This window comes from Humulus lupulus, chromosome 3, assembly GCF_963169125.1.
Source record: "Humulus lupulus chromosome 3, drHumLupu1.1, whole genome shotgun sequence".
NCBI lineage: Eukaryota > Viridiplantae > Streptophyta > Magnoliopsida > Rosales > Cannabaceae > Humulus > Humulus lupulus.
The window spans coordinates 30,682,814-30,754,902 of NC_084795.1; the positions used below are offsets into that span (position 1 = coordinate 30,682,814).

General features: G+C 42.0%; 1 protein-coding gene across 1 annotated transcript; it reads left to right on the forward strand.

Moving 5' to 3' along the window:
- The first annotated feature begins 27,136 nt into the window (after nt 1-27,136).
- On the forward strand, nt 27,137-28,102 carry LOC133823851 (heavy metal-associated isoprenylated plant protein 8-like). The gene is made up of 4 exons (XM_062256701.1): nt 27,137-27,221; nt 27,324-27,505; nt 27,608-27,695; nt 27,792-28,102. Exons 1-4 carry the CDS (start codon nt 27,137-27,139, stop codon nt 28,100-28,102), a joined length of 666 nt encoding a protein of 221 aa, XP_062112685.1.
- The last annotated feature ends 43,987 nt before the right edge of the window (nt 28,103-72,089 follow it).

Sequence of the window (72,089 nt, forward strand, 5' to 3'; positions counted from 1 at the left end):
TTAGCCTTGGGCAATTCTTCATGATATGCCCAACCATGTCACATAAGAAACATGCCTTTGCTCGGCATTCTCCCAGATGATACCTCTTACACCGAGTGCATTCTATATCAGTCTTCCACTCCTTCTCCTTGCTTGATCCAATAAGTGGAGGTACCATTATCTGAGCTATGTGCTCTCCAACACTCTTCTGCCCAATCTGATGTCCTGCGCTCTCAACAGTAAGAGCCTTCCCTACCACCTGAGTGTAGGTGGAGGTTTCATGCACTAGGGAAGCTCTAATGCCTCGAACTATTTCAGGATTCAATCCCTAAATAAACCTTTCCTTCCAAGCTACATCTGTGGGTACCAAATCAAAAGCGAACTTGGCCAACCCATCAAATCTGTTAACATACTCGGTTACTATTGCATTTCCCTGAATGAGATTCAGAAACTCATTCATCTTAGCAGTCATGGCTGCATCACAATAATACTTCTCATTGAACAGGTGCCTAAATTCTTTCCAGTCCATCACAGCTGTGTCCCGTGTGCGGGCATCATCCCGCAATACATACGTCGCACAGATCACCCTATCGTGTCCTACCAGCCCCATACTGTCAAGAATGGAACTGATCATGCCCATGAACAGTAATAACATGTCATCAAATCATAAGGCGCATGCCTAGAAAATATATCTCTATTCAAGCAGGCAAATACGCTCACGTAATGTAACGCCCTGGATGGCCAGGATCGCTACACTGTGTACTTATAAAGGTGTAGGACTTGCTAATCAAGTCATTTAGTCAAAACATGTCACTAAACCATAAATGTGCTAAGGATAAAATGGTTTTGGTCTCAAAAGATACATTTCATATACTTAAACAAATTTACATATGGGATCCCAAAAAGGTACAGTGTTTAAAAGTTAGTTTACAAAATTTCCAAAATACAGACTACCATCAGCAACTCTAAGGCAAAACAGACATTTATAGCTTTTCTGTTCCTGTTATCCTCTCAACCGTGGCGGCTGAGCAGCTGGTCATGTACATTTCGCTCATAGAGCTCTCCAAGACAGGGCTGATCAAGTTTGCCCTTGCCTTTACCTGCACCATGTAGCACACGTGAGCCAAGACCCAGCAAGAAAACATATTACACATCTCAACAATCATATCAAGAGAATAATTCATCAAGGATGGTCAACCACTTAACATTCCACATTATTCACATAGCATGTAATCAGAATGAAAGATGCAACCAATCATTAATAACAGTCAAATCACATAATAACTAAGGCCGACAACTTAGGCCGCACCCTCTATTTACCCCACTGACTCTGGCCCGTTTAAACCGAGCTCAGTGCATAATAAGCTGTTCGAGGCTACCAGTGGCCGAGCCGCGCCCTGTGCGCAAGTGTAACCTTTGGCACTCTTAGGCCATTGGTTTACTATTTACATGGCATAATACCATCCTTTTCAAAGCATATATATTAGGGAAACCTTAGTCCCATTACAAATACACAACCGGGTGCAGTTTTCTTACCTTTGGCTTCCAAGTGAACTAGTTACGTGTGATGCTCCTAGAGCGCGATCCGATCCCCGAGCCCTAGCATAGCACCTAGTCACAACCTAGATAAAGGATACCATCAACAATCTTAAATGAGCTTCTAGACAAAGTTCAAGTCTCCGAAACATTGAACTTCACCAAACATGGTAAAAGATTCAATCTCGAGCACCCTAGGTTAAATTCCTAAGCCTAGAATCTCAAAATCCCAAAATCCCTTAAGGGCCACGGCATTAGCCACCCATGCCGCGGCATGGCCCCAACCAAAGGCCTCCCAATGCCCAAAAACAGGTAAGGGTCGCGGCCTTACTCAGACCATGCCACGACCCGCCCTCCTTCCTCAGCACCCATCAGCTTCGAAGGGTCGCGGCTCACCAAGAACTATGCCGCGGCCTCACCCCTTTGAACCCAAAAAAACCTCCTTTTTTTTACTCTCAAACCTCAGGCAAACTCACTCAAAACTACCCCAATTCCACAACTCAATTATCCAAAAACTTCCCACAAGATTGCAGCAACATAACCCAGCTGAAACCTAAACTAGAAACCCATCAAAAACCTAACTCAATCACTGAAACTTTCTAACTCAAGAACACAAAACTATAACTCAGCCATTAAACCTTAAATTCGAGCTTACCTCAACTGCAGAACCAATCCTCCAAGAGCTTTCTGGGCTAACTTCTAAGGTTCTAGCCTCAATTTAATCTTCAAATCCAAAACCCAAAAACCACTTATAACACACTCAAAATCACAGAATTTTCAACAACAGAAAGTGGGAATCAATCCTTACCTTAGTCCTGGTTGAATTCCTTTGCTATAATTGAGCTAATCCCTCAAGACCCAAGCCTCAATCACAGAGCTTTCAGCTGAGTTCCTTTAGATTCCGAGAGTTTCCTTTGAGAGAGAAAGGGAGAAAGAGGAAAGAGTCGATTTATTATGTTCTACTGTTTTCTACAGCTCCTTAAGTCTATCCTTAGGCAATTAAGCTAATCCCAAAGCCCGGGGTATCGGAAACGTCCCCGAGGGCAAAATAGTAAAATTTCCCAATATTCTCACCTAGACTTCCTATCCTCAAATATATCTCCAATTATTTATTTTCATAACCCGATAATCTAAATAACCACCCGATACCTAAAATACCCCTTGACTTGTCCAAAGTCAAGCATTAGGCCCCGTAGTGACTTTCCCGCTATCTAGCTCCCTAGGATCGCCTCAAGTCGCCCACTGCAGATTTACCCACATAATAATGTGGCTCTCACAAACATAACATTTAACCACATCTATAATCATATATTCATACAAGCATGCTTATCATGTAATCATGCATTAAATCAATAAATTCACACATAAACCAATTATGCCCTCCTGGCACACTAATCAAGGCCCTTAAGCCATATTAGCGATTTTGGGTCGTTACAACTATCCCCTCCTACTGAGAATTTTGTCCTCGAAATTTACCTGAATAGCTCAGGATACTGACCCCGCATCACTGTCTCTAACTCCCAGGTCGCTTCCTCGACCTTGCTATTTCTCCACAACACTTTCACTAACGGAATGGTCTTATTCCCTAAGACTTTGTCCTTCCGATCCAAAATCTGAACTGGTCGCTCTTCATAGGACAAGTCTGTCTGCAACTCTAAGTCCTCATACTTCTGCACATGAGTCATATCTGAAACATACTTCCGCAACATGGAGACATGGAACACATCATGAACTCCTGACAACGATGGTGGCAAGGCCAACCTATAAGCCACCTATCCAATCCTTTCTAGAATCTTGAAAGGTCCAACAAACCGAGGGCCTAGCTTGCTCTTTACCCAAAATCTCCTCACCCCTCTCAGTGGTGAAACTCGTAGAAACACGTGGTCCCCAACCTGGAACTCCTCGTCCCTACGCTTAGGATCAGCGTAGCTTTTCTGTCTATTCTGCGAAGCAAGCATTCTGGCTTGAATCTTCTCAATAGCCTCATTGGTCTTCTGAACCATGCCTGCCCCAAATACCTTCTCTCACCCATCTCATCCCAATGAATGGGTGATATGCACTTCCTTCCATACAACATTTCGTAAGGAGCCACTTCAATCGTGGATTGGTAACTGTTGTTATATGAGAATTCGATCAACGGAAGATACTTACTCCAAGATCCCTCGACGTCAATCGCACACGCCCTAAGCATGTCCTCCAATACCTGAATTGTCCTCTCAGACTGTCCGTCATTCTGAGGATGAAAAGTTGTGCTAAAATTCAACTGAGCCCCCATGGCTCTCTGTAGAGCTCCCCAAAACTTGGAGTTAAAGATAGGGTCTCGATCAGATACAATAGACTTTGGAACCCCATGGAGACGAACTATCTCCCTCACATACAACTCTGCATATTGTTCCACTAAGTACGTCGACTTCACTGGCAGAAAATGAGATGACTTGGTGTATCTGTCCACTATCACCCACACCGAGTCACAAAGTCCCACTGTCTTGGGTAGTCCTCCCACGAAATCCATCGTGATCTCCTCCCACTTCCACTCTGGGATATCCAAAGGCTGAAGCAATCCCGCTGGTCGCTGAAGCTCAGCCTTTACCTGTTGACATGTCAAACATCTAGCCACATACTCTACCAGATCCTTCTTCATTCCGGGCCACCAATATAATGTCTGCAGATCCTGATACATCTTTGTGGTACCCGGATGAAGTGAGTATGGAGTAGTGTGAGACTCATCCAGTTTCTCTCGTCTGATCCCTTCATTTGCCGGAACACAAATCCATCCCTGATATCGAAGCAAACCTGTCTCAGAAATAGAATAATCCTTAGCTGTCCCCGCTAAGACATGCTGTCTGACCTCCTGCAACCGCGCGTCCACCAACTGACCCTCCTTGACCCGCTCTAGTAGGGTCGACTGCAAGGTAATATTAGCTAACTGGCCTACCACTAGTTCTATCCTTGCCCTGGCCATCTCATCAGCTAATTCTCTCGAGATCTGGGTGGAACTATACAACTGTCCTGGGTCCCTCCAGCTCAATGCATCTGCCACCACATTGGTCTTCCCAGGGTGGTAATGGATATCACAATCATAATCCTTAACCAGCTCCAACCAACGCCTCTGCCTCATGTTCAGATCCTTCTGAGTGAAGAAATATTTCAAACTCTTATGGTCAGTGTATATCTCGTACTTTTCCCCATGCAGGTAATGTCGCCACACCTTCAATGCGAATACCACTGATGCTAATTCCAAGTCATGGGTAGGATACCGCTACTCATACTCCTTCAGCTGCCTCGATGCATAAGCTATAACTTTCTCATTCTGCATCAACACACAGCCTAAACCCATCCTCGATGTATCACAATAGACTACAAACTTTCCTTCCTCCGAAGGAAGACTCAGCACAGGTGCAGAAATAAACCTACTGAGTGACCATAGAGTCACAACCATGGGATTCCGCTCCCTAGCCATGTGACAAAACAGTCACCTAGGCCTTAGGCCCTAGCTCTGAGTAACTAGTCATAGACTAGACAAGCGCTTTTAGTTTTCATCGAACTTAGGGTCAGTCCGGCATTAATGTTCATATTGAGTCATCCAATGCAGATGTCGATTAGATCTAATCTTTTATCAGCTCTGCGTTCATGACGCTTATGCCTTTTCTGGCTCTTAGGTCAGTAACACGCGACCAATGCCAATCCTGAATAGTCAGGGCCATGCACAAGTAAGCCATGCTATCAAGCATATATCATATGTCAAATATCCAAATACATAGCATTCAACATGATTACTTAACAATTGCTAGCATAGTTAGGATCATGAATAAACACATAGACTCAAGCTCTGATCAATCTCATATTCAATATTCATGGCATGCCCTAATCACATGTTTCTCGTGCATCACACACATCATATTTAACCACTCGACATGCCTCAATAATAACCATGCATGTCATATATACAGGGTGCAGTTTTCTTAACTCTAGTTTGAGAAAGAATTAGAACAAGAACGACCCCTGAGAATGATCAACCCTTTTGATTCCTTAGCTGTTACCTAATCATAACCAATTATAACCTCCATCAATGAAAATCAACAATAATAGGATCTTAACCTAAACCTCACTCTCGGGACCCCGAATTGTACCCAAACAGTGAGTAGATTCGATCCCGAGCCTTAAGGATTGAAACCCTGGGCCAAAAATCATTAAAAACATACAAAACGGGATTCTGATGGAACAGGGTAGCGCCCAAGCACTACACTCAGCCTGAAAATGCCCAAAAACTTCTCCCTTCGACTCCACCATTTCTAACCCAAACCAAAAGCTTCCCAACATCATTTAAACCCCCAATTGAACCCAAATACCATCTACATACAACCTAGACATCATAACCCAAGCATCCCTTGCCAAAACTCTCATTGAATTCTCAATTTTCCAACTTAAAAACCAAACTGAAACTCCAATGAAAACAAAGCAAGAACAAGAGATTCTATGGCTAAAAACTCACCTCAATCTCAGCAACACACCCTCTTCAATGGTGGAACACAACCCTAGCTTATCACAGCTTGGTTCCTTGGCTTGGTTCCTCAAAAAGAGCTCCAAATTTCAAGAAGAAAGGGAGAGGAAATGGTGTACGGAAGAAGGAAGAGAAGGAGACTCTGTTTTCTTAAACTTTCTACAGCTTTATGGATGATATAAATCCTTTAGGGTAAAAATACCTAAATGCCCTCAAGTCTAAATAAAATCCTTAACAGCCACCGAGGGAAAAATCGTCCTTTCCTGCCTATCTCGTTAATTATAATTAATGCCCTCCAATTCCCGTTATTCTCCGAAATTCTCAAACACCAATAATCCATATCCTGTTACCCTTTAATTCCTGACAATGCTCTAATCATTAAAATCACCTCGAGACTCACCCCGAGCCCTGAACTTAATCCCGTTATGACTAAATTGCTACTTTGCACTCAAGATCGTCTCATGTCGAATGGCTCTAAAAAATCCACATTGTAATGTGGCCTTATCAATTAATCACAAACATGCACCAAAGTACATAATTATGCCCTCAACGGCCAAATTACCAAAATGCCCTTATAATAAAATGTGGACTCATATGCATGCATTTATGATCATATAATAATATAATTCACATAAACATGCATATAATCATTTAATAACATAATGAACTAATTATGACCCTCTCGACCTCCTAATAAAGGTCCTAAACCTTATTAGGGAATTTGAGGCATTACAATAAAGAATTTAAAATCGCAAGGTATAGTGTAGGTTGGGGTGGTGCAAACAGTTTCAGTGAGTTGATATTTTTTTTTCAACACTCCTACTCCTTACGTAATTATTCTAGATTACTACATTCTAAACTTTGTGTCCCACCTTTTTTAGATGCACTGTAATGACCCAACTATTTCTAAGACCTTGGACCATTGAAACTATTAGACATAGCCACTATTTTTGAGAAAACATACATAAGGAATATTCATAAATTTATTGAAAACTCCAAAGTAAATATTGAAATACATAAATGAGTGGTATGGGATCCCATTGTTTTAAAATAAAACATAACTTTAAACTAAAGGAAATTGTTTACAAAGCTAAATGCGGAAAAGAAACCTTAAGTTCAAAGAACTTAAATACCTTTGGATGTACTAGAACCGATCTACAACTCGATATTGCAAACACACTCTATATCTCACTCCCCAAGTGTTTATAAAGCTTAGGATGATAAAGATTTTATCCCAACCCAAGTGTTTATCACTCTATAGTAACCCTAGCAGCTTGAAGGCTTTGAACACAGCTTGAAGAATGAGAAAAATGGCTGGGTACTAGGTCCTATTTATAGAGTTCAAGGAGTGAAACTTCCTCCTTTTATCTTGAATAAAATAATGAATATTAATTGAAAAATATTTGAACATTCGTTCAACAGGTGCATAAGACACAGTCAAAAACGTTCAAAGGCTAGTTAAGAGGTTAAGGGATGAATCAAGATCGGTTTCCACAACGTTTGAAAAAGTGGTCCTAGGGCTGACATATCCCCCACCCTAGGCGATATATCGCTTGGCCCTATGTCCCGAGTGCTCGTGGTTTCGATCGTGCGAAGTTGATGTGTTTTTCGTATCTCCCGTGTGATGATATATCACCCCTATAGCTGCGATATATCGACATACGTTGAAATATTAGACACGTGATTGCACTTTATTAGCTTAATTTGAATTAGATAAACAGCTTTGACTGAGTCATAATACGATTTTTAAGCTGCTGAAAGGTTCTAGAGCTTCTAGATCTTTCTTTTTAATTAAACTATTCATTGAAATACTTAAATCCTTAATAAACATGCACACGACAAGTGTCATGATCTTATTAGTTCTATCTAAATCTTATAGTATAATAAATGACATCTTTATAATCAGCTATATTAATCAAACCTTATGTTATAATTAATATTCTTAAAGTATAGGTTAAACTTATAAAATCTATAAGGGTTGCTACGAGTGTTCAACTAAGTCCCGGCTTGAACCAAAAACCACAGTAACTATCATACTATAACTACTATTACTACTACTACTACTACTACTACTACTACTACTACTACTACTACTACTACTACTACTACTACTACTACTACTACTACTACTACTACTACTACTACTACTACTACTACTACTACTACTACTACTACTACTACTACTACTACTACTACTACTACTACTACTACTACTACTACTACTACTACTACTACTACTATCTAACTAGCTAAGTAAAGTTCTGGGACTCTACATGCACTTTTATAACAACAAAGTTAATCTTTGTTTTTCATTTTTTATATTTAATATTTACTATCTGAGTCACATTTTGTGTACTAATTAGTTACTCTTTATGGATTATTTTTATTACTTTGTGTATCCCAATATTAAGCAGTTACTCAACACGATGTTAGTGCAACTCTTATATGAGAAACAGATAAAATCGAGTGTATTACATAAGCAAAAGGTTGGTCGGGGCAAAATCACGGTACTCATTAATTGAAAAACTGACCTATTGTTTGTTGCCACAACAAGGAAATTAAGGCCTTATTTCCAGGCTCATCCAATCATAGTTTTAATTGATCAACCTCTCAGGAAAGTTCTGGAAAAACCAAAGGCATCTAGTCAACTACTTAAGTGGGCTATTGAGCTTGGGTAGTATGAAGTCACCTACCAGCCAATGACTGTTATCAAAGGGCAAGCTTTAGCAGACTTTATTGCCGAATGCACTGGAATACCGGAAGAGAATGAGTAAGCAAAGAGCCTAAAGACAACAAAGAGAACTGGCCCGTATAGAAGTTATTTGTAGATGAATCCTCCAATGAGCATAATTATGGAGTTGGACTTATACTTATCACACCTGAAGGACATCGTATTCATTGCACATTAAGGTTCGACTTCAGTGCCACAAACAATGAGGCAGAGTATGAAGCTCTACTAGCAGGATCAAGACTTGCTAGAGATGTTAAAGTTGTGGCAGTAGACATATATAGCGATTCACAACTAGGCGTGAATCAGGTTTTGGGAGAATACCAAGGAATAAAAATGGCCTCCTACCTCAATAAAGCTAAATATCTTTTGGCATAATTTAAAACGTTTACCATAAAACAGGTGCCCCATGTTCAAAATTCCAACACTGATGCCTTAGCGAATAGGAAAGTGCTAAGAATGTCGATACTCTAAACGTAATACCGGTTGAGCACCTTGCTCAACCTAGTATAAACGAATCGGAAAAAATGATATTGTTGTTCGTATTTTCACCTCCCGGAATGTGGCAACTCACAGTGACTGGCTCAGATTCTCGTAGACATCTTCAGGTTATGTTATCCCCCAAGGCCTCTATTCAGGTCAAGGATCCTTCCAGGTGAGGTAATTTGTCTTCGCTAGTTGGTAAACCCTAATGGTAGATTACCCTCCAAGGAGACACCATAGGTGGTGGTGCTCTGTGAGCAGGTGGCCACTCAACAACAAAAGATCGATGCTTAAGAGGGTAACACTACCTCCTTACAAGATATGGTACTTGCAATGAAGGCCACTCTTGCAGCCCAGGGGATGTGAGTGGACCCCAATGGAAATGTACCAACTGGGCACCCTACTGGTGTGCCACCTACGCACCCTATTGAAGTGCCACCTGTCAATACAGCTAGAGTGCCTCCTGGGCACTCGATTGCAGAGGTGCGAGATCTGCCAGCTGAAATGCGCATCAGGCAACCAGCAGGAGTTGGAACCTCGATGCCACCGTAGGATCGCAGCAAAGGGAAAGTCAATGAGAATCCTACTATGAGGAAGAAGAAGGCTCGTCAAGATCCCGAGGACCACCAGAGTCCAATGCAGACAAATAAGGATAATGACCCAAGGGCCCAAGAACACCGCCAGGCCTTCAGTGCCCGTGAAGCTCGGGGCATTCCACCCCGACACGCTCATACGGATCATGCGAGGCCTGGAGGTGGTGTCCTTTTGGGACCTCGCCAACCCGGCAGGAACAACAGTCCAAGGGCTCTGAACTGAGAACGTGGCATCAGTGTCTCTGTAAATGATGATAATGTCAAGTTCGACGATGAAACCGAGGTGGCTCGTTCTGAGGATAACAGTGCTTTTTGAGGTCAGGCTACCTTGCGAGACAACCTTAACGCCCGAAGGTGCAATAAGGCAGGTGGGCACGAGCCTACCAAGAGAGGACTATCAGATCTTCGGGACAATCTCAATGCTTGGATAAGAGATAACCCTACTCAGAGCATCAACATAGATCGTGACCCACTTCGCGCGGAGTTAGAAAGCCTGAAGCAGATCATGCTCAGAATGACCAAGCTATAGGGCTACGAATCTTACTAGGAAGATGAAGAAGTGGAGCCATGTACCCCTCACATTGTTGAGGCCCCTCTACCATAAGGCTTCAAAATACTGACCATGCCACCCTATGATGGTGGCTCAGACCCCATAAACCACTTGTCTAAGTTCAACAAATCAATGTCGGTGAATCACGTCTCCGATAATGCCATATGTCATGTATTCTCGATCACCCTAATGGGGCCAAAAAATGAATGGTTGAAGAAGCTCTGACCAGGATCCATGCAATCATGACATCAATTCTATTTTGCCTTCCAAACACAATTCATAGGAATTCAGAAGGTGAGCTTCGAGGTCAATGCCCTGGCTAACATAAAATAAGGGTCATTCGAGACTCTCAAGGCATGCATCAAGCACTTCAAGGAGGAAGCTGCGAGAACCAAGAGAATTGATGATGGCCAGCAATTGATGGCCTTACAGGCTGGCATCCGCATGGGGTCCCTGCTTTGGGATGATCTCCAGCGGAGGGGATGCTAACGACTCAACAACTTTATTCATCGAGCACAAGAATATATCAGTTGGGAGGATGCCCAGATTGGGGCGTTCGGAGTGCTCGCCACTTTCCCTACTTCGAACACACCTAGCCCCATGGCTTCGGGAATCCAATATTCCCCTTATGCTCCCGTCCAATCAAGCTTGGGGGAGTCCAACCCACCCAAAGTGTTCTGCCTTCCGGTTTTAGCGCCATGCCAATTCCTTTATTCTATTAATGCTATGTAAGAGCAACTGATCGCCTGGAAAAGTGAACGCAGACGAGTCTCCAATCACTTGGGGGCATGGAGTTAGGGCAGCATCACGCCTCGCAAGGAATGACCTAGGAAACTATGTTTGTCAAGTGGAATAAGCCTTGCGTCACCACTCCGAGAATAGAAAATCCCATGAAACTAATCGAGTCTAACCTAGAAGACTAAGCTTGTTCCAGGCAAAACAAGGCTTAGCACTTAGGAGCTAGATAATCATAGTAGTGCGAGAATAGACTGTTGTCTCCTCCCATGGACATCGAGCCCGAGGAGCTCTAACCAAGTCTCTTAATCTCGAGATGCGACGGAAGGCCGAGTACCCCATAATTGGTCCCGTAGCAGACTTGGGATGCCCCCCGTGGACATTTCACCCGAGGAGTTTGGACCTAAGTCCAGGAGATCTGTGACATGGGGAGCTTGGCTAGTCGACAAGCGAAGCAACCTTAATGTCACAAGATCCCATAGGAAACCTGAAGAAAATCTATTGTAAAAGTCCAATAGAGCGAACTTAGAGATTCAGGTTACCTCCTAAGGAAAGCGCGCGCCCAAGGAGTAATAATAGAATCCTAATCTTTGGCATGAGGACGGATGCCCAAGTCATTTATGCTTGGACAACTCATTAACATCACCTCCCGAGGATGTCGAGTCTGAGGAGTTGTAAGACGATCCTGGTAAATTTCGCATTGAAGTTACTTCTAGGACTATGAGCCTACAAGAAACACTAATCGCTGGAACCACCTATAAAATATTTTAAGCTCGTGTTCTCGTGGCATTCGTGCTATGTTAAATTTATAGAACCAAGTGCTTAAAGTGGTTTGAATTCTTATTCTCGTGGCAGTCATGCTACATTGAACTTATAGAACCAATAGTTTAAAATGGTTTGAGTTCTTGTTCTCATGGCAATCGTGCTACGTTGAATTTATAAAACCAAGTGTTTAAAGTGGTTTGAGTGCTTATTCTCATGGAAATTAAGTTACGTTGAGTTCATAGAACCAAACCAAACAAAACAGGACCTAAGATTTTGGTTCTCGCGAATGCAATAGTACGGCAATCTAAAATAATCAAAGGAGACAAAAAAGTAAGGCAAGCTGCATAGTTCTTAAATGGGAAAATAATTACAACTATGCTCGGGGGCTCGAGCGTTGTTTGTCTATACCTCCATAAGCTATGGCAAGCAGGCCAAAGTTTAAAAATTATGAACAGCCCTCGGGGATCTCCTCCACCCGGTCGATGACCAGGTCTGTTCTCGGGGCACCCTCTGTCGGGTGGACCACAACTTGGGGCGCTTCAGTAGCTGGAGTTGCCTCGGCTGCTTGAGTCGCTTCGACAGGGGCAATCACCTCATTAGACTGGATGGCCTCAGTAGATTGGGTCACCTCAGCCATTTGAACCACTTAGGTTGCCTCAACAACTAAAGCAGCTTCCGCAGCCTGGGTCGCTCGAAGATGCTCTTCAAAGAGAAGTCTATACTTCTCGGGCTTTCTAGTGCAATCTAAGCTCATGTCTTAGTTATGGTACCAAGCTACGTAGAAGGCATCCTCAGCAATCATATCAACTTCTTTCTTCAGCTTGTCCACCTGACACCGAGAGGACTTGTTCATCTCCATGGCTTGGAGGGATTTTCTCTCCCCTAGTGCAGCCCGGTCGATAACCTCCTAAGTCTGCTCCTGAAGCTGGGAGTTTTCAAGGACCCTTTGGGCGACCTTGGCTGTGGCCTATTTTGCCTCTTCTTGGGCTCATTGCATACCCTACGTGGTCGTCTTCACTTCCTCTTAGGCCCGCTGCATGTCCTCGGTGGCCTTTTGGACAGCCTCTTCAAGCTCGCGAGAGCTTTTTGCTCTGCTTCCAAGGCAGCTTGAACTCGGGCGAACTCTTCTTGAGGGCCTTGGAGTGTTTCTTTGAGGGAGGTTATCTTGTCCTCGAACCTCTAGAGTTGATATGACTTCTCCCTGATGAAGTATCCCAAACATTGGCAAGCCAAGGTGAAATGTAGAAAAGGAAAAGGTTAGCCCAAAGCATTGCTGAATTAAATTAGAATGTTGAGAATGAATTACTTACCCTGACAGAAGCGCACCGACACGAGGTCACGAGAGAAGCCTCGTTGTTATTGCCCAGTTGGGCGAAACTTCGAGCGGTCAGCTCACACATAGTGGATCTAACCCCCTGAAGGAGTCTGGCGGTGAAAAGGGCGACAATCTCCCTTAGCTTGGTGGAGAACAAGTTCTCTAGCTCGGTCTGACCTATCGGAGGAATGACTGGTCTCTCTTGAGGTGGCTTCAATTGGCAAAGGGCATCTGTTGCCTCATGGATAGCCTAGTTTCCCTCCTCCAGCCTTGCTTCAAAATGCTAAAGCATCCTCTCATATCGCTCCAGCAAGGCCCCCTCGTACTTTTCAGGGTATACTAGAAGACGGATCTGGGGTGGCATTGCCTCTTGTTCCGAGTCTAGCACCACCTCTTTTGGCTCGGGTGAGGAAAGGATCTACAAGACTGGGTGCAAGTCGACCGCAAGAATTTCCACAGGGGGAGTAGGAACTCTCTTCCTCTTGGTTGGAGGAGAGGGTTCTGGATGCTCCCGAGGACGTGACGAACCTTCTCTCACCGAAGAGCTTGGGGGTGCTTTTAGCCTCAAGAGTGCTTTTAGCCTCCAGACATACCAGGCAATATTAACTAATCCCATGTGAGCTGCAAGAACAAATCAAACATTTAGTGTATATTCTACACAATAGGGTAATGCAATAACATAAGCTCCTTGGAGGCCCACTGTGAGTTAAGCCTCGATGCAGTCATTGAGGGTGTCTTATCCTATCTGCGATCTTACAACTCATGTTGGTGCCATATTGGCAAAACCAGTCAGAGTTAAAAGACGTCACTTGGTCTAAGGGTACAAAGCCCTGAGGAGGTGACTATCTCCTCAAGCGGTGGAGGTACACATCTATTAAATCTGAATAATCCTTAAATTCTTCCCTAGTCCAGCATCGATGTGAAACTTGACCACAATGAAGGAGAGCAGGAGAAGCCCAAACGTTCTTAGGACTTATCATATCCTCTACCCGGGCAGCATAATTTAGGGTGAGAGGTAGTTTACCTAGAGCAAGGTGAAAGGCTTCCATCCCCACCTAAAGCTCTTCCTTAAGCCCCCGATCCTCCTGGGCTTCTCGGGTTTCTTGCGCGGCGCACATATTCTCCAGTCGTTCCTCCACAAGCCGCTTCTTTAAAGCCCTCCGAGCTAGCCCGTTAATGTAGTTGATATGACGGGATGCCAACTCCCAAGACTTCTTGGACTGACGATACTTAGTCAGCTCCAAGTTGTTGATTCTTTGTTCCACGCTGAGGAGCCCTGACCTAATGAGACTGGCTTCCGTCACTAGGAAGCCTCAGTCGGGAAGAGAGTTCATCGCCTCAAGATGATCCTCGGAGAGTTGGACGTAATGGGTTCGGCGAGAGGGGCCTATTCAGAAGAATGACTAAGTACCAAATACAAAAGGGCCCTAAAAACATGAAAAATAAAATGATTGGAACGATACTCACAAACCCTGGCGAAGTCGAGGATCAAGATCGGATTGCTATGAGTTGGGAAGCCGTCCATGAAGAAGAAGGCGTCTTTGTAGTCCCAAGAAAGATTCTCGTTGTGGTGAGGAGCCTTGTAGTCAAGTGAAGAGGTTGCGTACTTCTCCATAGCATAGTACCCATCTCGGTTGGTTTTCTTCTTCTATGGAGTGATGCGAAAGCTGTAGAAATATAGGATCTCCGCCGGCGAAGGCTCGAGCCACTTCTGTTTCCAGTATAAAATGTACATCCCCACGAGCTCTCTGTAGGCATTGGGGGAAAGCTAGAAAGGGGTTATCCACGTGAACTTCAAAAAGTTCACGAAATATTGCTTAAGGGGTAGGGTAGCTCCAGCCATCAGGTGGGCCTGGCTCCAGGTTCCCAGGCTATAAATGTTGTGATGCGCTCTTTCAAACTCCCGACAGAGGCGGATGAGACACTTGTCCCCAACCGAGTAGTGCCTTATGATGGCCTCTATGGCATCAGGGTGTTGGAGTAGGGTATGATAATCCTCTGCTTCTAACCCATCACCCTCATACGTCTGAGTAGGGTGTGGAACCGGAGATTTGTTGACATCTTCCACAGTCATCCCCCCACCTTTGGGCGTTTTAGGCCTCCCCGCCATTTGGCTGTTGGGACGAACGACCAACTCCCTGGTTGGTTTTCGAGCTCCCACCCTTGCGCTGTCTCCGAAAGCGCCTTGTTCGCGGGCCATGTCATAAATCTCCTAGTCAAATAGGTAGAATTCGTGTTCGTGTAGTTGTCGAAGTTCCTCGAACATCTGAGACAAAAACCAAGCAGTTAGTATTCTGGCCGAATGAAAGATGGCCAAAACACGGATGACTATAAGGATACTGCTCAGGGAGAAAAGGAAAATTTTGGAAATGCAGGTATTCTCGGCACCTAACGACATATCAAAGGGGATGAACCTACCAAAATCTGGGAAGTCCCCAGATTCAGGTCACAGGCCCAGAAATGCAAAAGTGACATAAAAATATTTTGAGGGCCATTTGAACGTCCCTGATATCAAAATGTGCCTTAAGTGACTCGTGAAAACCAGAAACAGACTCTCAAATACCATACCATTCGCATTCCTATACCTATATAAAAAATCCTTAAGCATACACAAAAAAAAACAGTTCAAGGGTACTTACTCAAGATGAAACGTAGGTAAGTGCTGAGGTGACTCTTGAATCTGAAGTAACGCTTGCCATCTGCCTAGAAATATGACGATTCACACCAATCTTCCAGAGCTGCGGGAGAAAATGGTTGAAGATAAGGGCGAGAGAGAAGAGAGGTTTCTGGGAGGGTTTTTTATTTTCTTGTGGCTAATGTGAGACTGAAGATGGATTTTTCTGGGTCTTATACCCAGTAAAGCTTAAAGGGGAAGCCATCCCCCAACGAACGTCGGATTGCTTACCTCGATGAGATCACAAGGGCGATCCAACAATCAGGGTTCAAAAAGTTGGGGATCGTAATCATTATTTCTTTGGGAAAAGACACCTCGAGTATAGAGTGGATGTTTGGAATCGTGGAGTTGACCCCTAATTAAATGCGCAGGTTAACGGGCCCAGCAATGGGGCGTTGACACATGGGTTTACTTTTCAGAATGATGTTAGAGGAAAGCCCAAACGTTTTTCCCTCCATTTTTTCAAACCACTCCTCCTAATTTAAGTCTCCACTACCTGAGGGTGAGTAAAGACTTGGGGGGAAAATGTTGTCCATATTTTCACCTCCCGACACATGGAAAATCATAGTGACTAGCTCGGATGCTCATAGACATCATCGGGATATGTTATTCCCCGAGGCCTCTCTTCGAGGCAAGGATCCTTCCAGGTGAGGTCATTTGTCTTTGCCAGTTGGTAAACCCTAACAGTAGATTACCCTCTGAGGGTTGCCTTCGGGGTTGGAGGTTCTCCAGGTGAAGCAAATACGAAAATATTTCTCCTCCCTCATTGTCCCCCAGGCCCGAGGTTCTATTTCTCGGACCTAAGATAAGCATCAGATGTCAGCCAGTGCGGGTTTGCAGCGCCAAAGGATTGTCTGACAACCTTTTTGGTGATCCATTCACACTCCCACTATGCCATCTGACATTGAGATACATACATCACGCCTTGACTGTACCTGGTGCATGTTCCCCATAAAATAGGTACCTTTCTCCAGTGGGCCCCACGGATCTCGCTTGGGCCGTGGTCTCTATTCAATGCAGCCCAATGCATTGAGTTGGTATTAATACCTTAATAATGGGAAGAATGTGTATTAATTCCTGATGATTAGTATTAATGACCCCAGCTTCTATAAATAGGACTGGGAGTCTCATTGTAAATGGTTTAGTTTTTTAGAGAGAAATACACCTTGTACTCAGAGCAATCTAAACGCTGCCTAAGAATACACCATTGGAACTTGCCACAACAAGATTCCAATCCTCTTAATACCAGAGACTCAGGGACTAGGGCTCTTTTATAGCCTGAATCATGTAAAAACCTTTGTGTTTGTGTTTGTGTTATTTATTTATTTTATCTCCTGTTTTAAGATTGATAACGAAAAAGGCAGTCAACAGCTATTGTTCGATAACACCCCCTCCAGGATGACTCCTATTGCAACATACATGGAGTAAGGAATGTTACCTCAAGATAGAAATGAGGCTCGAAAACTTTCAAGGCAAGCTGCTAGATACATAATCATTGACAAGGTAAATGTATAGAAGGGGGTATTCTATGCCTTTGCTCAGATGTGTTACTAAACAAAACGAACTACTAAAAGTACACAGAGGATTATGTGGAAATCACGCAGGGGGCATAATCTAGCTAAGAAGATATTGAGATAATGATATTTCTGGCCAACAATGAATGAAGACTCTATGGAATATGTACAAAAATGTGACAAGTGTCAGAGATTCTCCAAAATACCTCGGGCAGCTCCTAATGAGCGCAAACAAATGCAAAGTCGTTAGCCCTTTGTTGTATGGGGATTAGACCTGATCAGAAAACTACCTATTGGAAAAGGTGGAGTCAAGTTTGCAGTCGTTGCAGTTGACTACTTCATTAAATGGATCAAAACGGAACCGCTAGCAACTATTACTTCAAAGAAGGTACTAGACTTCATGACTTTTGTGCACGACATGGTATCACAAAAAAAAATTCAAAAGTTGCTCATCCCCACGCTAATGGAAAAGTAGAAGCAGTTAACAAGACTTTAAAAGACACGATGATGAATTGCCAGCCTAGTCATAGTATGCAAGTTTATCCAAAGTCAGTCGAACCAGGATAAACTTGGGGGGGGGGGGGGGATGTTTAATCCAATTTTGGGATTGATGATGTCGCATATAAGAAAGAGACACGTGGCATTACACCGCATTAAATTTAGAGAGCTGGTCGGAAGGAGTAGCTGCTCGAGAGTGCTACATCAGAATATAGAATCTTATTTAGCAAAGTTCAAGTAACATGCTCGATAACGGAACAGTCTTGTACCATTCCATGAATTTGCTCGGAGTGCAAAACCTACTCGATGAGTAGGACTCTTTTACTTGAAGATCTGGATTTCACAAGATACCAATTAATATCCCAAGATATTTATGTATCTGGTATTTAAATTGTATTATTATCGTGTTATTTGAATTTGTTACTGAATGTATTGATCCCACACCTACACATGTAGGTTCTAGATTTGTTTGTAATGGTCCATATCCCACTAAGACTCTCTATAAATAGGAAGTTCATTCAATCATTAACCCTACGCGAAAGAGCATGAGAAAAGGCTATAGATTTCTTTTGTACACACTTTACATACAAAACCCTTCGATTTGTATTCTTTTCTCATCTTAAGAAACTCAGTTGAACCTTGTTTCTTCATGATCTTGAGTTTGATACTTATTTGAATAATAAAAGTGAAAGTGAACGTAAGTCATTACCAACTCTCAAGGCTGAACCACTATAAAATTATTTGTATCGTTTATGCGATTTCAATTTATTTAATTCTTATTTTGTCGTACACATTGGCTCAGTGTCATTGACCAAAACGCTGGTCAACACATACAATCTCTTAATCATGCATGGGTAATTCCTATCATGAGACCTCAATAGGTGTGAAGCACAAACAACAATCTTACCACATTTTGCTAGTATTTCCCCAAGACACACTTGAATAACTTGTGAGAACCATAAACAATGCATCACTATTAGGAATAGTTGTAACACATGCAGTGTCAACTTTTGTTTTAGTTCTCTGGTTAGTTTTTCACAACTTTCATCCTACACCACATAATGTCCTGCCTTGTCGATTTTTGTTAACTGCATAACAACCCTTGAGAACTTTCAACAAACTGATGATAGTGGCCCTCTATCCGAACTATACCATGGATAACGACCACACTCTTTGATTTATATTTCCATTGCAAGATAGATCTAGCGTTGCATGATCCACCACAATATCTTCCTAAATGTTTACATGTTCAAAGAACTTAATTTCGATAATCCAGAAGTCACACTTTATTTCTTGGCATATAAATTATAATCCATCAAGTTTTGTAACATTCCTTCCAAATATCTAGTGCAGTCCTCATGCATCTCAAAATACAACATATATCATTAATGAGCACCAATACAAACCTATCTAAGTAAGGTTTGAAATGTATATCCATAAAGAACCATAAACATTTCAAAGCGTTAGTCAATTCAAACACCATCACCAGAAATGAAGTTGATCAATCTTAACGATTCTAAAAAGAGTGTTAAGTTTATCATCCTTTTAATCTTCTAACTGACAATGCCTTAATCCCAATTAAAACTTAGAGAAGAATCTTGATATTCTAAGTTTATCAAATAACTCATCCATCATCATTAGATGATACTAGTTATTCACCATCAAGTGGTTCACCTTTATTATCAGCACAAAAGTGTAAAAATCCATCAACCCAATTTTCATACAAAATAAAACTTCTCATGGAAAATTTTTATTCCAAATGAAATCCTTACCCAATAATTCATATAGTTGCTCCATCAACTTAGCCAACTTTTGTGGTGTTATACAGTTAGGTGCACTGGAAGTTTATTGAGCTTAGAGAATCAAATAAATGCAAAATTCAACCTCTCAATTCAGGTGATATTTTCAGCTAATCATCATAATCACATCTGTATTGCCATCCACCACTGATATCCACTCCAAGTTTTTCTCACACCGAAACCTGCATTTTGAAATATAAGGTTTTGCTTTACATGACTCATATTGGCTCAATGGACAATGAATTCACCGCTTGATAATAAAAGAGTCACTTACTTACTTGGATGATCAACTATGGTTTGGTATGTCCACTACCAACTCATACCAAATATTATATCAATTTGTCCAAAGGGTAACACTAATAGATTTGAAATTGCTTGTGCCACTTCAACACAATTCAACTTCCACCGACAATTGGTGATAACCTCACTATGTTCTTCCACAAGTACACTTATTATAATGTAGAACAAAGGGTTTCTCATCTCGATCCAACATGCTAATAACAATCAAGGTATGAACGAATAAGATGCACTAGCATCGAACAATACACAAATTCATGAGTGTGAGATAAATACCATATGTACCACAACTCCCTGGCCTGCACCTCCATACACCTCCTCATTAGCAACATCATAGGATTGAACAAAAACCATTTCTTTTCCTTTATCCAGTTACCAAGTGTTCACACACCAGAACCTCTTTTATAAGTGTACTTGTTTGGCTCTCTACAACCACATAAGTTTATAACTTGGTGAGTAACTTGAATGAAACTTAAGTTCTGTATCAGTAGGACACCCAATCAACGATGGAAACTTCACCTAGTGATGTGGACTATTTCTTTTCTTATAGCCTTGCTAACCACAACCAAAATAACCATGTTGGAAAATAGAAGTCATCCTAGAATTCCAAATACCAATTGCCTAAGTCTTTTTTTTTTACTTTGACCATTTTATTGTCCTTAAATCTCCTTGGTCATCTTGCAATTCATCCTCCATCAATTGTCAATTTCATATTCCAAAAACTCATATTCACGAGTTTCAATATGAAGCATTGACAATACATAGTCATTCGAGGAAAGATAAGATATCGATTTGGTTAAAATCCCCAACTTTAGGCGACTTAGAAAATTGTTGATAAGAAGGATTGATTCACGTCAGCATTGCAAGCCTAAATGAGAATTCTTCCATAACTTATGTACAATCACTCACCTCCTTGGTTCCCCACCATTTCACCACATCCTTTGGTTGTTGTGAATCAACAAGAATAACTCAATATCCAACTTGCGTCCAAAGACTAACGATTTCTTAATTATCAATAGGCATCTACAAGCCACCAGGGTCCTATCCCTAATGAATATATGGCATCCAAATTTTCCAAAATGCTTGAAGATAATGGTATTGCAACTGACGTCATCTTAGTCTATGATTTTATAGCTAATTATTTAGTGACGAATAGATGATTTCTATACACATAACTTTTTCTCATATTGATTTTTTTTTTATTTTAAAACTAAATTTAAAATATTCGATGACACACTTCGAGGTATTTAAAACTGGTGCTCTAATACCATTTTTCTGTGAGGACCTGAGCTCTAGGCAATGGCAGATGTGTAATAAAATATCATATGAAAATATTTTATTTTAAAACTAAATTTAAAATATTTGATGACACACTCCGAGGTATTTAAACCCAATGCTCTGATACCATTTTCTGTCACGACCCGAGCTCTAGGCAGTGGCAGATGTGTAATGTAATATCTATTACTTGGGTGGTCAACAGTTAAACTTTGACCTTTGTTGGAAAATAATATTTATAAGCATTCCTTTAGTTTATACTATAAACTACAATAATCATAAGTCCAAAAATAATGGAATGACTCCTGTAATTATATAGAAAATAATAGTAATAAATTTGGGATCACTCTCCTCATATATATGTTTAAAAATAATATTCCCACAATTATGCGATTACCAAATACTTAAATTTAATAAGTCACAAATCATAAAAATATACTTAACATCTGTAATTCCCCGAAACTAAATAATATAGTTCAATTCCAATTCATATACCTTAATAAAATCAGAGATAATTCACAAGTCATACACATTTCCTTGAAACCAATAAATATATATTGGACTAAACTAGGAAAAATCCAAACGTTGGATCTTCATCCATCCTGATATCCACTACTCTCAACTGAGTGTTTCTAGGAATGGAGAAATAGGGGTAAGCTTATAAAGCCCAGTAGGAAAACAACTAATCACAAAGGACCCATAGTTTTACTAAAAATCCATGCTTGGTTAGCTTTTAAAACATATCACCATCATGTGTAAACAAAAATAGAGAGACCACAAATAATCACAAGAGATAAACTGCACATGCACATCACACCGTCCACTAGATCTCTAGTTCTCGATACCCACCATAAAAAACTGACATCCTAAACTGGGTAGCCAGACTTGATAACCACCACGAGAGAGAAGCTAAGAACACTTTGTGTATACAGATGCTAGGTCTTTTCACCTACAAGTGAATGGACACCTGACATACCTATGATGACACAGAGACTGGGTCTTGAAACTACAGCATGCACAAATCATGATCACTATGACTCTCATCAGTATAACCAAATGTAGGTAAACATGAATACCAAGAAACATATTCCCTTATATTTTAGAAAATTGGGCAGCATAACAGCTGCATTGGAATTAAAACCCCAAAATCATAACTTTCATCAATATGTATATAAATATATAATTGGCACAGATTGCCTTCAGAACAATCCAAAAAACATGCAGATTAAGTTTTCCATTTTCAAACATTTTATAAATATCAAAATTGGAATATGTTTAATGCAATTCAATACAAGTAAAATAAGTCCAATAATCAAGTTGAGTCCCTATCTCCTTAGAATTGTCAATCCGAGTCCAAAGTGACGATCTTAAGCTTAACGATGATTCTAGAATGATTTAGTCCAATTTTAATATCACGTTTTTCCTTCGTGCATCAAATGAGAAAATGATTATCATCATTGCATTCCTTATTCAAAATTGTGTCCAATGACATATAATATGACTATATTTAAAATTTCAAGTTTTGAAACCTCACCCAAGTGGTGCACAGTGGTGGTTGGTGGCAGCAGTGAGCAGTGCACCAACAAAGTCGACGTAGATAGGCGTGGCCTATACCAAAACAATTCTCTTGACAAGTACCATTGGTCTAAACAACTACCAGTGTCACCGGAAAACACTCCCAAAAGGGCAGAGATACCCAAAATCTCGTCGAAGAAAAATGACGAGTTGACTAGAATGACTTAGTGGGTTTTGTTTCTCTCTCCACGCTAGTTCCGACGGTAATAACCATTCGTCGAGGGCTGGCTGGAGTTGGCCGGAAAATGCAGTCAAAGTTTTGACAACAAAACTTTGACGCCTCCGTTTGAGTGCGTACGTGATGGCCATGAAACTTTGGACGAGAAGTTGTCACCGAATACTAGTGGTGAAGCTCTGGCGAGTGGCGGAAATGGCACCTCCAGCGGTGGCTTGGTTGGAGCTTGTCGTGGCTGTTGTGGAGAGAAAATGGAAGAAAACAAAAAGAAAGAGAAATAAGAAGAAGAGAAGAATAGAAGACTATCGGGGAAAAAGAGAAGAGAAAAAGGTACCAAAATTTTGAATATCAATGAGTGGGTCCCACCACTTGAAAGAAACACAATGTTTTATTATTAAAATAAAAGCATGGGTTTTACAGAATCAATGAAGATCACATTTTGCACAATTAAAGACATACATCCTAAGCTTGACATTCAATCTCCAATGGTCATCTTGATGGCTATGAATCTGTCCAAAACAACAACAATGCACAAGATCAAATGCACAGATGCAATAGAGAGTCTATCGAGAGCAAACCCTTACCACCCAACTTTACATATACACTATATGTATCTCATGCATTTCTACCCTAAGGGGTATATTAGGCATGTGAGACTCATATTATTAGTGATGGTAGACTATGGTTTAATGGACCAACCTAATATTTATTAGGGTGCTACCATGTACCTCAAATACAAATAGTAAGTGTTAATAACTATCCTATTATGGTTATTAACAATTAGTACGCACTCCAATTAACAATTGTGATTATGGAATTATGTTTGAGATTATATTAATCCATATAATAATTCAAACACTTGGTATATCAATAAGGTTACCAATACATGAATACTTAGTACACTTGATTATTCTTGTTATATATCAACTAGTAAAGTTCATGTAATTTGATGCTTTTAGCGCGATTTCTCCATGTTTTTTTACTTCTAGTACAATCAACGAGAGTTACTATTATTTATATATGACAATCTACTTTTCTAATCTATGTATTTTTGTTATATCCCTTGGTTATTAGGGTACCTAATAACTTGAAAATATTAGTGAATTTAACATTAGTAGACAATCAATTTAGACTAGTATGAGAGCTACTACATAAAGTATTACTGAGTTAAGGAAAATAACTCGTCTAAGATAAGTAGAGTAACAAGTAACATGAAAAATTACAAGTACTATGTGTGAACACTCAAATAATTGTGAGAGCATTCGAAGAATTGCGAGACCACTTAAAGAGTAATATGCTAACATTTGAAGAATTGTGAGAGCATTCGAAGAACTGATATATATATAAAAAAATACAATCCAGTATCAAAAGAAACAACACCAAAGATTATAGTGGTTCAACTTAAGTAGTACTTACATCCAGTGTCAAAAGATACCCCCTCTCATTATCATTTGGTTATCTTTTTATAAGGTCATCATATGGATTTGTTACAAGCACATTAATTCTAGCTGTAACTTTTATGAAATTTATTGGTATTAATAAATATAGATACAGTTATTTGGCAGTTACAAAATGATATAAATGAAAATAAAACCAATGGTTAAGTGGTGCTCACATAATTTGGATACTTGTGACAACTAACATTCTCACAATTCATTTTTGCTCGCATAAGTAGCATATTGATGTAGTATGCTTGCATATTATGCATCTCTTTTTAAGACGTCTCACAATTATAGTCACACATATATGGTCACATGTTTATACTATCTAGCTGTATTTTTCGCTCACATTGTGGTCAGACATACTACTTACACAAGTGAATTTTACCATATAACATATATTTGGGCAAGAGTAAAAGAATTATTTAAACTTCAATTATCATTAGAAAAAGTTAGGGACAAACCTAGTAAGGTCCTAAGGGGACCTCCCCCCAATTAATAGTTAGAAAATTATGAATTGAATTTGCCTCCCCAATTTTTTTTTATTTTATAATTTAGCCTCTCTTGGCTTTCTCACCTAGGTTTATCGCTAGAAAAAGCAATGAATGGAATTAAAATAAAGGGGAAGTGCTTGAGGCTAGATGTACCTCGGCAAATAAAAACTAAAAAAAGGTTATCAAAATCATAATATAATATAGGGTGCCATTATAGTAGTGATTTTTTTAAAAACACAACCTATAGTTATTTTTAGTATTTTTGGTACATGAATAAGTTGCAATTCTATATTTTTTACATGACGGTGTATAATATAGTTACATGGGATTTCCTGCAAATTTTTAGGAATTTCCGAATAATATAAGTGTTGTTTGGTAACACTTAAAAAAATAGTTTTTTATTTAATTAATTAAAAATTTGAAAATTAAACATAAAATGTGTTTGGTAACTCTATTTTTATTTATTATTTTTTTTCAATTTTAATTAAAATTTAATAAATTTTGAAAATAGAATTTTTTCACTTTCAAAATTTTTTTAAACAGTTTTCAATTTTTTCTTTCTTTTTTTTTATTCTCTTCTTCAAATCAACACCTTATATTGTTAAACAAAAAATAAAAATAAAAGTTATCAAACGCGTTTATTATTTTTTATTTTTAAAAACAAAAAACAAAAATAGTTATCAAACATATTTTTAGTTTTTAAAAATAAAGAAACAAAAATAAAATTATATTTCTATTTTTGTGTTTAAAAAAATTCAAAAACAAAAATTTTACCAAACGGGCTCATAAGATGTCGAAATCAAGAATGAAACAACTTATTACACACTTACTTATTTTGATATATATGAATTTTTAGTTACATTTGTACGGTAATTAATTTTTTAAGATATTATTTGTTGATTGGTTTTTTCGTCAACTACAAATAAAATGTAAAGCTAAAAGAATAGAGAAATCAAACCTCAGATTTTACGTGGTTCATGCTATTAATTAGCCCTACTCCACGAGTAAATTGTATTGAGGATGAAGAACTTGCAAAGCTTATGTTCTCTAGAAATTAGGCAACGTCTTTGCATGCACTAAAATTGTACAAGAGACACCCTAGCGCTATTTATAGTTGGCAGATGAGATTAAGCTAATCAATTGGAGCTAATTATAATAATGTTACCATAATGAGATTAGTTATACATAAATGAAGATTTCATTCCCATAAAATAAGTTTGTGGTCCCCATTAAGCATTTGGCAAGCCCAATACGAACATGTCAAGCCCACCGCTTTATTAGAAAATGAGATTTTTAGTACTTGCCAGAATGGTAGGTGCACGTTTCCTCATGCCAGGCAGCATCTTGGGACATACCCTTTATTGCTTGTATGAAACCGACATCAAGATTTCTATCGCCACTAGAAGTAAGTTAATAATGGCTCGAGGAGCTCAAGAAGGTCATACCCCGCTTTTGTTCTCAGGGGTGGCTCTTATTGATACCCAACTGGGGATGTTCTCCAGTAGTGATGGGAATGACAGCCACAGATGAAGTCCTAGCTTCCGAAAAGCTTCCAAGAAGGGTTAAACGATATAATCTATTTAGGCTACGTTTTCGTATGCTGAAAAGACAAACAACATTATTATTAATTTTAAATATTGAATTCGTGTAATTTACTAAAAAAAAATTCACTGCCAAACTAATCACAAATACTGAATAAAAATTTGTAATATATAAAGCATTGTACATTATTAAAGAAAATTAAAACCTTTTTTTTTTGTCGCAAAAGAAAATTAAAAGTTAGACTTTAGTTTTCGTATTTTTCGTTTTGATTCTGTTTAGAATATTTACAAATGATATAAAGTATGGTTGGAAACCTCATCATTACTCAAAATGTAGTTTAAATTTTTTTATATACAAGCAATACTTGGTATATTTGTATATTTAGGATGTAATTTATATTATAATATTCGACAGTTTTAACTATATAGTCACACAATAGGTAACATGGTTAAGAATTTATTGTGCATAAAACAGCTGCTCGGTCAAAAAAAAAAATCAATATCAATTTCATTCCAATTAGGTGGATAATTAAACATTTTCATTATTATATATATATATAGGAACCGATTCAATGCCAAAAATTGTATTTACAAATTAACATTGTAATATAGCAATATATATTACATCAAAGAAGTACTAAATTACATTGTTGAATAATATTCAGAATCAATGTGTGAAGAAATAGTTCTGAAAGTATACATGCATTGTAATGGTTGCAAGGACAAAGTATACAAATGCTTGAGATGTTTAGAAGGTATGCAAGAAAAGTTATTTTATTCATCAAATATTTTTTAGTTATTCTATCAAAACACAGTCGTTTAATATGTTATATGTGTTTTCACTAACTTGATTTTAGGCGTTGAAGAGGTTGTGGTTGATAGTGAGAACCATATAGTAATAGTAAGAGGCAAAAGGGCTAACCCAATTCAGGTTTTGGAAAGACTTAGAAAGAAATACAGTCGAAATGCTGAGCTCATCTCTCCAATACCAGAACCTGAGAACAATGAAAACAATGAAGATGAAGCTTTAGAAGATGAGGTCTGGCCCATTAACATATTTCCCATGTTTCTTTTTTCATTTGCAATTTTACCATCTCTTTAACCTAGCTGATTTTGTTTAACTATGTTGGTTTTCTAATAGCCCCAATTAAAGGTGATGGTGCTAAAAATGAATATGCATTGTCAAGGCTGTGCGGATGATATTAAGAGAGATTTGGAGAGGATGAGAGGTATATTTATACATTATGTGCATATTTGACACTTGAATTTCCTTTGTACTAAGAAAAATTATTATCTGGGTTTTGGTCTATATTTGTGATTGGTAGGAGTTTTGACAGCGGATCCAGATATGGAGAACTCATTGGTGACAGTGAGGGGAATTGTTGATGAATCAAAACTGGTAAATTACATAAAGAAAAGACTAGGAAAAAATGCTGAGATCTTGAAGCAAGAAACTGAAGAAGAAGAACAACAACAACAAGAACAACAACAACAAGAAGTCTATTGTTGCAAGATAAGTCTAATGAGGTCAAGCAATAACTGCTCACAACATTGTCCTCCCCACTCCTCTGCTCAGTGCCTTTGCATCAGTAACATGTTTAGTGATGAAAACCCTCTCTCATGTTCCATAATGTGATTTTATCTTATTTTATTTTCTGATCACTATATATGTGTAACGCTTGAGAATAAAACTTTTTTACCATATATATATATATATATATAACTATATATGTGTAACGCTTGAGAATAAAACTTTTTTACCATATATATATATATATATAACTATATATGTGTAACGCTTGAGAATAAAACTTTTTTACCATATATATATATATATATATATATCACCATACATATGAAGCCTCTGTTATCTCTTTCTATTTTTTTCAACTTTTGTCTTCTATTTATTTGGTCAAAACGTCTCAGTTTTTTTTCCTTATTAGAGCCTTAGAAGGCCTTTTAGGCATATGGTATGAACACCATCGAGTTGGTGTGGTAGTATGTGAAGGAAAAGGAAAATATTTTTGGGCTCACGTGGTTTAATAATCCCGAGCCACACGTTGTGAATTGTGATTATTTTGACTACATATTTTAGGAGATGATGGACAAAACACACTTTAATATATGTTTCTCATTTCGGACACGTGAACCGTTAAAACATAAATGAAACATTGTATTCTATTAGGTTTATAGCACCAACCCCCTGAATAATACATTATTTAACAAATTAATCCATGAAGAATTATAAAATGTAATAATTAAGGTAGCATTACCAAAGTGACAACGTAAAAAAACAACACTATAAAATATATTGTCCCGATTAATTAACATCATAATATCTATATTTTTCTCTATTTCTCTTTGAAAAAAACAAACAATGATAGATAAAAATAAAAAATATATATATGTATATTAAATTATGGCATTATAAACAAAATGATGAATTCAAGACCTTCATTTTTCTAATTTGGTAATGCAATACAAATTTTTCCATAAAACTTTAGTAAAAAAAATCACATATAGGGACTTAATTGCTATTGTTTAATGAGTTTAAAATTTTAATTGCTACATTATATAATTCAAAGACTAAATCACGTATAGTTCAAGAAGTCCTTCTATTTATGTATAGAGATTTGAATACACTTCTACCTAGTTAAAGACCGAAGCAAAATATTTTGAGGCAGAACTAATTAAGGTCCTATTCGCTAAACGTATAACAAACCAAACCAGTTAAAATAAAATAAAAAATGTGACATGAACCAATGAGATAAGTGATTTCGTAATATCTCACTTTTAGTTTTCTATTAAGAGGGTCTTTGAATTATTTTTCTACTAACATTCTGTAAAATTGTTGAGAGAATTCTTACTAACATGAGCGTAAGAATCCCTTTTTATAGATAACTACCAAAAATTTCTTTTTTCATTATCATGATTCATTATTATTCCATCCAATCAAACAATTAATATTTGTTAATGAGTGTTATTCTGAAAAGAAATAATAATTGGAACAGATTACCGATAGAAGATTTATGGTCCCGAGTCGCGGACAATGTCGCTCTCTTTAAGACGTTTCGCAGCTTTGCCCTAAGTGTACACGGCAGTCTAGGAACCACGCCGTCCCCATGATAAAACAACCACTGTATATGATACCTCTCTGCACCAAAATGATTCGCTCTCGCAAAAGCTCAGAAAAAATTCGAATTTTTAGAAGAGAATGTTTTTCTGTAAAAAAAAAAAGATGTATACTATCGTTATTCTAATCAGACTTATGTAGACAAGTCGATCACCAATAAAACGGTAAGAAACATTTTTCTTAAATCGTGGGAGGAATTGTCGCGTATATTAAATCGTGGTCATATGCAGTTAAAACGGATTACGTTTAGTGCTTCTAATAAACCGTTTTAAAATTAATTAATAAAGAAAAATATTTATTTTATTAAATAATTTTTCAACAAAAAATAAAGTACGACATCACTCGCTCGCCAGCTCGGCTTGGTCGGACGACCGGCGGCGGCAGTGGTGGTCAAGTGTGTGAGTCCTCACCCATGCGCACAAAACTAGGTACCCCTTGGGGCACACCCCAATGCATGGCCCTTGCATCTTATATACACTCTTGGAGGAGTGTTCCAAATCCATGTGGGACTTTTCCCATATCACACACAAAAGTAATTTTTTCAATTTTAACAATTCACTTTTAACTTTTAATAAACAAGTTCCAACAATCCCCCACCTGAATTTTTAAAAAAATATTTTCTCGAGCAATATTAGCATCTATAAGATTGTGCATAAACAAATGTATCTTTCGATTTGAACATTTGCGTAGTGAATACGATTTAGATTATACTAGAGTGACACGTAGTCTTGAACTCTATATCTAACATCGTATCATGCACCAACCTTTCAAGGGTGTATTCAAAAAACCCGTGCGTTAATGGCCATGCACGTCTATCCCAGTATAGTGAATGCTTTAGAAATTCTTCCCAAAATTCCATAGGAAGCGGCCCCACTTCCACAATCACATAGGTGAGTCTATCAAGAGTACTCCTATAGCTCGATACTCCACTCCACATAGAGTATAGATCTCATTAAGAGTTTCTATTAACTCATCCTCTCATCGCTTCAGGAATTCATGCTTCTATATGCTTTAATGGAAATAGCATGATCCAACTCATATCACTTCACAACTTGTTATTACCCATTGAACCTAGTTCTTAGGATCTCCAGTCTTTAGGTTGGGTTACCATCATGAGTAATTCATCATTCTAAAGGCAATAGTCTCATTCCTTTCGATATTTTATGGACTTTCTCTCTAGCTAATCCATTCGTCAAAGGATCTACTAAGTTATCATCAGTGCGTACATGGTCCACTCTAATAGCTCCTGTTGAGATAAACTCTCTAACAGTACTATGCTTACGACATATCTGTTGTCTCTTATCGTTGTAATAATGGTTTTGAATTTTTTCTATAGCCGCGGTAGTATCACAGTGGATCAACATAGTTGGTATCAGTTTTTCCCATAAAGGGATCTCAGCTAGCAAGCTTCTCAGCCAACCTGCTTTTTCACTAGCTATAGCTAGTGCTATTATTTCAGACTCCATGGTGGATTGAGCCAAAATAGTTTGTTTCTTAGACTTCCAAAAAATAGCTCCACCAGCTATACTAAAAATATAGCCACTTGTAGCTTTGGAGTCATCAGACAGAGTGTTCCAGTCTGCATCACTATATCCTTCAAGAACAGCTAGAAACTTCTAATAATGTAATCCAAGGTTCATGGTTCTCTTTAGGTATCTCATGACTGTAACGCCCCAACTCCAGGGACCGTTACAGTGTGCCTTGTAAACAGTGCTAGACTCGCTAATCGAGTCATTTGGCCAAATCGTGTATCTAAGTATGATTAGCGGTTTAGGGATTAAAGATTTTGGTTAAGATGTAACGTTTCATTAGAACGTTTATTATATACATTGGGATCCCAAAAATATAATTTAAAGGTCTATTACAAGAAAATATTTACAACCAACCGGTCTAAGCGGAAAAACAGGGTTTAACCCTAGTTCCCCTTCAAACCTCGGCCATGGTGGTCGAGCAGCTGCATATGTACACATAATTACCTAAGCTCTCCAACTCAAGGATGGTCCAGCTTTCTTTTGCCTTTACCTGCACCACATAGCACCCGTGAGCCGAAGCCCAGCAAGAAAACTCAATATGCTCATGAACAGTAATAACATGTCATCAAATCATAAGGCACACGCCTAGCAGATATAGCCCTACTCAAGCAGGCAAATGAGTTCACATATTGTTGAGTATAACACATCAACCAATGATCATAATAATCATTCAGGGCTTTTAGCCCCAAATAGAAGAGTGACAGTTGTAATAGTCACTAAGGTGGGTTTATTCCCAATAGCCATGTGACGATAGGGTCATCAGGGCTTTATAGATAAGTGAGCCTTTCACTAGCTTAAACAGGATAGGTGCATGATGACTAGTCACCAACATAACCTTCCTCATGACCATAGAGTCATAACCATGGAACTCTGTTCCCTAGCCATGTGACAAGCAACCACCTAGGCCTTAGGCCCTGGCTCTAGTAACTAGTCTTAGACTAGGCAAGCGCTTATAAGATTCATCGACTTCAGGGTCAGTCCAGCGTTAATGCCTTAGAGTCATTCAACGCTGATATCGATTAGATCTAATCTTCATTCGGCCCTGCGTTAGAACGCTTATGCCGTTTCTAACTCTTAGGTCAGTATCCCTGACTAGTCAGTACCATATACAAGTAAACCATGCCACCTGTTGACCCTAGATTTGGGCAACTGACACGGAGTCACAATTTGCTTGACGTGTATGAATGCGTTGAAAAGAACGTAATGACGAAAAGAATAAGAACACGATATTTTATAGTGGTTCGGCCCCAGAATCTAGTAATGACCTACGTCCACTTAAATTGTTATTAGATTGAGATTCAAAGGAGTGATCAAAGAACTCGGGTCCAATGAGTTTCACTAGCCTCTGAAGAACAAATACAATATGGTTTCTATGATCTTTCTAATCACAAGCGATTTAGAAGTCTGAAAAGAGAAAATAGAGCCCGATCCCCTTCCTTGAGTCCTCTTCTTCTATTTATAAGCTCAGGGAAGATTTACATTGATTTGTTACAGATATTATTTCCTAAATAATCGGATACTCAAGAAATCATGGGAGAGAATCTCGGATTCCCTCATAACCGCCCAAGATCTTTTCCGCGTATAAAGTGCATACGACCAGTTTGGTCGTATGAAAAACTGATCGTCTAATACAGGATGCTTTCCTGGTCGATAGTCGAACACGCATTCTTCCAGGTGTCAGCCATGTGTAATTAATGCTTGCCACGTCATTCGCTTCTGATTTCTTGGATAACATTTGCCCCCCAAGTTTGTTTGTTGCGACCAGTAACGAAGAAACTTAAGGGAATAACTGTTCATATCCCCACGATGTCTGTCAGAACCCCCGTGCGTTCTTGTAAACCGTGACATAATTATGTCCAATCAAGCCTTTTCAGTTTCCAAAAATGTAATTTTGACGGCTTGTCCACTTCCCCACGTCTCGAAAATGAGAAACGATGATTACCGCCTTTTGGCTGTCCCTTTGCTTTTTATAAGTAGATCTTCCTTCTTCTTCAAGAAAATTTTTTATTCATCAACTTTGCTAAAGTCTTCAAGAACCCGCACCAGTGTTCAGAGCTCCGAAAACCAGTCCGACGTTGTGTTGCAGGTCTTCCGATTCAAGTTTTTACCTTCCTCCGAATCATCTTCTCGCCCAGGTAAGAACTCTGTTCCCTTTTGATTTGTACTACACCATGCATGCTATTTTTCTACTCTGATGTGCTGCGTTCTTGAATAGGGTTTTTAGGGTTTTTAATAGGAACCACTTGATATTCTGTAGAAGTGCGTCTTTATACCTGGTATGGGTCTGTTTAGGACTTTGATAGGTAGAGTTTCTGATTTAGGTTGTTAGGTTGTTGAAAGTTTCACCCTTTAGGCTAGACGAAAGAAAAACTGAGAAATTTTACCGCCTTTTAGGAGTTGAAAAAGGTTCTTTTTAGAAAAAAAATTTCTTTCCTTTTCTGATTCGATTTATCCACGTTGAAGTCAGCGTAGGATTAGGATGCTTCTGGCTACTTAGGCACGAGCAACGTTATCCCAGCTTCCCCACACTACTTTGCGGATTGTGTCTGATCTCCTCCATTGTCTGTTTGCAGTTCATATGCAAGACCCTTGGGGGGGGGGGGGGGGAGAGAGACCTATCGAAGACGAACTCCTAGCCTAGCTGCTCGAAAGCGAAGAGAATCCATCCACATTGATTCCAAAAATCCCGTTTTCACGCCCTAACCCAAATCCTCCACCAACTCCTGCCCAAAAAATGGCCAGAACAAAAACCAAGGCCAGAAAAAGACGCGACCTCCTCAAAGTCAGCCTCCTGCTGACGCTCCCTCAACCAGTGGTCGAGGAGAATTTCCTCCTGAGACCGAAGTTCAGGCACGTGCCCGACCTCGCCATGCCAACCAGACGGTTGTCGAGTGGCACGTGGTAGCTCCGAGCACGGTGACCATTTGAATGGTCTCAAATTATTTAACCAAGTACAATCTAACGGGGGTGACCCTAGTCAGACCTACTGTCGACCAGCGAGCTAACCTTCCAGGTGGGGCTTATAGCGCCTGGTCGAGATACCACCTTGAGGCGGATGCCACCCTGCCTTTGCATTCATTTTTTCAAGGGGTGGTTAATTACTTTGGGGTGGCCCCTTTCCAGATTACCCCAAACGGATACAGGATGCTGACTGCGCTTTACATCCTTTACAAAATCCAGAAATGGCCAGCCCCATCCCCTCACGAGGTCAATTATTTATTTGACCTCCAATCCAACCCTAACAAAGGCGGCACGGGATTTTTTCATTTTTTCCATCAAGAGACTGGACGCACCTTCCTGTCCGAGACCACCCATATCTCTAATGCAGGGAAGTATCACTTGGAGTACTTCCTCACACCTGATATTGCTGCGGACAACCTGGCGTTCACCCGAGGAGGTAAGGATATTAATGAGCCTTAAACCAGTAGTTCTTGCCCTTTAACTTTTTCTTGTCATAACATTCTACTGTTCCACTATATTCCAGGTCCATGGTTGCGCCCGACCCCCACTCCAGGAATGGAGTCGAGGGCAGCACTCTTAGCGAGTATGTCCAATGCTGCTAAGAGTGTAAAAGTTTGATCACTGAGGCTAACCTTAGGTTGGCTGGCCTTAAAGGCTCTCCACCTACGACCAGTGAACCTGCGGCGGGTGGTGTTCATTCTGGGGGGCGCGAGCAGGGTCCCGAGCAGTAGCCTCAGTCACCTCCTAGGAGGAGGCCAACTGGGGTTACTATCAGGGAGCCTGCTGCTACCCATCGAGCAGCAGAACCGTCGGTCCCCAAGGGCAAGGGGAAACAAAAGGCTACTGAGCCTGCCGAATAGTCTGACGACTCGTCGGATGTACACGGTACACAATTCTCATTTTTAAATAACTTGCCCATTCCCGTCCATTTATTTGACGGGGACGGCAACTTTAGGAACGCTCCTTCTTTAAATCCAGATTTCTTCCAGGAACTAGGTAGTTCTGTAGATAGTGTTACGACCCGTAGGCATAGCTCAGGTACCTTACTTTTGCAACTCTTACATTCTAACTTTTGTTTCTTTGTGATCCTTTAAACTTATTGTTTGAATGTTATCCTTTGCGCAGGCATGAATTCAGGGGACTTCTTTGCACACTATCAAGCTGCTGCCAAAGCTTCTGTCCCGAAGGATGGTAAAAGGGTCCGAGGGGAAAGTAGCAAGACCCCAGCGAAGAAAGCCCGAACAGAAAATGCTTCCACAGATGTTCCCTCCAAAGAGAACTTAACACATCCGACTGCTCCCGAGCAGCAAACTCCCTCTCTTGCTGATCCTCGGTCCTCCTCGAAGGTCGTAGACAAAGAGGCCATGGATCATTTGTCTGAAGGCTCCCTGCCCAGCCACATAGTTGGCATGGCCAGGGAGAGGATATATCGGCTCTCCAAGCATAAGCGCTCCCAGGTCGCCATCAATGACACTGCAACAATGGATATCCACGACATCATCAACAGAGGGTTGAACGAGATAGCCAGTGTAAGTTGTCTCCTGTTGCTTTGTCCTTTACGCTAAACTTCCTTACTTAACCCATTTTTCCTTCAGGGGTTTTTATCCTTGACTGCTAGCTGGCGCCGAGCTGGGGCAATGGTCTCTCGAGAGAAGAACTTTGACTCCAGGCTTGCCCAGGCTAAGCAAGTGCTTGAGGATGAGAAAGCCAAGCTGCTCGAGGAAAACAGCAAGCTGCTTGTGGAGAACAAGGAGTTGTCTAAGCTAAACGAGCAGTTATGCGAGACCAATCCACTCTTACTCGAGAGCTTCAGGAGAGTGAAGATGCCCGAGAAAAAGCCAACGATGAGCGAAAAAATGGAGGGAGAGTGCTGTCCTCAATACCCAAGAGTGTAAGCAGTTGAATCTTGATCTGACCGCCAGCAGAGATGAGGTAACGAGGCTCGGGAAGCGGGTCAAGGAACTTGAGGAGCGCATTCAAGAGCTCGAGGAGGATGGTGCCAGAAATCTGGAGAAGTATAAGGAAGCCACCTTCCTAAGCTTTTATGATTTCTGGAAACATAACCAGGGGCCAAAATCGACTACTTAGCTGAGAACTTCAACAGTCGCTAATGGCGAAATGCACTGCTCGGTTTGAGGCGGAAAAGAGGGTCAAGGCCCAGACCCCTGATCCTGGTGCCAAAGATGATCCTCCAGCTGACAAGAATGCTCCTGCTCCGAAATAACTTATATTTTTATCTTTCACAATTTTTGCAGCCCACGGGCCTTTTTGTAAAGACAATTTCCTTTTATTGATGCATGGGCAACTAATTTTACTTGTGTTTGAACAATTACATCCGAGCAGTACTGCTCGCGATGTACGGATTTTCCTTTTAATTTCATATTTACATCCAAGCACTAATGCTCGCGGTGTAAACGGTTGCCTTAATGATATTATAATATTTCTATTATAATACCTGTTCGCATGACCGAACTTAGCATAGTACTTTGGTTTGATTTAACAAAATCATAAATTTTGAAAAATACTCTAAGTACTGTAGCATGCTTTCACTTATTTTGTTCAAGTGTTTACATACCTCATGGTATGCTTTGCTATCGATGTGCCTTGTATGCCCCCCAAGTGATCGAGGAGCTTTAGGTCCTTGGTCACTTGCCTTGACCATGACCTGTTTGAACATTTTCTGCTCGATACGAAATTCAATACTTGTAATAGAGCAAAACAACACACGTAATGAACAAATACTTGTAAAAATAAATTCACAAAAGTTGGCAAGAATGACTGGCTACGCACAGTCCCTTATATTCTCGCATTAAAAATGGACTAAACATGTCTTTACGAGTGATTCTAAAATAGAATCTTACATATACGAGTGATTAGCCATACAACGTGGCTAACCCTCTTTGCTAAACTTGTAAAAAGAAAAATTTTATACAAGCCAGTTCTTTAAAAAGGACTGTTCACTGATAATACTTGCGCAGGTGTTCTCCATTCCAATAACGTGGAACGAGATCTCTATTTAGGCGTGCAAGTTTGTAGGTGCCCGGAAGAAGGACTTCTTCGATTTGGTACGGTCCTTCCCAGTTTGGTCCGAGTACTCCAGCAGTGGGTTCGCGGGTATTTAAGAAAACTCGTCGTAGCACCAAATCACCGACGTTGAATTTTCTTTCCTTAACTTTGGAGTTAAAGTACTGGGCGACTTTTTGCTGGTATGCAACAACTCGGAGTTGGGCCTTCTCCCGTATCTCGTCAATTGAGTCTAGGGACTCCATCATTAGTTGGCTGTTCTAGTCCTGGTCGTATGCTATACGTCGATGTGAGGGGGGATCTAACTCGATAGGTAACATAGCCTCATATCCGTATGCTAGAGAAAATGGGGTATGACCTGTCGCTGTTCGGTGAGATGTTCTATACGACCAGAGGACTTTAGGCAGCTGTTCCGGCCATGCTCCTTTGGCGTCTTCAAGCCTCTTCTTTAGTGTATCCTTAAGAGTTTTATTCACGGCCTCGACCTGCCCGTTTGCTTGGGGATGCACAACTGAAGATAAGCTTTTAATAATTCCATGTCTTTTGCAGAAGTCTGTAAATAAATCGCTGTCAAATTGGGTTCCATTGTCTGAAACTATCTTTCGGGGAAAACCATATCGACAAACAATGTTCTTGATGACAAAGTCAAGAACTTTCTTGGTCGTTATGGTAGCGAGTGGTTCAGCTTCGGCCCATTTGGTGAAGTAATCAACTGCTACGATTGCGTATTTTACTCCGCCTTTTCCCGTTGGCAGAGATCCAATTAAATCTATGCCCCAAACAGCAAAAGGCCACGGACTCTGCATTTGTTTCAACTCGTTTGGAGCTGCTTGTGGAATTTTGGAGAACCTTTGACACTTATCGCATCTTCGTACAAACTCCATCGAATCCTCGTTCATGGTTTGCCAAAAGTAGCCTTGCCTTAGAATCTTTTTTTCCAAACTCTGCCCCCCAGTGTGATCCCCGTAGAAGCCTTCATGCACCTCTTTCATGAGTTCCTTAGCTTTTTCTGGTGTAACGCATCTGAGTAGTGGCATTTAATATCCTCTTCGGTACATAACACCATCGACCAGTATGTATCTAGCAGCTTGCCTCTGTAGAGTTCTGGCTTTGTTTTTATCTGTTGGTAGCGCACCGTTTGTCAGATACTCCAAGTAAGGTGCCATCCACGTATCCTTCATTCGAATTTCCATACTGGCCTCAACCGCCTGTATGCTTGGCTCACTCAATCTTTCTAATGGTACGATGTTCAAAGTGTCTGCATCTTTCGCACTTGCGAGTTTGGCTAAGGCGTCTGCGTTTGAATTTTGATCTCGCGGAATTTGCTGGAGGGTGTACTCCTGAACTGGGCTAGCAGGTCTTTTGTCTTATTCAAGTAGGCCACCATTTTTAAGCCTCGCGCTTGATATTCTCCTAGAACTTGGTTCACGACCAGCTATGAGTCACTGTAAATATCAAGCGTCTTTATGCTCATGTCTTTCGCCATTCTCAATCCAGCGAGGAGTGCTTCATATTCGGCTTCATTATTTGACGCGGCAAAGTCGAACCTAATAGCGCAGTGAAATCAATGCCCCTCCGACGTTATCAATATCACTCCCGCTCCTGCGTAGGATTCGTTGGATGACCCATCCGTGAATAACTTCCACGAAGGAGCTTTCTCTTGAGGCTCAGGCGCACTAGGCGATCCGCACTACTCGCTGTCTGGGAGTTCTGTGAACTCTGCAATAAGATCAGCCAATACTTGTCCCTTTACTGCTGCTCGCGGTGAATACGTTATATCAAACTGCCCTAGTTCGACTGCCCATTTTAATAATCGCCCAGCCACCTCTGGTTTTTGGAGGACTTGCCGTAGGGGCTGGTCAGTTAAAAATGTGATAGGATGGGCTTGGAAGTAAGGGCGCAACTTCCTAGAGGCCAGGATTAAGCAATATGCTAACCTTTCAATGGGCGGATATCTCAGCTCTGCCCCGATCAGCCTTTTGCTTACATAGTTGACCGCTTTATGTACGCCTTCTTCTTCTCGTACTAGCACCACGCTCGCAGCAACTTCTGTAATCGCCAGGTAAATAAACAAAGTTTCTCCTTCGATTGGCTTTGATAAGATGGGAGGCTGTGCCATATGAGTTTTCAAGGCCTGAAAAGCTTGCTCGCAGTCTCCTGTCCATTCAAACTTCTTATTTCCCCTAAGTAGATTGAAGAAGAGGACGCATTTGTCTGTTGACTTCGAAATAAATCTACTTAGGGCTGCGATTCTCCCGGTTAAACTTTGTACATCTTTGATCCTTTCCGGAAATTTCATGTCGATCAGGGCTTTTATCTTGTCGGGGTTGGCCTCGATTCCTCTTGAATTTACAATGAACCCCAAAAACTTCCCTGATCCAACCCCGAAGGAACATTTGAGGGGATATAACTTCATCCGGTATTTGTTTAATACGTCGAAGCACTCTTGCAAATCTTTCACATGTCCTTCTGCCTTTTTAGACTTTACCAGCATGTCGTCCACGTATACCTCCATGTTTACTCCGATAAGCTCCTTAAACATGTGGTTGACTAGCCATTGGTAAGTCGCACCTGCGTTTTTCAGTCTGAAGGGCATTACTTTATAACAGTATAAGCTCGTATCGGTCTGAAAGCTGGTGTGATCCTCATCAGGGGGACATGCTAATCTGGTTGTAGCCCGAATATGCATCCATGAACGAGAGGATCTCGTGTCCTGCAGTAGCATCGACCAGCTGGTCGATTCTTGGGAGTGGGAAGCAGTCTTTTGGGAAGGCTTTATTAAGGTCTGTAAAATCCACGTAGGTTCGCCATTTGCCGTTAGGCTTGGGAACCAGCACTGGATTGGAGACCCATGATGGATAAAATGCCACCCTGATGAACCCATTCTCCTTTAATCTTTCAACTTCTTCCTTTAAGGCTCTCGATCTATCCTCATCGAGCAGCCTTCTCTTTTGTTGCACGGGTGGAAAAGTCTTGTCTATATTTAGGACATGGCTGATAATTGCAGGATCTTTCCCAGCCATGTCTTTGTGCAACCAGGCAAAAACCTCCTAGTTCTTCCGCAAAAATTCCACCAGTGCGTGCTTCGTGGTGGGCTCTAGGTTTTTCCTGACTTTCACAACTCTGGTCGGGTCTTTTTCATCGAGTTGGACATCTTCCAGGTCCTCGACGAGTCCAACGTTCTCTTTAAAATCCCCTAAGAGAGGATCTAAGTCTCTATCCTCACTTTGGGCAACACCCTATTTGGTGACTTCATCACTGGATTGGGCTTGTGTATCAACTGCCATCTGCAACCTATCTGAGGTAGGGCTCTTTGGCGTTCCCCTTTTTGCCTTTGTGATTGAGTGGTTGTAGCACTACCTGGCTTCCCTCTGGTTTCCCAACACGCGTCCTACCCCTGCGTCCGTTGGGAACTTCATGGCTAAGTGCCACATAGAGATGATGACCCATAGATCAACTAGTATAGGCCTTCCAATGACGGCATTGTACGCCGAAGGACAATTGACTACTAGAAAAGTGGCGAGTAATGTCCTGGTAGCAGGCGTTGTACCTGTCGTCACCGGTAGTCTAATCATTCCGGCAGAGGCGAGTCCTTCTCCAGAGAAGCCGTATATTGTTTGGTTGTAGGGCTCCAGGTCCTTAACAGACAACTTCATGCGTTCCAGCGAAGACTTGTACAGGATATTCACCGAACTTCCTGTATCGACCACCACTCTCTTTACCATCATGTTAGCCATCTGGATATCCATGACCAGCGGATCGGTATGTGGGAATCGGACGTGTTGGGCATCGCCATCAGAGAAGGTTATTTCGCCTTCTTCTGATCGAGCCTTTTTTGGCGCGCGGTCCTCCACAGTCATCATCTCGATGTCCTGGTCGTGGCGCAGGGTCCGAGCATATCGTTCCCTGGCCTTTCTGCTATTTCCCGCGAGGTGCGGGCCTCCACAAATGGTCAATAATGTGCCAGTCACGGGGGCAAGCTGTAAGGGCGGCAAGCGTTGGCGCGTGGACGCCTGCTCGTTGCTACCCAGAGATTCTCGTTCGGAATTTCCCGAGGCCCGTACGTATCTTCTCAAGTGTCCTTGTCTAATAAGGAACTCGATTTCGTCCTTCAGCTGGTTGCATTCGTTGGTGTCATGTCCGTAGTTGTTATGGTAACGAATAAACTTGGTAGTGTCTCTCTTCGAAATATCCTTTTGAATGGGGCCAGGTTTCTTATATGGCACACTAGAACTTGTGGCCTGATAAACCTCTCCCCGAGACTCAACGAGGGCAGTGTAGTTAGTGAACCGAGGTTCATAACGATTACCCTTTGCTCGTTTATTGTCGGAGGTGGAAGGCTCGTTATACGGCCGTTTTCCACCATTCTTGCCATTGCCGCTGCCGTTCCCGTTGCTGTTAGGTTTAGACCCATTGGCGGCTTTGGCGGGCTCGGCTGCTTTCTTATCCTTGCCGGAAGGCTTTCCATTGTCGGCAATGGCATCTTCGAGCTTGATGTAACGATCAGCCCGGTCCAAGAATTCCTGGGTAGTTCTAACTCCTTCCTTTCGGAGGCTTTTCCAGAGGGGGGAGCGATGCCTAACCCCTGCGGTTCTGGCCATCATTTTGCCTTCGTCCCCCCACTGTTTTTGCTCCAGCTGCTGCTTGCATAAAGCGCTGGATGTAGTCCTTCACTGATTCTCCATCCTGCTGGCGAATTTTCACCAGCTGGTTTTCTTCGGTCGAATGCACACGACCTGCATAGAACTGTCCGTAAAACTCCCTTACGAACATTTCCGAGGAAACTATTCTTGCAGGAGGGAACTTAAAAAACCACTCCTGCGCGGCCTCAGAAAGTGTTGCAGGGAAGATCCTGCACTAAGCGTCTTCGAACACTTTCTGAATGTCCATTTGTATTTCAAACTTATTGACATGAGATACTGGGTCTCCGTACCTGTCAAAGTTTGGAAGTGTAGGCATTTTGAATTTGCTTGGAGTTTCTGCATTAGCTATCCTCTGTATGAAAGGAGTGCCTTTCCTCCTATCGTGGTCGATATAAGATGTCCTTCCCCCGTACAGCTGTTGCACTGCCTGGTTGAGGGCATCTATCTGGGCCTGTACAGCAGCAGGAATCGCTATAGCCTCTGTTGCTGGGGGGACGTTCTCGCCATGCCGCTCGCGGCGATCGTTGAGTACGTCTCTCAAATCCTCGTCTCTTCTCTGCTGCTCGCTACCCCCGAGCTGGTTGAATACATTATTTTGCCTGGGCTGCCCCCCAGCATCCTGTCTATTGGCTTGGTCATCTTGAGGTACCTGGCTCCCGCCTCTACCTCTTTCTTCATTCCTCCTACCAGCATTTCCCTTGCCTGAGTCAGCCTCATTATACCCATGGCCATCTCTGAACCTCGATTGGCTGTGGTGGGATCGACTGTTTCCTCGATTTCCATCCCTGGCTGACACGTCCCAAGCGTTAGAGGGTGGCATGCGCTAGTCGTTGTGTCCCCGTGCATTATTATGCCGTGGGGGACCCCGGACCGCAGAGCCTAACTCTGAGTTCCTCCTGTTACCAGGAGGATTCTGACCTCTGTTCGGTAGGTTTGGCTCATCAACCTTATGGCATCTAGGACTGTGAGGCTGATGCTCGGTCCTATTCTACCTCTGCTGAGGGGGATTACCACGACCAGCCTGGGATGGTGGCTGTGCCTCAGGGTCTAGCGGGACATCATCATGGGGCGCCTGAGGCTGCTCGGGCCTTTGCGGGCTCGAGGGCTGGATTGGTGGGCTAGGAATAGGACCCCTTTGAGGTGGCCCATTTGTAGGCTGGTCAAGCTGAGAGACAGGTGCGGCCTGATTTCTAGCCAGTTGCAAGGCTGCCTGTAGGGCTGCCATGGCCTCTCTTAATTCCGCCTGCCTTTCGCTTAATTCCGCACGCTGCCGTTCAATCTCCTGCTGCTGACGCGTCATAATTTCGGAGGCAGTCTCTTGACTGGCCCTCAGATTAGCCAGCTCTTCCTGCAACGCCCCCCCGGGTACTCTTCAGCGTTGCGTCATCCATTTCTTCCTCCTCAAAGTCCAAATGTGGCTCATCCTCAGCCACGCTTGCAGGAGGAGGAGGAGGTGGGTTTGATGGTGCGGCGGTGGCCGCCTGTCCAGCTTTCCTTGAAGTTTTCGCCATTGGTTTTCTCAACAATGATAAATCAAGCTCTCAATGAAAGCACCAGAATGTTGACCCTAGATTTGGGCAACTGACACGGAGTCACAATTTGCTTGACGTGTATGAATGCATTGAAAAGAACGTAATGACGAAAAGAATAAGAACACGATATTTTATAGTGGTTCGGCCCCAAAATCTAGTAATGACCTACGTCCACTTAAATTGTTATTAGATTGAGATTCAAAGGAGTGATCAAAGAACTCGGGTCCAATGAGTTTCACTAGCCTCTGAAGAACAAATACAATATGGTTTCTATGATCTTTCTAATCACAAGCGATTTAGAAGTCTGAAAAGAGAAAATAGAGCCCGATCCCCTTCCCTGAGCCCTCTTCTTCTATTTATAAGCTCAGGGAAGATTTACATTGATTTATTACAGATATTATTTCCTAAATAATCGGATACTCAAGAAATCATGGGAGAGAATCTCGGATTCCCTCATAACCGCCCAAGATCTTTTCCGCGTATAAAGTGCATACGACCAGTTTGGTCGTATGAAAAACTGATCGTCTGATACAGGATGCTTTCCTGGTCGATAGTTGAACACGCATTCTTCCAGGTGTCAGCCATGTGTAACTAATGCTTGCCACGTCATTCGCTTCTGATTTCTTGGATAACACCACCAAACATATATCATATGTCAAATATCCAAATACAGGGCATTCAGCATGCTTACTCAATAATTACCAGCACAATTAGGATCATGCATAAACACAGAGCCTCAAGCTCTGAACAATCTCATACTCAATATTCATGGCATGCCCTAATCACATGACTCTCGTGCATTACATGCATCACATTTAGACATCCAACATCCATCAAGAATAACCATGCATGTCACATATACACAGGGTACAGTTTTCTTACCTCGGGTTAGAGCAAGAATTAGTAAAAGAACAACCCTTGAGAACGATCAATCCTTTGATCCTTTAGTAGTCACCTAGTCATAACCAAATATGGAATCCCATCAATAAAATAAATCATAAAAAGGTTTATAATCTAAAACCTCAGTCCCGGTATCCATCCCACACTCTCGGGAATCTTAATCTACCCAAACGGGGCAAAGGAACCCATCCCCGAGCCTTAAAAGTCATCCTGAGCCCTAAAATAGGCTTGCTGAAAAATGGACAAGCGCTGCAGCCCTATTAAATGGCGTTGAGGCGCTATTTCAAGTCAGAGAGGCCCAGCTCTCTGCCCTGCCTAGCGCTGCTGCGCCAACCAAACTTTCTGGTTTTCCCTCCTTGCGATTTCCCTTGAAACCAACCCTCCAAACCAATCCCAAACATCACCCAAACACCCAATTCAACCCCTAAACCTCATCTACATCACACCCTCATCAAAACCCAAGTAACCAAACTCAAGAACTTCCATTAATTCCCAACTAACACATCAAAATCTATAGGCTGAAAACTAAAAGAAAAAAGAGCAATACTTGAAATTCATGGATAAAATCTTACCTCAAGCTGGTTTAGATCCCTTTCAATGATTGAACCAAGGTCCTAAGCCCTCAAGCCTTGCTCTCCTAGCTTGAATCCTCAAATTGGCTCTCAAAAATCAAAAGGAAGAGGGAGGAGGAATAGGTACGGGAGAGAAATAAAGATGAGGATGATGATGCTCTGTTTTTACACTTCCACAGCCTTCTAATGGCTTAATACAACCTTAGGGTGAAAATACCATATTGCCCCTAAGTCTAATTAAAACCCTTAACAACCACCAAGGGCAAAACCGTCCTTTCTCGCCTATCTCGTTAATTATAATTAACTCCCTCTAATTCTCGTTACTCTCAAAATTCCCAAATACCAATAATTCATATCCCGTTACCCTCTAATTCCCGGCAACGTTCTAATCACCAAATTATCCCGAGACTCACTCTGAGTCCCGAACTTAATCCCGTTATGACTAGACTGAAAACTTACATTCCATGATCGTCTCATGTCGAATGGCTCGAACCAATCCACAAATAATGTGGTATAATTTATAATTCACCCACATGCATGAAAATACACAATCACGCCCTCAACGGGCCAAATTACCAAAATGCCCTTATAATTAAAAATGAATCCATATGCATGCATTTACCATCATATAATAATATAATTCACATAAACATGCATATAATCATTAAATAGCATAATAAATCAATTATGGCCCTCCCGGCCTCCTAATCAAGGTCCTAAACCTTATTAGGAAATTTGGGACATTACAATGACCATTTCAATAGCATGCCAATGCTCTATACTAGGTCTACTAGTAAACCTGCACAATAATCCCACAACATAAGCAATGTCGGGTCTCGTACAATCAGTGGCATATCGAAGACTGCCAATGATGCTCACATAGTCAGACTGTCTCACACCATCACCACTGTTCTTAAATAACTTAACACTTGGATCATATGGTGTGCAAGCAAGTTTACAGTCAAAGTAATTGTATTTCTTTAGAATCTTCTCAATATAGTGAGATTGATCCAATGAAATTCCCTCTTCAAGCCTAGTAATCTTAATACCAAGGATTACATTCACTTCTCCAAGGTCTTTCATATCAAAGTTGGCACATAACAGAGATTTCACAGCATTCACAGCATGGATATTCAAACCAAATATGAGAAAGTCATCCACATATAGACATACAATAGTGCAAATGTCATTCTCAGATTTATAGTAAATGCATTTGTCACTTTCATTCACTTTGAAACCATGTGAGATGACTAAATTGTCAAATTTTTCATGCCATTGCTTAAGTGCCTGCTTAAGACCGTATAGAGACTTTTCCAGTTTACAAACCTTATGTTCCTAACCAGGGATTACAAACCCTTCAGGTTGGTCCATGTAAATCTCCTCTTCTAATTCATCGTTCAAAAAGGCAGTCTTAACATCCATTTGGTGCACAACTAAGTTATGAACAGAAGCTAAAGAAATCAATACTCTAATGGATGTTATTCTAGTAACATGTGAATAAGTGTCAAAGAAATCTACATTCTCTCTTTGCCTAAAACCCTTGGCTACAAGATGAACCTTGTACTTATCAACAGTACCGTCGGGTTTCAATTTCTTTTTCAAAATCCACTTACAACCTATAGGCTTACAACTAGGAGGTAAATCAATTAAGTGCCACGTATTGTTAGACTTAAGAGAGTCCATTTCATCATTTATGGCTTCTTGCCAGAGGTCAGCATCTAAATAAGACAAAGCTTCTTGGAGGTTAGCAGGATCCTCCTCTAATGTATAGACACGGAAATCAAAACCATAATCTTTAGCAACTCTCGCTCTCTTACTTCTCCTAGGTTCTAATTCTCTATCCTCAATATGCTCATTACTCCTAATCGTAGGAATGTTGCTAGTAGATGCGCCCCCACTATTTCTCAATTTAAAAGGGAATCCATGTTCATAAAAATCACCATCATTTCATTCCACAATAATATGCGCATTTAAATCATAGAACCTATATGCTTTACTATTAATTGCATATCCGATAAATACACATTCATAGGCTCTACTTGCTAGCTTAATTCTCTTAGGATCAGGAATACGAATATAAGCCAAACAGCCCCACATTCTAAAATAAGATAGGTTAGGTGTAACGCTCTGGCTACTCCAAGATCGTTACTGTGAACTTTAAATCGTGCTTAACTCGTTAAACGAATCATTTGGTTATAAACGTGCTTCTAGGTGTTATTAATAGGCTAATGTAACGCCCTGCTAATTAGGGTATGTCACCAAGTGTGTTTAAAACCAGTGCTGGACTTGCTAAACAAGTTATTTGGACTAAACGTGTGATTAAGCCACTAAAGGTTTAGGTATTAAAACTTTTGGTCAACTCATAAGCATTTTCATTAAATTAAAAGAATGTTCTTTACACGGGATCCCAAAAACATCAGTTTAAAAGCTGGTTACAACACTCAAGCTACATAATAAGCCGACCTAGGTGGCAAAAGTTGGGTTTAACCCTACTTCCCTTGAGCATCTCGGCCGTGGTGGTCGAGCGGACTGCATATGTACATGTCATTGCTATCTCTTTACCTTTACCTGCACCACAAAGCACCTGTGAGCCAAAAGACTCAGCAAGAAAACATATTAAACAGTTCACAGAGTAATATAACTATCAAATAGTAATAACTGAAACTGGCGTATTCATTATACAAGTTGGCAACCATTGGGTCACACAAGCGCCTGTCGCACTTCCTTTCAATTTGTTGGAATCCGAGCCAGTCAAGTGCATGTTGCACTCCCAGGGTGGCCCAGCCATGGTGGCCTGCACTCCACGTGCGCAATGCCAATCTCAGCTTATAAATTGAGTCCTTTAAGTCCTTGACGTATAACTCAAGCCTCACATGCCTCCGACTTGTAAGTCGAAGCTTTAGGACCCTCGACTCATAAGATGAGTCTTTCAAGTCCAATATGCCCTCAACTAATAAGTCGATCCCCATTTAACATCCTAATAACCCTCTAGATAATAAACTGAGCATCCCAGCCACAACAGACAACCACATATCATATAGCATACATATCAACAATTGCAATGCATTATAATACATTCAAACAGCAGTCATAGTTATAATCATAATTAAGCGCACTCCAGTATACCTAATCAGATATTCTCAAACATAATTATAATCATGTTCATTAACAGGGCCAAAGCCTTAATCATATCTATATTCATCATTGACTAAGCTCTAATCACGCATTCACATAATGGGTGCAGTTTTCTTACCTTCGATCCGAATGCAAGTTACTAACGACGCCCTTTGAGTACGATCTCTGATTCGAGCCCTTAGCGTAGACCTAATCACAACCATGGAATTCCATAAAAAAAATGAGTGAATAAAAGCTTCTAGACCAAATCCTAGCCTCCGGGTCGTCAAATTCCACTCAACAAGGAAGTAGAATCGACCCTGAGCCTAAATGGTTAAGTTCTCGATCTAAAACCTCATTAGGGCCAAAAATCCCCTTAAGGGCCGCAGCCCTAAGGACCCATGCCGCGGCCCGCCTCTAAGTCAGAGGCTCGGCCTCCCTGAAAAACCAACATGCGCCGCGGCGCTCCCCTGAGGCGTCACGACCTGCCTCTACTTCCGAGCCCTTCCTGGCTCCTTCTTGCTCCATAGGGTCGCAACATACCAAGAACAAGGCCAAGGCCCAGCCCTTCGAACCCATAAATTCTGGGTTTTTCCCTTAGCCGAACCCAACTAAAAACCACCCAATTCTATCCTAATCATCCAACTCAATTACCATAATTAACATACTTCGTTCCAGCAACCAAACCTAACTAAATACTAGATTAAAACCCGTCAATAACCCCAAATTCTTTCCCCAACTATCAAACATGCAAAACTTCAAACTTCAGTCAAAAACCACAGAAACTTCATAATTGAACTTTGAATTAAAGACCTTACCTCTGCTATGTTGATCCTCTTGTTCCCCAAGCTTAGTACCTTAATTCCTAGGCTTGATCACCAATTTTTCCCCAAAATCCTCAAGCTTCATGAAAACAGAGAAAATGAGGGAGATAGAGAGAGAGAGAGAGCTACTGAGACTTCTTTCCTTTAGTTTCCTTAACCTTCTCAGAAATTCCCAGCTCACCAAACTCTATACTTATACAGAAATGATAAATTGGCCCCTTTCCCTTAGCTTATTCTTCATATGCTCTCAGGGGCAATTTTGTCCTTTGTCTCATATCCCGCTAATTCACAACTATGTTCTATAATTCTCGTTACTTCAAATATTCCCACGTGATTATCAAATAATTTCTCATTACCCACTAATTCCCAGTAATGTACTAAATTACTACAATACCCCCAAGCTCTCCCCGAGCCGGGTATAAAACCCCGTTGTGACTTTTCCGCTAACTTGCTCATCAGGATCGCCTCGCATCGAGTAACCCAAATATATCCACATAATAATGTGGTCTCAATCACACATACAAATATTTATTTCTATACTGTGAATGGGTCAAATTACTATAATACCCTTCTTATAAGAAACGGGCCCACACACCCATATGTAATATTTCTAACATGCAAGTCTAATTATATTATAATATAATTCACATAATTACACACATTATTGCCTCCCGGCCTTCTAATCTAGGCACTAAGCCACATTAGGAAATTTGGGATGTTACAACTATCCCCTCCTTATAGGAATTCCGTCCTTGAAATTTTACCTGAACAGCTCGGGATACTGGTCCCGCATAGTTGATTCCAACTCCTAGGTCGCCTCCTTGACCTTGTTGTTCCTCCATAATACCTTCACTAAAGGTAAAACTTTATTCCTCAAGACCTTGTCCTTCTTGTCTAATATCTGGATTGGCTGCTCCTCAAAGGACAAATCCATCTGCAACTCTAGATCTTCATAACTCAACACATGAGTCTCATAAAAAACATACTTCAGTAGCATCGAAATATGAAACACGTTGTGCACAGCCGACAACGCCGAAGGTAATGCCAGCGTATAGGCCACCTGATCGATCCTTTCCAGAATCTCAAATGGTCCTACGAACCTAGGGCTCAGCTTGCCCTTCTTGCCAAATCTTCTCACCCCCTTGAGTGGCGAGACTCTATGGAAGACATAGTCTCCCACCTGGAACTCCACGTTCCTACGCTTTGGATTCGCATAACTTCTCTGTCTACTCTGCGATGCGAGCATCCGAGGTCTGATCTTTTCAATAGCTTCATTGGTCCTTTGAACTACCTCAGAACTTAAGTATTTATGCTCACCCAACTCATCCCAGTGAATAGGTGATCTGCACTTCCTACCGTACAATATCTCATTAGAAGCCACTCCTATGGTCGCCTGATAGCTGTTGTTGTAGGAAAACTCTATCAGGGGTAAATATTTACTCCAATACCCCTCAAAATCCAGTACACATGCTCTCAGCATGTCCTCCAGTATCTAGATAGTCCTCTCAAACTGACCATCAGTTTGAAGATGATACGCTGTACTAAACATCAGTCGCGTGCCCATTGCCTTCTGGAAACTTCCCCAGAACTTGGAAGTAAAGGTGGGGTCTCGATCTGACACGATCGACCTCGGAGCTCCATGAAGACGTACTATCTCTTTTACATAGAGATCTTCATACTGTTCAACAGTATAAATCATCCTCACCGGTAGAAAGTGAGCTGATTTAGTATATCTGTCTACAATCACCCATATTGAATCATGCTGACCCACTTTCTTAGGCAATACCACCACAAAATCCATTGCGATGTCTTCCCATTTCCACTCTGGAATGTCTAAGGGTTGTAATAATCCTGCAGGTCTCTGATGTTCAGCTTTGATCTGCTGACACGTCAGACACTTGGCTACATACACAGTTACATCACCCTTCATCCTTGGCCACCAATACAAAGTTCTTAAGTCCTGGTACATCTTCGTGGTGCCGAGATGCAAGGAATACAGAGTGGTATGAGATTCATCCAGAATCTCTCGTCTAATAACAGCATCTCTCAGAATGCAAATCCAACCCTTATATCTTAGCAGGCCCATATCTGATATAGAATAGTCCCTAGCTGCTCCATCTAGGACATCCTCTCTAATTTTCACCAACTGTGGCTCTTGTAACAGACTCTCCTTTATCCTTTATAGGAGAGTAGACTGCAGGGTAATGTTGGCTAACTGGCCCACTACTAACTCAATCCCTGCCCTGGTCATATCCTCTGCTAATTCCTTGGATATTTGCCTCACACTATACAACTGCCCTGGACCTCTCCGACTTAGGGCATCAGCCACCACATTGGCTTTCCCTGGATGATAAAGAATATCGTAGTCATAGTCTTTCACCAGCTCCAACCAATGCCTCTGTCTCATATTCAAATCCTTCTGTGTAAAGAAATACTTGAGGCTTTTATGGTCTGTATATATCTCACACTTCTCTCCATAAAGGTAATGCCTCCATACCTTCAACGCAAAGACCACTGCCGCCAACTCCAAATCATGGGTTGGATATCTCTGCTCATAATCCTTCAACTGACGTGATGCATAGGCAATCACCTTCTTTGCCTGCATAAGGACACAGCCTAATCCCTGCCTCGAAGCATCGCAATAAACCATAAACTTCTCCTGACTATTCGGAAGACTCAAGACTGGGGCGGTAATCAAATGTTGCTTTAACTCCTGGAAGCTGCTCTCACATCTATCTGACCATGTAAACTTCTGATTCTTACGTGTTAATTCCGTCAGTGGGGATGATATTCTTGAGAATCCTTCTACAAATTTCCTGTAATAGCCTGCCAATCCAAGGAAGCTTCTAATCTCTGAGGCATTCCTTGGCCTGGGCCAGTTCTTAACAGCTTCAATCTTAGCTCGGTTTACCTTGATCCCATATCTACTAATGATATGACCTAAGAATGTCACTTGTGGTAACCAGAACTCACACTTCTTAAACTTCGCAAATAACTTATGCTCCCTCAGTCTCTGCAAGACCAACCTGAGGTGTTGCTCATGCTCCTCCTCTGACTGTGAATAAATCTGGATATCATCAATAAAGACGATCATGAACTGGTCCAAATCGTCCTTGAACACTCTGTTCATTAAGTCCATAAAATTTGTCGGGGCATTAGTCAAACCAAATGACATAACGAGAAACTCATAGTGCCCATATCTGGTACGGAAAGCTGTCTTGGGTATGTCTTCGTCCTTAATTCTCAACTGGTGATAACCAGATCGAAGATCTATCTTTGAAAATACCATTTTACCTTGTCGTTGATCAAATAAGTCATCTATCCTTGGTAGAGGATACATGTTCTTGATAGTCAACTTATTCAGTTCTCTATAGTCTATGCACATCCTTAGAGAACCGTCCTTCTTCTTCAAAAATAACACTGGTGCTCCCCATGGCGAGAAACTAGGTCTAATAAAACCCAGATCCAACAACTCCTATAACTGTACCTTGAGTTCCCTCAACTCTGTTGGGACCATTCGGTAAGGTGCCCTAGACACTGGCTCTGTCCCTGGTGCCAGCTCAATAACAAAGTCGATCTTCCTGTGCGGTGGCAACCCTGGTAAATCTTCTGGAAACACATCCAGGAATTCACAGACCAACCTAGTCTCTGATGGACCCACTGGCATGACCTAAGTGGTATCCACCACATTGGATAGGAATCCTATGCAGCCTCCCTGTAGTAGATCTCTAGCCTTTAATGCTGAAATCATAGGTATTCGGGGTCCATGCACAGTGCCAATGAATACGAAAGGTTCCTCACCCTCAGGTTCAAAGGTTACCATCTTCTTCTTACAATCAATGGTTGCTCCTTATCTAGTTAACCAGTCCATTCCCAAAATCATGTCAAAGTCAGACATAGCTAACTCTATCAAATCAACCGATAACTCCCTGCAATCTACCATCACTGGTAGAGACCTAACCCATCTCCTGGAAACTACCAATTCCCTAGTGGGTAGTAACGTCCCAAATCCCATAGCATAAAACTCACAGGGCCTACACAAACTATCAATAATCCTACTAGATACATAAGAGTGTGTAGCACCAGAATCAATCAGCATAGAACAAGATATGCCAGCACTAGAAAGCTGACATGTGACCATTGAGGGCCTAGCCTCAACCTCAGCTTGTGTCAATGCAAATACTCGAGTTGTCTGGCTTCTTAGGTTCTTCTTTCTTCAGTCTTGGGCAGTCTTTCTTGAGATGCCCCACAAGTCCACATATGAAACAGGCCTTCGCCCGACACTCACCCAGATGACTTCTCCTGCATCTGGCACATTCTGGATATGTCTTCCAATTCTCATTGCCGCCCTGGTGGCCAATCTGTGCACCTTGTGGCCCCTTATCAGGTCTAGGAGCTGAACTGATATCTGGAGTCTTCCTTTTCTGGTCACTGGGGCCTCCGCCCCTACCTGATCCTGAGAAGGGAGGTCCCGTCCTCCTCATATCTCTCCTGGCTGTGTTCTCGCCCCATATCTTATTCTCTGCTCCCTCTGCAGTAAGGGCTCTCTCCACTACCTGAGCATATGTCGTCACTCCAGGTACAGTGGTATTTCTGACATCCCAAGCTATCATAGGTTGTAGCCCCTGAAGGAATCTTTCCTTCCTTGTCCCATCAGTGGGCACCAAGTCTGGAGCGAACTTGGTTAATTTGTCGAATTTCAGGGCATATTCGGTCACTGACATATTTCCTTGCAAAAGTTTACTGAATTCCTCAGCCTTTGCAGCTTTAACAGCCTCAATGTAATACTTTTCGTTGAAGAGGGTTTTGAACTCTTCCCAACCCATTGTGGTTACATTTCTAGTTTAGGACACCACCTCCCACCAGATTCGGGCATCCTCCCAAAACATGTACGTGGCACAGGCCACTCTTTCATTGCCCACAACTCTCATGAAGTCCAAGATGGACGTAATAATGACCATCCACTGCTCTGCCTTAAGTGGATCTGCGCCACCCTCGAAAACTAGAGTGTGCTGCTTCCTGAACCGTTCATATACCAACTCCCAGCAGTTTTCAAACTCTGTCTGCTGCTGTACGGTCGATACTGGAACAACAGATGGGGCCCATGACACAACGTTCCCAACCAGAACCTGCTGTTGCCTCAACTGTCGAATTTCTTCATTATGTCTCTGCAGTTGATCTTGCAAGTTTGCAAGCACCTGTTGCCAGTTCTCAGGGGCTGGCGGAGGATTCTGACTCTGATCATTACTTTTGACCTGATTTCCAACGCTGGCTGGTTCATTAGATTGCTCTGGAAGTATACTTCCAAGTCTATCTGCAATCAATGACTCGGCTTATCAGGCAGTAATAACATTATCTTACATCAACCCATGGTTCAAAATCGATCGAATAAGCATCCACATGCATTGACAATGCTAATAAGCATCATAATAATTCACATACAATAATCATGCTAATAAGCAGAGAAATTCATGATATCACTTAAACAAGATGCTAATAAGCATATTCTTGGCATGTATAACCACTTAGCAATGCTAATAAACATTTTCCTTTAGCATGTAACAACGCTAATAAGCATCCTCTATCCAGATACACATACAGCAGCACTAATAAGTGTTTCGAACATTCATCAAGTTCAATGACGCTAATAAGCAATCCTATAGCATTTACAAATACCTATCGTGCTAATAAACACGTTCTCAACCTACATACAGTAGTCAACGTCCAAGCCCTATCAGAATAACTCATGCTTCTTATTTAGACTAGCATGTAAAGCACACATAATTCATTTAAGCAAGTATACATATAACTATATTAATAGTTACCCAACCCCGAGTTGAGCTTGTCTTTAGCAACGAATGTACATGCCCAGTCCAACATCAGGAACCCTTAAACCTTGGCAGCTCTAATACCAAGTTGTAACGCCCTGCTAATTAGGGTCCGTCACCAAGTGTGTTTAAAACCAGTGCTGGACTTGCTAAACAAGTCATTTGGACTAAATGTGTAATTAAGCCACTAAAGGTTTAGGTATTAAAAATTTTGATCAACTCATAAGCATATTCATTAAATTAAAAGCATTTTCTTTAAACGGGATCCCAAAAACATCAGTTTAAAAGCTGGTTACAACACTCAAGTTACATAATAAGCCGACCTAGGCAGCAAAAGTTGTGTTTAACCCTAGTTCCCTTGAGCATCTTGACCGTGGTGATCGAGCGGACTGCATATGTACATGTCACTACTATCGCCCTTTGACTCATGGCTGGTTGAGCTTCTCATTACCTTTACCTACCCCACAAAGCACCTGTGAGCCAAAAGACTCACCAAGAAAACATATTAAATAGTTCACAGAGTAATATAACTATTAAACAGTAATAACTGAAACTGGCGTATTCATTATACAAGTTGGCAACCATGGGGTCACGCAAGTGCCTGTCGCACTTCCTTTCAATTTGTTGGCATCAGAGCCAGTCAAGTGCATGTTGCACTCCCAGGGTGGCCCAGCCATGGTGGCCTGCACTCCACGTGCACAATGAAAATCTCAGCTTATAAATTGAGTCCTTTAAGTCTTTGACTTATAAGTCAAGCCTCACATGCCTCCGACTTGTAAGTCGAAGCTTTAGGACCCTCAACTCATAAGACTAGTCTTTCGAGTCCAATATGACCTCGACTAATAAGTCGATCCCCATTTAACATCCTAATAACCCTCTGGTTAATAAACCGAGCTTCCCAGTCACAACAGACAACCACATATCTCATATAACATACATATCAACAATTGCAATGCATTATAATACATTCAAACAGCTGTCATAGTTATAATCATAATTAAGTGCACTCCAGTATACCTAATCAGATATTCTCAAACATAATTATAATCATGTTCATTAACAGGGCCAAAGTCTTAATCATATCTATATTCATCATTGACAAAGCTCTAATCACGCATTCACATAATGGGTGCAGTTTTCTTACCTTCGATCCGAATGCAAGTTACTAACGATGCCCTTTGAGTACAATCCCTGATTCGAGCCCTTAGCGTAGACCTAATCACAACCATAATAAGGAATTCCATCAACAACGGGTGAATAAAAGTTTCTAGACCAAATCCTAGCCTCTGGGTCATCGAATTCCACTCAACAAGGAAGTAGAATCAACCCCGAGCCCAAATGGTTAAGTTCTCGATCTAAAAAACTTATTAGGGCCAAAAATCCCCTTAAGGGTCGCGGCCCTAAGGACCCATGCCGCGGCCCGCCTCTAAGTCAGAGGCTCAGCCTCCTTGGAAAACCAACACGCGCTACAGCGCTCCCTTGAGGCGCCGTGGTCCACTTCTGCTTTCGATCCCTTCCTGGCTCATTCTTGCTCCATAGGGTCGCGGCATACCAAGAACAAGGTCGCAGCCCAGCCCTTCGAACCCAGAAATTCTGGGTTTTTCCCTTAGCCGAACCCAACTAAAAACCACCCAATTCTATCCCAATCTCCCAACTCAATTCCCATAATTAATATACTTCCTTCCAACAACCAAAACTAACTAAATACTAGATTAAAACCCATCAATAACCCAAAATTCTTTCCCCAACTATCAAACATGCTAAACTTCAAACTTCAGTCAAAAACCACAGAAACTTCATAATTGAACTTTGAATTAAAGACCTTACCTCAGCTATGTTGATCCTCTTGAGCTAATCCTGTAGTTCCCCAATCTTAGTACCTTAATTCCTAGGCTTGATCACCAATTTTTCCCCAAAAATCCTCAAGCTTCATGAAAACAGAGAAAATGAGGGAGAGAGAGAGAGAGCTGCTGAGACTTCTTTCCTTTAGTTTCCTTAACCTTCTCAGAAATTCCCAGCTCACCAAACTCTATACTTATATAGAAAATAACTAATTTGTCCCTTGCCCTTAGCCTATTCTTCATACGCTCTCAAGGGCAATTTTTTCCTTTGTCTCATATCCCGCTAATTCACAACTATGTCCTATAATTCCCGTCACTTCAAATATTCCCACGTGATTATCAAATAATTTCTCATTACCCACTTATTCCTGGTAATGTACTAAATTACTACAATACCCCCAAGCTCACCCCGAGCCGGGTATAAAACCCCGTTGTGACTTTTCTGCTAACTTGCTCATCGGGATCGCCTCGCATCGAGTTACCCAAATATATCCACCTAATAATGTGGTCTCAATCACACATACATATATTTATATCTATACCGTGAACGGGTCAAATTACTATAATACCCTTCTTATAAGAAACAAGCCCACACACAAATATTTAATATTTCTAACATGCAAGTCTAATTATATTATAATATAATTCACATAATAACACCATTATTGCCTCCTGGCCCCCTAATCCAGGCTCTAAGCCACATTAGGAAATTTGGAATGTTACAGCTAAGGTGAAAAATCTCGATCAAAAGGAAATAGAAATGATATATTTTATTTAAAACATAAAACTGTATGTGGGCCCATAAAAGTGTTTTCAAGTTATTTACAATCCAAAATGGTCATTACAGTGCAAAAATTACAACCCGCCAATCTAAGCATCAAAATATAGGGTTAACCCCTAGTTCCTCTAAGAAACACCTTGGTTGTGGTGGTCAAGAGGCCGCATATGTACACATCGCCACCTAAGCTCTCCACTCAAGGCTGGGTGAGCTTTTCTTTTCCTTTACCTGGACCACATAGCACCCGTGAGCCAAGGCTCAGCAAGAAAACTCATTACTGCATGTATACAATATCAATTGATGATTATGATAATCATACTGGGCTTATGGCCCTAATCAAATAAGTGAAGATCAATAAAGATTCTGATAATCATGCTGGGGCGTGTAGCCCTAATAAGATGGTATTGAGATTCTAATAATCATACTGGGGCGTGTAGCCCTAATCAGATAAGTGACTGATGAGTATCGAGATTCTGATAATCATGTCACAAACTTGGGCTCCGCACCCTTAGCCATGTGACGATGCTGTCACCTGGGCCTTTTGGCCCTAGCTCTAAGTAACTAGCCTTTAGACTAGACAAGCGCTTTTTTTTTTCATCGAACTTAAGGTCGGTCAAGCATTTCATGCTTATGACGATAATGCTTATGTCGATTAGATCTAATCTTTTCGACTTGCGTTAAACACGCTAATACTGTTCTTGACTCATATGCCAATACCATATGACCAGTGCTCAGTACTACTGTCGAACTTGACTAATGAGTCACAGCTTCACAGTTAATACTGACACCTTTGCTGATTCCTGACTCATAGGTCAGTGCCATACACAGATAAGCAAATTGCTAAGCATTTGATATGCATTCCAGATATACAAATAGAGCTCTCAACATGCTACATCAATAACCATGCATGTCACATACTGGGTCAGTTTTCTTACCTTTGGTTCGAGCGTGGAATAATAAAAGAATAACCCTTGAGAACGATCAGTCTTTTAGTTCCTTAGCGGTCACCTAGTCATAACCAAACATAACTCCCATCAATGAAAATGAGCAATGAAAGGTTCCCAGACCAAGACCTAGCCTCCGAGACGTCGAATCCTACTAACTGGGTAGTAGGAACGATCTCGAGGCCTAAGGTTTGGATTCCCACGATGAAAACACAATTCTTGTGCCACTAAGATCCATGGCCAACCTCTCCCTATGTCGCAGCCCGCCTCCCCAAACAGAGGCCCCAGCCTCCCTGCCTTCAGCACGTGCCACGGCCAGCCTCCTCCTATTCTGCGGCCCTATGGCCCTTCAGCAGCACCCTTCATCTTCATTAAGCTTGGGTCGCGGCGCTCTAGAACAGAGCCGCGGCCCCACATGAAACCCAGCCAAAAACCCCTGTTTTTCCTTTTCAAACTCATTTCAAAAACCTACTAAAACACTTCCAATTCCACAAAGCAAAGTTCCCAAATATTACCACAACTTATCCATCATATATCCAACAAAACCTAAGCTTTAAACCATTCAAAATCTCATCAAATTCCCATTCTTATGATCAAAACTCCAATCTCAAAACTAACACAAAAACAGAGCAAGGAACCAGAAAAAATTGAACTAAAACCTTACCTTAAACTCGAATTGAAGCCTCTTCAATGGCTAAACACTAGCCTAGAACCTCAAGCTTCAATCTTCAAGTTTGAATTCTCAAACTTGCTTCATAATTTCAAAGGAAGGAGAAGGAGAAGGATGATCGTGAGAGAGGAAGGAAAAAGGGCTCTGTTTTGCTTAAGGTTTCTACAGCCTTCCCTAGTTAAATATATCCCTTGGTCAAAAGATTGAAATGCCCCCAAGCCTAACTCCCTTCTTAACAGCCCCCAAGGGCAAAGTCGTCATTTCTCTTATAATCCCGTTAATTATAATTAACGTCCTCCAATTCTCGTTATTCCCAAATATTAATCACATCATATCCCATTACCCTCTAATTCCCAGTAATTTACTAATCATCAAATTACCCCGAGACTCACCCCGGGCCCCAAAATTAACCCCATTATGCCCAAACCGCTAACTTTCATTCAAAGATCATCTCATGCCAAATAGCTCGAACAAATCCACATTATAATGTGGCCTCATCAATAATTCGCCAACATGCCTGAAAATATACAAATATGCCCTCAACATACCAAATTACGAAAATGCTCTTATAATGAAAAGTGGACCCACATGCATGAATTTATCATCATATAATAATATAATTCACATAATCATGCATATAATCATTTAATGGCATAATAAATCAATTATGGCCCTCCCGGCCTTCTAATCCAACCATAAACCTCATCAGAGATTTTGGGGCATTACATTAGGTTGCCTATTTTTCAAGATCTCATATGGTGAAACTTTGCTATTAGACTTGGGAACTCTATTCAACACATAACAAACAATCAAAAGAATTTCACCCCACCAATGAGATGCAGCACCAGAATTCAATAAAATAGCCACAACATATTCAGTAAAAGTTCGATTCTTTCTTTCATCTTTATCGTTCATTTCAAGTGAATATGTTGCAGTGGTTTCGTGTACAATGCCATGTGAATTATAAAACTCAATAAACATGCTTGAATCATATTCAGTTCCTCTATCACTACGAAACCTTTTAATTTTCTTATTGAATTGATTCTCAATTTCAGTCACAAATAATTTGAACATGTCAAGCGCATCACTTTTATTTTTCATTAAGTACACATAAGTAAAGTCAAAACAATCATCAATAAAAGTGATGAAATAACATTTACCATTCCTAGTTAACGTTCCATCAAGTTCACAAATATCTGAATGAATTAAATCTAAAGGCTCAGATTCTCTAGTAACTGATTTATGTGGTGTCTTAGTTATTTTTGCTTGATTACAAAAATCACATTTTTCAAAATCATTATCTGACATTTTAGGAATTAAACCAATGTTACTCATGTTCTTAATAATGCGCTTATTAACATGACAAAGTCTAGCATGCCAAACATTAAAATCACACAACATATAAGCAGAAGGAGAAACTTTATTAAATTCAACATTTAACTTAAACATGCTATCAGTAGCATAACCCTTCCCAACAAAAATACCATTCTTAGTGATAGTGTACAAATCAGCCCCAATAATTTGAGTAAACCCATCCTTATTAAGCAGAAAACCAGAAACCATATTCTTTCTCATCTCAGGAGTATGCATTACATCTTTCAGTAATAAAGTATTTCCTGAGGTAAACTTAAGGTCCACGTTCCTAATCCCAGCAACAATAGTGGTGTGGGAATCTCCCAACAACACTTTCTTATCATCAGCAGCAGTGTATGTCTTAAACATAGCACGATCATAGCAGACATGGCGAGAAGCGCCAGTGTCTACCCACCACCCATCTGATCCACCAATTAGGTTTATCTCATAAATCATAGCTGTAAAAGCTTCTTCAGTCAAGTTAGCCTACGAAGCAGTGATTTTCTTGTTCCTACACTTGCGTGCCATATGACCTGGCTTGTTACAGTTGTAACAAAGAAATTGTCTAGAGTCATTCTGTTTAGGTGGAGGTTGATGCCTTCCAGGTTGGTTCCTGTTATGGTTCTGACTCTGATTGTTGTTTAGAGGAGTGTTCTGGTTGTTGTGGTTCTGATTCTTAAAATTTTTGCCATTAGGCTTTAGAACCGCAGGTGTGGATTTATTGGGGTTGTTGTTAGAGACAACAAGCACCTCTTCTTTCTGGTTTTGTTTCCTTGCTTCCTCCTTGATACAAAGGCGGGTGATCAAACTCTCTAAAGAAAATTCCTTAGTCTTATACCTGAGTACACTTTTGAAATCCTTCCAAGAAGGAGGTAATTTGTCAATTAAAATAGCAACTTGATACTGTTCATCAAGAGTCATACCTTCTGAGATAATCTCATGTACGATTTTCTGAAGTTCATGAGATTGGGCTTCCACAGATTTATCGTCCACCATTTGATATTTCAGGTAGCGGCTAACAACATAATTTTTTGTTCCTGCCTCTTCTGTATCATATTTCTTTTGCATCGCCTCCCAAATTTCACTTGCAGATTTATCTGAATTATAATAATCATAGAGGTCGTCAGAGAAACCGTTATGAATAAAATTCTTACAGAGGAAGCTTTTTTCAACCCAAGAGTCCAATTCCTTCTGTTGCTTCTCGCGTTCAGTCTCTTTGTCCTTGTCGGTCGAAGGTTCAGAGATAACTGGCTTCAGAGCAGTGAGGACAAACACAACCTTCTTCATGGTCAGATAAAAGAGCATCTTTTACTTCCAACACTTAAAGTGCAAACCCTCAAAAGGAAAGAGCTTGTTAATATCAGTAGCAGCAGAACCAGAAAAATCATCGATAGCAACCATAGCAGAACAGATAACGTCTTAAAATTGTTAATGAGTGTGATTCTGAAAAGAAATAACAATTGGAATGAATTACTGATAAAAGATTTCTGGCTGAGTCGTGGACAATGTCGCTCTCTTTAAGACATTTCGCGGCTCTGCCCTAAGTTTGCACGGTAGTCTAGCAACAACGCCGTCCCCAGGATAAAACAACCACCGTATACGATACCTTTCGGCACCGAAAGTATTCGCTCTCGCAAAAGCTCAGAGAAAATTTGAATTTTTAGAAGAGAATGTTTTTCTGTAAAAAAAAAAAAGATGTATACTATTATCCCAAAAATCAGAAGTGAATGACATGGCAGGCATTAATTACACGTGACTGACACCTGGCAGAACCTGTGTTCGACTATCGACCAGGAAGATATTCGGTATCATGCGATTGGTCTCTTCATACGACCAGTCTGGTCATATGCACGTAATACGCGGAGGAAATCTTAGGCAGTTATGATGGAATCAGAAATTATCTCCCATGATTTCCTGAGTATCCGATTTTTTAGGAAATAATATCTATAACAAATCAATGTAAATCTTCCCTGAGCTTATAAATAGAAGAAGAGGGCTCAGGGAAGAGGATCCCTTTTTTCTTTTCTGACTTCTAGATCACTTGAGATTATAATTATCAAATTAATCATATTGTACTGTTCTTGAGAGGTTGGTGAAACTCATTGAACCCTAGTTCTTTGATCACTCCTTTGGATCTCACATCAATAACAATCTAAGTGGACGTAGGTTATTACCAGATCCTGGGGCCGAACCACTATAAAATATCGTGTTCTTATTATTTTCGTCATCACGTTCTTTTCAACGCATTCATCCACGTCAAGCGTATTTTGACTCCGTGTCAGTTGCCCAAAATTAGGGTCAACATTCTGGTGCTTTCATTGAGAGCTTGATATATCACCGTTGAGAAAACCAATGGCGAAGACTACCAGGAAAACTGGACAGACAGCCGGCGCTGCACCATCTAACCCGCCTCCTCCTCCTCCTCCCAACATGGCTGAGGATGAGCCGCATTTAGAATTTGAGGAGGAAGAAATGGATGACGCGACGCTAAAAAGTACTCTGGGGGCGTTGCACGAAGAGCTGGCCAATCTGAGGGCCAGCCAGGAAAGTGCTGCCGAAGTCATGGCACGGCAGCAGCAAGAAATTGAACGGCAGCGCGTGGAGTTAAGCGAGAGGCAGGTGGAGATGGACCGTCGCCAGAGCGAAGCCATGGCAGCCCTTGAGGCAGCCTTGCAATTGGCTAGGAATCAAGCTGCACCTGCCTCGCAACCTGATCAGCCTACGAATGGACCGACGCAAAGGGGTCATAATCCTAGCCCACCTATCCAACCCTCGAGTCCGCAAAGGCCCGAACAGCCTCAGGTGCCCCATGACGATGTCCCACTGGACCCTGAGGCACAGCCTCCATCCCAAGCTGGTCACGGCAATCCCCTGCATCAGAGGCAGAATAGGACCGAGCATCAGCCTCGTAGTCCTAGACACCATAGGGGCGATGAGTCGAACCTTTCGAACAGAGGACAGCATCCTCCTGGAAACAAAAGGAACTCAGAGTTAGGCTCTGCGGTCTGAGGTCCCCCACGGCATGATAATGCACGGGGACCTAACGACCAACGCAGTCCACCCTCTAACGCTCGAAACGTTTCAGCCCGGGAGGGAAATCGAGGGAACCATCGATCCCGTCATAGCCAATCACGATTCAGAGATGGCAATGGTTATGATGAAGCCGACTCCGGCAGAGGAAATGTCGGTCGGAGGAATGACGAAAGAGGTGAAAACAGGAATCAGCCACCTCAGGATGACCAACCCAATAGGCGAGATGCTGGGGGGCAGCCCAAGCAAAATAACATCTTCAACCGACTCGGAGCTAGCGAGCAGCAGAGAAGAGACGAGGACTTGAGAGATGTGCTCAACGATCGACGCGAGCGGCATGGCGAGAACATCCCCCCAGCAACAGAGGCCACAGCGATTCATGTCGTTGTGCAGGCCCAGTAGATGCCCTCAACCAGGCGGTGCAACAGCTGGTCGGGGGAAGAAAATCTTACATCGACCACGATAGGAGGAAAGGCACTCCTTTCGTCCAGAGGATAGCTATGGCAGAGACTCCTAGCAAGTTTAAAATTCCTACACTTCCGAACTTTGATGGGTACGGTGACCCGGTATCTCACGTCAATAAGTTTGAGATACAAATGGACATTCAGAAAGTGTCCGAAGATGCTCAGTGCAGGATCTTCCCTGCAACACTTTCTGATGCCGCGCAGGAGTGGTTTTTCAAGTTCCCTCCTGCAAGCATAGTTTCCTGGGAGATGTTCGTAAAGGAGTTTTACGGATAGTTCTACGCAGGTCGTGTGCATCCGACCGAGGCAAACCAGCTGATTGAAATACGCCAGCAGGATGGCGAACCACTGAAGGACTACATCCAGCGCTTTATGCGAGCAGCAGCTGGAGCAAAAACAGTGGGGGACAACGGCAAAATGATGGCCATAACCGTAGGGGTTAGGCGTCGCACCCCTCTCTGGAAAAGCCTCCGAAAAGATGGGGTCAGAACTACCCAGGAATTCTTGGACCGGGTTGATCGTTACATCAAGCTCGAAGATACCAATGCCGATGACGGAAAGCCTCCAGGCAAGGATAAAAAGGCTGTCGAGCCCGCCAAAGCCGCCAATGGGTCCAAGTCTAACGGCAACAGCAAGGGCAACGGGAATGGTAACGGCAATGGCAAGAATGGTGGAAAACGGCCACACAATGAGCCTTCCACCTCCGACAATAAACAAGCCAAGGGTAACCATTATGAACCTTGGTTCACTAACTACACTTCCCTACTTGAGTCTCGGGGAGAGGTTTATCAAGCCACGAGTTCCAGTGTGCCTTATAAGAAGCCTGCCCCCATTCGAAAGGATATTTCGAAAAGAGACACTTCCAAGTTCTGTCGTTATCATAACGACTACGGACATGACACAAATGAATGCAACCAGTTGAAGGATGAGATCGAGTTCCTTTTCAGACAAGGACACTTGAGAAGATATGTACGGGCCTCAGGAAATTCCCAACGAGAAGTTCCAGGTGGCAACTAGCAAGCGCCCACACGCCAACGCTCGCCACCTTTGCAGCCTGCCCCCGTGACTGGCACACTGTTAACCATTTGTGGAGGCCCGCACCTCGCGGGAAACAGCGGAAAGGCCAGGGAACGATAAGCTCGGACTCTGCACCACGACCAGGACATCGAGATGATGACTGTGGACGACCGTGCGCCAAAAAAGGCTCGGTCAGAAGAGGGCGATATAACCTTCTCTGATAGCGATGCCCAACATGTCCGGTTCCCACATTCCGATCCGCTGGTCGTGGATATCCAAATGGCCAACATGATGGTGAAGAGAATGTTGGTCGATACAGGTAGTTCGGTGAATATCCTATATAAGTCTTCGCTGGAACACATGAAGTTGTCCGTTAAAGACCTGGAGCCCTGCAACCAGACAATATACGGCTTCTCTGGTGAGGGACTTGCCCCCGCAGGATCAATCAGACTACCAGTGACGACAGGTACATCACCTGCTACCAGGACATTACTTGCTACCTTTATAGTAGTTGATTGTCCTTCGGCGTACAATGCCGTCATTGGGAGACCGATACTGGTTGATCTACGGGCCGTCACCTCTAAGTGGCACTTAGCCATGAAATTCTCGACAGATGCGGGGGTAGGACGTGTGTTGGGAAACCAGAGGGAGGCCAGAGAGTGCTACAATGCCTCAGTCACAAAGACGAAAAAGGGAACATCAAAGAGCACTACCTCAGATAGGTTGCAGATGGCAATTGATACACAAGCCCAATCCGATGATGAAGTCACCAAATAGGGTGTCGCCCAAAGTGAGGATAGAGATCTAGATCCTCGCTTTGGGGATTTCAAAGAGAACGTTGGACCCGTCGAGGACCTGGAAGAGGTCCAACTCGACGAAAAAGACCCGACCAGAGTCGTGAAAGTCGGGAAAAACCTAGAACCAACCACGAAGCATGCACTGGTGGAATTTTTGCGAAAGAACCATGAAGTCTTTGCCTGGTCGCACAAAGACATGGCTGGGATAGACCCTGCAGTTATCAGCCATGTCTTGAACATAGACAAGACTTTTCCACCCGTGCAACAAAAAAGAAGGCTGCTCGATAAGGATCGATCGAGAGCCTTAAAAGAAGAAGTTGAAAGGTTAAAGGAGAAAGGGTTCATCAGGGTGGCGTTTTATCAATCATGGGTCTCCAATCCAGTGCTAGTTCCCAAGCCTAACGGCAAATGGCGAACCTGCGTGGATTTTACAGACCTCAATAAAGCCTGCCCAAAGGATTGCTTCCCACTCTCAAGAATCAACCAGTTGGTCGATGCCACTGCAGGACACGAGATCCTCTCCTTCATGGATGCATATTCGGGCTACGATCAGATTAGCATGCATCCCCCTGACGAGGATCACACCAGCTTTCGAATCGATACGGGCGTATACTGTTATAAAGTAATGCCCTTCGGACTGAAAAACGCAGGTGCGACTTACCAGCAGTTAGTTAACCACGTGTTTTAAAGATTTGATCGGAGTAAACATGGAGGTATACGTGGACGACATGCTGGTAAAGTCTAAAAAGGCAGAAGGACATGTGAAGGATTTACAAGAATGTTTTGATGTATTGAACGAATACCAAATGAAGTTAAATCCCCTCAAATGTTCCTTCGGAGTTGGATCAAGGAAGTTTTTGGGGTTCATTGTAAATTCAAGAGGAATCGAGGCCAACCCCGAAAAGATAAAAGCCCTGATCGACATGAAATCGCCAGAAAGGATCAAAGATGTACAAAGTTTAACCGGGAGGATTGCAGCCCTAAGTAGATTTATTTCAAAATCAACAGACAAGTGCGTCCCTTTTTTCAATCTACTTAGCGGCAATAAGAAATTTGAATGGACAAGAGACTGCGAGCAAGCTTTCCAGGCCTTAAAAGCCCATATGGCATAGCCTCCCATTTTATCAAAGCCAATCGAAGGAGAAACTTTGTTCATTTACCTGGCGATCACTGAAGTTGGTGCTAGTGTGGTACTAGTACGAGAGGAAGAAGGCGTACAAAAAGCAGTTTACTATGTGAGCAAGAGGCTGATCGGGGCAGAACTGAGATATCCACCCATCGAAAGGTTAGCATATTGCTTAATCCTGGCCTCAAGGAAGCTGCGCCCTTACTTCCAAGCCCATCCTATCATAGTCTTAACCGACCAGCCCCTTCGGCAGGTCCTCCAAAAACCAGAGGCGGCTGGGCGTTTATTAAAATGGGCAGTCGAACTAGGGCAGTTTGACATTACATATTCACCGCGAGCAGCAGTGAAAGGGCAAGTCTTGGCCGATCTTATTGCAGAGTTCACGGAACTCCCAGATAGCGAGCAGTGCGAAAAGCCTAGCGCGCCTGAACCTCAAGATGAAGTTCCTTCGTGGAAATTATTCACAGATGGGTCATCAAACGAATCCCACACAGGAGCAGGAGTGATATTGATGATGCCAGAAGGACATCGATTTCACTGCGCCATTAGGTTCGACTTCACCGCGTCAAATAATGAAGCCGAATACGAAGCACTCCTCGCTGGATTGAGAATGGCCAAAGACATGAGCATAAAGACGCTTGATATTTACAATGATTCACAACTGGTAGTGAATCAAGTTCTAGGGGAATATCAAGCGCGAGGCCTAAAAATGGTGGCCTACTTGAATAAAACAAAAGACCTGCTAGCCCAGTTCACGAAGTATACCCTCCAGCAAATACCATGGGATCAGAATTCGAATGCAGATGCCTTAGCCAAACTCGCGAGCGCGAAAGATGCTGACACTTTGAACATTGTGCCAGTAGAAAGATTAAGTGAGCCAAGCATATGAGCAATAGAAGCCAGTATGGAAATCTGAATGGAAGATACATGGATGGCGCCTTACTTGGAGTATCTGACAAAAGGTGTACTACCAACAGATAGAAACAAGGCCAGAACTCTGCAAAGGCAGGCTGCTAGGTACATACTGGTCGATGGTGTTATGTACCGAAGAGGATACTCCATGCCACTACTCAGGTGCATTACACCAGAAAAAGCTAAGGAGCTCATGAAATAGGTACATGAAGGCTTCTGCGGGGATCACGCTGGGGGGTAAAGTTTGGCAAAAAAGATTCTAAGGCAAGGCTACTTCTGGCCGACTATGAACGAAGATTCAATGGAGTTTGTACGAAAATGCGATAAATGTCAAAGGTTCTCCAAAATTCCACGAGCAGCTCCAAATGAGTTGAAACAGATGCAGAGCCCATGGCCTTTTGCAATATGGGGGATAGATTTGATTGGATCCCTGCCAACTGGAAAGGGTGGAGTGAAGTACGTCGTTGTGGTGGTGGATTACTTCACCAAATGGGCCGAATCTGAACCGCTCACTACCATAACGACCAAGAAAGTTCTTGACTTTGTCCTCAAGAACATTGTTTGCCGCTATGGTTTGCCTCGGAAGATTGTTTCAGACAACGGAACCCAATTTGACAGTGACTTATTCACGGGATTATCAAAAGCTTTTCTTCAGTTGCGCATCCACAAGAAAACGGGTAGGTCAAGGCCGTGAATAAAACTCTTAAGGACACTCTGAAGAAGAGGCTTGAAGATGCTAAAGGAGCATGGCCAGAGCAGCTGCCTGAAGTCCTCTGGTCGTATAGAACTTCTCACCGAACGGCGACAGGTCATACCCCGTTTTCCTTAGCCTACGGATATGAGGCCATGTTACCTGTCGAGTTAGATCCCCCCCTCACATCGACGCATAACATACGACCAGGACTAGAACAGCCAACTGATGATGGAGTCCCTAGACTCAATTGATGAAATACGAGAAAAAGCCCAACTCCGAGTAGCTGCGTACCAGCAAAAGGTCGCCCGGTACTTTAACTCGAAAGTAAAAGAAAAGAAATTCAACGACAGTGACTTAGTGCTACGATGAGTTTTCTTGAACACCTGCGACCCCACTGCTGGAGTACTCGGACCCAATTGGGAAGGACCTTACCAGATTGAAGAAGTCCTTCACCCGGGCACCTACAAACTTGCACGCCTAAACGGAGATCTCGTTCCACGCTATTGGAATGGAGAACACCTGCGCAAGTATTATCAGTGAACAGTCCTTTTTAAAGGACTGGCTTGTATTAAATTTTACTTTTTACAAGTTTTGAAAAAAGGGTTAGCCACGTTGTATGGCTAATCGCTTATAAATGTAAGATCCTTTTTTAGGATCACTCGTAAAGACATGTTTAGTCCATTTTTAATACGAGTTTATAAGGGACTGTGCGCAGCCAGTCATTCTTGCCAACTCTTCTAAATTTATTTTTACAAGTATTTGTTCATTACGTGTGTTGTTTTGCTGTATTACAAGTGTTAAATTTTGCAACGAGCAGTGATGTTCGCATAGGTCGTGGTCAAGGCAAGTGACCAAGGACCTAAAGCTCCTCGATCACTTGGGGGCATATAAGGTACATCGATAGCAAAGCGTACCATGAGGTACGTAAACACATGAACAAAATAAGTGAAAGCATGCTTCGGTACTTAGAGCACTTTTCAAAAATGTTTTGTAAAATCAAACCGAAGTACTATGCTAAGTTCAGTCATGCGAACATGTATTATAATAAAAGAAACATTATAATATCAAAAAGGCATACGTTTACACCGCGAGCATTAGTGCTCGGATGCAAATATGAAATTAAAAGAAAAAAAAACCTTTGCACCACGAGCAGTAATGCTCGGATGTAATTGTTCAAGCATAAGCAAAAGAGATGCCCTCACAGCAATAAAAGAAAAAAATTGTCTTTACAAAAAGACCTGTGGGCCATAAAAGCTGGAAAAAATAATAAAAAATATTAATTTTGCTGGAAAGCAGGAGGGTCCTCTGGGTTAGGAGAACTCTGATCAGCCGGAGGTCCAGCCGCAGCATCAGCAGCAGGGGTTTGGGCCTTGGCTCTCTCTTCTGCCTACAACCGAGCAGTGCACTGTGCCATCAGCGTCCTTTGCAACCGCTCGGAAAGATAGTTAATGTTGGCCTCCCGATTGTGCTTCCAGAAGTCATAGAAGCAGAGGAAGGTGGCTTCCTTGTACTTCTTCAGAGTTTTAACTCTATCCTCCTCAAGCTTCTGTACTCGCCCCTCGAGCTCGCACACCCGCTCCTCAAGCTTCTTTGCCTCATCCCTGCTGGCGGTCAGATCGAGTGTGAGTTGTTTACACTCTTGGGTGTGGAGTATAGAATTCTCCCTCCATCTGTGCCGCTCGTCGATAGCTTTCTTCAGGGCCCCTTGACTTTTTTGAAGCTCCTGAGTGAGGTTGGCTTGGTCCTCGCATAACTGTTCGTTCAGCTTGGACAGCTCCTTGTTCTCCTCGAGCAGCTTTTTCTTCTCATCCTCAAGTGCTTGCTTAGACTGAGCAAGTCTGGAGTCAAAGTTCTGCCCACGAGAAACCAGCGCCCCAGTACGGCGCCAGCCATTAGTTAAAGACAGCAGTCCCTGAAAACAAAAAACGAAAAAGTAAGGAATAGAAGTCAAAATAAATGATGAAACAACAGAAATTGACTTACGCTGACTATTTCATTCAACCCTCGGTTAATGATTTGGTTGGCCTCCATTGAGGTAGTTTCATTGATGGCGGCCTGGCTGCGTCTGTGCTTCGAGAGCTTGTAGATTCTCTCCCTGGCCAACCCAACCACAAGGCTAGACAGGGAGCCTTCGGACAAGTTGTCCAGAGTCTCTCTACCAGCAGCCCTGGAAGAAGGTTGTGGATTCTCAGGAGTGGGCGTCGACTGTTTGGTGGGAGGCGGAGGTGTCATGTTCTCCTTAGAAGGGCCGGCACCGGGAGTATCCTCTGTTCGAGCCTTCTTTGAAGGGGTCTTACTGCTTTCCCCTCGGGCCCTTTTGCTGTCCTTCGATACAGAGGCAGCAGCAGCGGTTTGGTAATGCTCGAAGAAGTCCTCAGAGTCCATACCTGCACATAGGAAAACAATTCGAACAGTTAGATTAAAGGATCACGAGGAGCAGAGATCAAAGTGAAAGGATTACAAGTAAAATACCCGAGCTACACCTACTGGTCGTAACATTATCTACTGAACTACCTAGTTCCTGGAAGAAATCTGAGTTTAAAGAAGGGGCGTTCCTAAAGTTGTCGTCCCCATCAAATAGATGGGAAGGAATTGGCAGGCTATTCAAAAACGAGAATGGTATACCGTTTACTTCCGACAAGTCGTCAGACAGTTCGGTAGGCTCAACAACCTTTTGTTTCCCCTTGCCCTTGGGAACCGACGGTTCTGCTGCTTGGTGGGGAACAGCAGGCTCCCTAATTGTAACCCCAGTTGGCCTCCTTCTAGGAGGAGGCGCCTGAGGTTGCTGCTCGGGTCCTTGCTCAGTTACCACATCAGTGTGAACACCACCAGCCGCGGGTTCGCTGGTCATAGGTTGGGAGCCCTTAAGGCCAGCCAACCTAAGGTTAGCCTCATTGATCAAGTTTTTTACACTCTTAGCAGCATTTGACGTTCTGGCTAAGAGTGCTGCCCTCGACTCCATTCTTGGAGTGGGGGTCGGGCGTAACCATGGACCTGGAACACAATGGAACATTGAAGTATTACGACAAGAAAGATTTAAAGCGCATGAACTACTATTTTAAGGATCATTATTTTCCTTACCTCCTCGGGTGAAGGCTAGATTGTCCGCGGCGATGTCGAGCGTAAGGTAGTACTCCATATGATACTTCCCCATGTTGGAGATATGAGTGGTCTCAGACAGAAAGGTGCGTCTGGTCTCCTGGTGGCAAAAGTGGAAAAACCCTGTACCATCTTGGTTGGGGTTGGACTTGAGATCAAACAGATAATTGACCTCGTGAGGAGAAGGGGCTGGCCATTTCTTGAGTTTATAAAGGATATAGAGCGCGACCAGCATCCTATACCCGTTCGGGGTAATTTGAAAAAGGGCCACCCCAAAGTAGTTTACCACCCCTTGGAAAAATGTATGAAGAGGCAGGGTAGCACCCGCCTCGATATGGTATCTCGACCAGGCACTATAAGCCCCCCTGGCAGGTTGGCTCGCTGGTCGATGGAAGGTCTAACTAGGGTTATCCCCGTCAGATTGTACTTATTTAAATAGTTGCTGATCATGCCAATTGTCACCGTACTTGGGGGTACCACATGCCACTCGACAGCCGGCTGGTCAGCATGGCGAGGACGGGCACGCCTCTGAACTTCGGTTTCAGGAGGGAATTCACCTCGACCACTGGTCGAGGGAGCATCAGCAGGAGGCTGACTTGGAGAGTAAGGGTTGCGTCTTTTTCTAGCCTTGGTTTTTGTTCTGGCCATTTTCTGAGTAGAAGCTGGTGGAGGACTTGGGTTGGAACGTGAAAATGGAATTTCTGGAATCAGCGTGGATGGATTCTCTTCGCCCTCGAGCAGTTGGGCCAAGAGTTCGTCTTCGATAGGTCTTTCTCCCCCCCGAGGGTCTTGCATATGAACTGCAAACAGACAATGGAGGAGATAAGACACAATC

Coding starts and splice junctions, on each gene's coding strand:
- LOC133823851 (XM_062256701.1), top strand. CDS start 27,137: ATGTGTGAAGAAATAGTTCTGAAAGTATACATGCATTGTAATGGTTGC. Junction 27,222..27,323: donor ATGCTTGAGATGTTTAGAAG/GTATGCAAGAAA, acceptor ACTTGATTTTAG/GCGTTGAAGAGGTTGTGGTT. Junction 27,696..27,791: donor AGATTTGGAGAGGATGAGAG/GTATATTTATAC, acceptor TGTGATTGGTAG/GAGTTTTGACAGCGGATCCA.